This window comes from Lytechinus pictus, chromosome 2, assembly GCF_037042905.1.
Source record: "Lytechinus pictus isolate F3 Inbred chromosome 2, Lp3.0, whole genome shotgun sequence".
Classification (NCBI taxonomy): Eukaryota; Metazoa; Echinodermata; class Echinoidea; order Temnopleuroida; family Toxopneustidae; genus Lytechinus; species Lytechinus pictus.
Genome location: NC_087246.1, coordinates 45,317,768 through 45,389,856, shown reverse-complemented (window position 1 = coordinate 45,389,856; position 72,089 = coordinate 45,317,768). Strand labels below are relative to the sequence as shown.

The 72,089-nt window shown below is 36.3% G+C and overlaps 3 protein-coding genes across 7 annotated transcripts in view; all 3 read right to left on the bottom strand.

Annotated features, from left to right (window-relative positions):
• The window catches only part of LOC129254176 (AFG3-like protein 2), a 22,312-nt gene extending 9,828 nt beyond the window's left edge, over window positions 1-12,484 (bottom strand). Inside the window, exons 1-11 of one of the 2 annotated variants that reach the window (XR_010292615.1) lie at window positions 12,244-12,484; window positions 10,256-10,415; window positions 9,287-9,579; window positions 8,876-8,944; window positions 8,021-8,145; window positions 6,352-6,522; window positions 5,326-5,428; window positions 4,412-4,549; window positions 3,946-4,099; window positions 3,548-3,677; window positions 1,411-1,508 (exon numbers count right to left, since the gene is read on the bottom strand). Coding sequence is in view for 1 of the 2 variants with exons in the window: in XM_064094903.1 (XP_063950973.1) it covers window positions 1,411-1,508; window positions 3,548-3,677; window positions 3,946-4,099; window positions 4,412-4,549; window positions 5,326-5,428; window positions 6,352-6,522; window positions 8,021-8,145; window positions 8,876-8,944; window positions 9,287-9,579; window positions 10,256-10,415; window positions 12,244-12,333 (1,531 nt within the window). In the remaining variant the exon portion in view is untranslated. The remainder of the gene's footprint in view (window positions 1-1,410; window positions 1,509-3,547; window positions 3,678-3,945; window positions 4,100-4,411; window positions 4,550-5,325; window positions 5,429-6,351; window positions 6,523-8,020; window positions 8,146-8,875; window positions 8,945-9,286; window positions 9,580-10,255; window positions 10,416-12,243) is intronic. The other variant, XM_064094903.1, reaches the window with a different exon arrangement.
• A 9,908-nt stretch (window positions 12,485-22,392) lies between these two features.
• On the bottom strand, window positions 22,393-60,459 carry LOC129278971 (lon protease homolog 2, peroxisomal-like). 3 transcript variants are annotated; one of them, XR_010292613.1, is made up of 21 exons: window positions 60,024-60,162; window positions 53,929-54,016; window positions 53,072-53,267; window positions 51,701-51,810; window positions 48,072-48,155; window positions 47,352-47,620; window positions 46,360-46,533; window positions 45,936-46,121; window positions 45,311-45,458; window positions 44,644-44,723; window positions 43,833-43,938; window positions 42,326-42,452; window positions 41,316-41,611; window positions 40,763-40,820; window positions 39,241-39,395; window positions 38,220-38,356; window positions 36,698-36,764; window positions 33,612-33,722; window positions 26,767-26,883; window positions 24,760-26,678; window positions 22,393-23,729 (listed from the first exon to the last, which is right to left on the bottom strand). XR_010292613.1 is itself a non-coding variant. In XM_064094900.1 (20 exons), exons 2-19 carry the CDS (start codon window positions 54,013-54,015, stop codon window positions 26,767-26,769), a joined length of 2,508 nt encoding a protein of 835 aa, XP_063950970.1. In that variant the 5' UTR covers window position 54,016; window positions 58,340-58,435; the 3' UTR covers window positions 26,135-26,678. The 3 variants fall into 3 exon arrangements, 2 of the variants coding, with proteins under 2 accessions (XP_063950969.1, XP_063950970.1); XM_064094900.1 differs by lacking the exons at window positions 22,393-23,729; window positions 60,024-60,162 and adding an exon at window positions 58,340-58,435 and having other exon boundaries at window positions 26,135-26,678; XM_064094899.1 differs by having other exon boundaries at window positions 22,393-26,883; window positions 60,024-60,459.
• On the bottom strand, window positions 27,951-32,410 carry LOC129254166 (melatonin receptor type 1B-A-like). Of its 2 annotated transcripts, XR_010292614.1 has the most exons (3): window positions 32,102-32,410; window positions 28,694-31,361; window positions 27,951-28,560 (listed from the first exon to the last, which is right to left on the bottom strand). XR_010292614.1 is itself a non-coding variant. In XM_064094901.1 (2 exons), the coding sequence occupies exon 2, from the start codon at window positions 31,331-31,333 to the stop codon at window positions 30,257-30,259; it is 1,077 nt and encodes a 358-aa protein (XP_063950971.1). In that variant the 5' UTR covers window positions 31,334-31,361; window positions 32,102-32,192; the 3' UTR covers window positions 27,951-30,256. The 2 variants fall into 2 exon arrangements, 1 of the variants encoding a protein (XP_063950971.1); XM_064094901.1 differs by having other exon boundaries at window positions 27,951-31,361; window positions 32,102-32,192.
• Window positions 60,460-72,089: the final 11,630 nt, after the last annotated feature.

Sequence of the window (72,089 nt, the reverse complement as noted above, 5' to 3'; positions counted from 1 at the left end):
TTCTTTCTTTATTGCATATGCAGTGTGACGATTCAATCAAACTCTGCGGCCCACCAGTGCATGCAAACATTTTTATTCTCTTTAACAGTTTCCTTTTTGGGGGGCCGATTTTCTTCGTTCGAAATTGAAAACAAATTAACATTGAATTTAGAAATACAATATGCCTTTGAAAACTTGATTAAATATCAAATACAATAATTTAATTACGAAAGGCCTACTACAGGCAGAGCTGCTCTTACGTAATATCACAGCCTTTGTTAATGGTCTAATCCTTGGGCTTGCGCCTGCCGAGGAGAAAGGTTACATAAGAGGGATTATCGGGCGATTCAGGGTTGATAGCACTTGGGAATGAAATATCTTGGTTCCTCCAAAGAGGATTTTGTTATCGGGGTATAGGACCGTAGCAAAGCCATGAGCAGGTGCGGTGAATCTGCAACGAGGGTTTGACGTAATGCCCCCCCTTCTGATCTAGGCCGCCGTTCGCGCCGAAATTTGGCATGCACATACTTTATCGCATAAGTATAAAAATATTTTTCTGAAAATAATTATTTTTTATTTATTATGAATAAAATATGCAAATTTATTTATGAAAAACATTATTTGCATATTTAACACTTCAAATTTCTTCAAATTTTCTTCTTTTTTGCAGATGTCATCTTTGTAATCTAATTCAAAGGCTTCCACTAAGAAAAATTGCAAAAGCCATTTTTTTTCCTTATGTATTTCCTTGTTTTTAGAATTTCTTATTTATTTTTTGTTTTTTAATCTTTTGTTTTTCTTTGTTTTTTCATTTAACAACTAAATTGGACCCTAAATTAATTAAGCAGACCAATTAGAACGAAAAAAAATCACACTTTTATAAATTTCATCTCCCATAGACTTTGTACACAAATTATAATAATGAGCCATTTTCGGCATGACATTGTCTCGTAAAAAGTCATGTGACGTCGCGATGCTATACCCGTATGTCACAAATTTGGTCTCAAAATTTGCACGAGACATTAAAGAAAAAAGTAATAAAATTTTGCGGCACTATCTTCATGCGTTTCGGAAATATCGCGCGAAGCGTTGAGGGGGGCCATCATGGCCCCCCAGTCCTTTTATGGTTAATTGTGCTGTTTTATCATCCTTGAATGGGAAGAAAATTAGTTTGAGGATTTGAATGTCAATAAGATAATCGATTGAGCATTTTCTGTTACAGATTTGTGTCATACATGTAGTTGGCTATCAACATCTAAAACAATACATTAGACCAGAGTTTAAATTAAATCTGAGTTCAGAATGTAAACCAGTGGGTATTAAACCAAGGGTAGTGTAGACCAGATGGCAATAGACCAAATGGGTTTTAGCCCATATGGTATAAGACTATCTGATAAATAGACCGCGTGAATATGTACTGTGTAATCCTACCTGTAAAACCAGGAGTGAGTGCAGCTAGTTTCCTTGACATCTCCTCCATGTTTACTTCTGTCTTCAATGGCTTCAGATGAACCTTGAAAATAGATGCCCTGGATACACATAACAATAAAAGTAATGATAGCAATAATAGTAATGGTCCTGATGATGGTGATGATGATGTTGATGTCAATGATGATGATAGTGGCGGTGTTGGTGGTGATGGTGTTGGTGATGATGAGATGATGATGATGGTGATGATGATGATGATGATGTCGATGATGTCGATCATGATGGTAGTGGTGGTGGTGATGATGATGATGGTGATGATGATGATGATGATGATGATGATGATGATGATGATGTAGATGATGATGATCATAATGCATACCTGCCAACCTTTGATAATAAAAATTCAGTATCAAAGTTCTGAGGGCGCCGAGCGGGTGTCCGGTCCGCTCCAACGGTATAGGGACTCTTTGCATTTTCAGCATGTAAAAGTAGCATTTCCCTACACTTTTTAAAGCAAATTTATCCTCATTACCACACAAGAGGATGACCTACATGTAGAGTCTACCTTTATTTATCAATTAAAAATTAAAAAAAGGTCTTTAAAATATCACTTTTGTGACATAAACCACCCAGTTTCATTCAGGTGTGATATATCTATATAGACTTAGGGATAATTTTTCTTGTTCATCAGAGCTCTCTAAAAACTTTGATTTTGAGCATATTTTTGTGAGGCCCTCTATCGGTGGAAAGTGAGATTGATGCAGATCTTCATCTCCACACATTTCAAGATTTTATGATGAATTTAGATTTAAGTTATCCCTACTGTATTAAAAACTGACAAGCCAAAAAATCAAACATTTATTATCCAGCCTATCAATCATGCATCAAGAGAAAATAAGCCAAACATTGACATTGTCTTATTCATGTTATTTCACCACACAGGGGTTACTGACTGAGGACAAGGTTATATCATAACCTACATTTGATAAGTGCTTGTTGGTAGAAGAAAGCAGATTATCAACCATGACAAAATGGAGCCGAAACTAAGGGCTGCATGCGCCTGACCCGCACCCACCACTGCACTTGTGGTGCGCCGGTATAAGACGGGGAGGCTGAGGCGCAGCCACTGGGCGGGCGCCGGGAGTTCAGGCATGGTTTAGGCAAGCGAAGCAAGTAAAGTAGAATTGGCGTTCGGCTCCGAAGGCTCAACCCGAGATCGAAGGTTGATCATCTTTCTTCCTCAAAAATTGACAATTATTCGAAAAATAAAGTACAGATCAATGTTAAAATTGCGTAGGGATAGATCTAACTTAATTGCGTCGGTACGCGGCCGGGCAGGGGCCAGTGTTCAACGACCTGCCGTTCATATCATCAGCAGACTCAGCGATATACCACTGTAATCACCAACACACTCTAGATATGTACGATACATCACTAACTCACTCCCACACTACAAAATCATCCGGCGACATGGGCAAAAACCTCAAATAAAAAGTGAAATTTTCTTACCTAAGTGCACCTTGTTTCGCGTAAAAAATATCACCATCTGTGATTCTTAACATCGTAGTTAGGAAACAAGGGGTCTAAAAAGGTTACTCTTTCACGGTTTTTCCGATTTTCGTGGATTATGAAAACATGTCCTCACTAAAAACTGGCTCTTTCACTAGCCAATGTCAGCCGCCATTTTTTTTCGGAAGTCAACGCTAACGACAACACCTCAAAATGTAGCACCCTAAGTGCTGCTGTTGCGTGTATGCTCGTTAATTTTCACATGTATTTGCAATGGAACTGCGCACTTAGCAGTGTTCGCGCGCCATTTAAAGTCGCTCTCTGTGTATATCGTGTAGCTAGCGCATTTGCGTAGCCGTGCGCTCCAGTCGTTTACGCGTTAGTCGCATCTTACAGCCGTGCATGCGTTAGTCGCATTATACAGCCGTTTCAATAATTTCAACACTATATTGATTAACCCAAAAATCGGAATATTGGTTTTAAAATTCGGAATTCGGAATGGAGGTCGAAAAATCAGTATAATTCCGCCAAAATCGGAATGGTTGGCAGGTATGATGATGGTAGTGGTGGTTGTGGTGATGATGATGATGATGATTTCAAGACTTGCTTTCTATCCAAATAAACCACATACCTTCCCTTGATATCTGGCGCACCGAGGTAGATTTGTCTATCAAAACGGCCAGGTCTCATTAGGGCGGGGTCTAGGATATCTGGACGGTTTGTTCCTGCCAAGACAACAACATTGGTGGTGGTATTGAAACCTGGAAAAGATAAAAAGGAGAAGAATCTAGTGAATGAATTATTGTAGATTGATAATTATTATTAGAGAATGGTCGTATTGATAAGGTTGTATAAAGAACACACAAACTGCTTTTTATTACATTCCTCCACTTCCACATGAGTTTGACTCTGGCAAATTTACCTGTCTATCTCATTGTTTTATTTTGAATCCCAGACAAAGTTCCTAACTGCCTTTAAAATATATTACGTAAAAATGGCACTCGTTTTCTACCCCTTATATTCACTCACCATCCATTTCTACTAGAAGTTGATTTAACGTATTTTCCTGTTCGCTTTGTCCTCCAAAGTTACTCCTTCCTCTTTTCCGTCCCACTGCATCAATCTCATCCATAAAGAGAATACACGGGGCGTTTTTCCTTGCCATTGCAAACATGTCCCTCACCTACAAAAGAAAAGAAATAAAGAGTTCATTATGAACTAATGTTCCCAAGGAAGCAACACATGAACAATGTACAGTGCCCAATTGATATAGGAAAAAAAATCAACAAAGAGAAAGAGAAGAGATAGGAAAGAAGAAAGAGTAGGACATTAGAGGGGAGAAGAGGGGAGGGGAGAAGTGAACAGGAGGAGAAAGAGGAGCAGAAGGAAAATTAAAGGAGAAGAATGAGGAATAGGAGATGGGGATTTAAAAAAAAGAGGAAAAAGAAGGCAGAGGAGAAGAGAAGTAGGAGAATAAAGATGGGGGCAACCTTACCCTTGAGGGACCCACACCAACAAACATCTCTAAGAACTCAGAACCATTGACTGTGATGAAAGGCACATTAGCTTCCCCTGCTGTCGCCTTGGCCAACAGGGTTTTACCTGTTCCCGGTGGTCCAGATAAGATAGCACCCTAAAAAAAATAATACAGTAAAACCAATGTTAAACATATAAATTAGCAGATATAGAATGATTAAAGTATGCTTTACATGTTATTTTTTCTGTTGTGAAAAGAGTGAAGAGAGGTGCCGAGATTAACAGAGACAGACATGAGTACTTTGACACTCCATTAACAGAAGTCTCACAATGTTGCACAAAATTCCTTTATATGGGGAGTACACCCAACACGAAGTTGATCTGATTAAAAAGAGAACATTTAAAGAAGCATAATCTTAAAAATTTCATCAAATGCAGATGTAAAAACAAGAAAGTTACGACATTTTAAAGTTAGGCTAAATTTCGCAAAACAATTATATCTGACACATTGAATGGTATGCATATCATGAGGGAACTGTTGATGTCACCCAATAACTATTTCTTTTGTTTTTTACTTCATGAAACAAGACAAATTTTACTTTTCACTTCATCATACTTTGGAACAAGGTTTAGTTTCACCCCAAACATGTATAACTTATTATTGTTACTATTGTGATTTAATAAATAGTCTTCTTATTGTCAAATCTGCAAAACCAAAACCTTGTTTTATTCATAGAGTAAGTTTTTTTTAAAGTATTGAGTGACATAACTGATTCACTAATTTACATATAACTGTGGTGTACACACTGTTTCATTAAAAATAAGAGACATTTGAATAAGTCATACTAATAACATACATATGATTTTTTATTTGGATTTTCTATTTTTTTAGAATCAACTTGATGTTGGGGTGGACTTTCCCTAAACTCTTACTTTTGGGATCTTGGCTCCAAGTTCTGCATATTTCTGAGGGTTCTTTAGGAAGTTTACAAACTCCATAATCTCCACCTTAGCCTCCTCACATCCAGCAACATCCCTGTTGGAAAGAAGAAAAAGATCTATCATTACCATCGTCACAACCACCACCACCACACATCATCCATTGTCATCATCATCATCATCATCATCATCATCATCATCATCATCATCATCATCATCATCATCATCATCATCATCATCATCATCATCATCATCATCATCATCATCATCATCATCATCATCATCATCATCATCATCATCATCATCATCATCATCATCTCATCATTATCATTATCATCATCACAACCACCATTTTCATCATCTTCATTAAATTCATCAAATTCAACATCATCAAGATCACGACCATCATCACACCTTCATAATTATCATCACTATTACTATCACCATCAATTTGCATCTTCACAAAAAAGCAACATTGCAACATGACATGAAATGAGGACACTAGTTAGCCTAGGAAGTTGCAGAATATGCATGATGAATCGAAAGCTGATTATTAACGAGAGCTGTCATTTGCTATGCTGGCATGATTTAAGCCTGTAATCTATGCGGAGGCTGCAGATTTTGTCTTTGTGTTACGAGTCAGATGCTGTTACGCGAGAGGTCAGTAACATATCTGATGCAGAAGACTACACTCCGGTCTTGTGTTACTTAATTTTTTCTCTTTTTGTTGGGCAGGATTTGGTGCAGGTTTTTCATTAGAATAACTGCCACTGGACATTCATTGAAAAAGTGCTCAGGCCTGCTTGCTTCATGGTTCACAGTCTTTCACATCAGACGTATTGCTGACGTTAAGAGTAACAGCATCCAACTCGAAAAGGCAAAGACAGAAGCTGCCATCTCCACTTAGATTATAGAATGGCATGCTGTTGACAGTAATTTCTAGGTTGCTTAGAATGAAATGAAATAAGTTGACCGTTTCAGAGCAATCACTTAACACGTAAATTCTCTTAAAATACTCACTTAAACCTGACTCCTACGTCTTCTTTGAGGATCTTTGCTGTTGACTCTCCAAACCCAAAGATACCGCCCTTGCCCCTACCAGCCCGCCCTCCAGTGGCGGGGTTGTTCCGGAAAAGATACAGGAAGAAACCAATCATCAGGGCAGTGGGGATCAGACTCATCAAAAATGACCTAGAAAAGAAATAGAATAAATTAACAAAAATATAGAATTTATTGGAAAATACATTCTTTTAATTTTATTGATTAATCAACCAGCCTTGGAAATTATATGTCTGTACAGGGAACAGTCTATAAAAGCCACATTCTTGCCTTTGGTACTTGGTATTGCTTGGAATAAGATGATTCACTTGGTAGGAATGCCACTCGATTTCACTTATTTCTCAGTATTTGTGAATTTTCTACCAGGATCATTAGGAACACATTGTTTTAATTATACAAACAAACATTCAGGCTGTCACTATATGGGATTCTTTTCAAACTCCTTGAGATTGTTACAAAAGGCATCTAAAGAGATTGGTTAACATTACAAAGGTCTTATTAAAAAAAAAAGAAATGAACTTCGATGTGTTGTGTTTAATATTGCTCACATAAATAAAAAAAAAATACATCAAAAGAAAAAACAATGATATTTGTGCAATTTCAAGATATATGTGAATGATAAATCATCATTATTTTCTCTGCTGGGAAGGTCTCTCCGGTCACCGGCCACTTGTGGTTTTAAATTTTTTGAAGCAACAATGAATGATTTTCAAGTGCAACATATCACAAACACAGGGAACAAATGGGACCTTACAGCTTCATGCAATGCTTTTAAGGGTGTGTTTATGCTTCCATTGCAAGGACAGAATCAGCGTTTTCAAACATCATTTCAAAACGCCAATCGTAAACGTGGTTCTGGGAGTGCTGTTTATGTTTAATTTTTCAGAGGCGAAATCATTGAGCAGGAAAGCGAGGTCAAATTGGGCGTGCCCTTTTTCGAAAGTTTTTTTTTTCCGAGTGTTGTTATGGGGAAGGTATGTCGACTGTTATTTAAACATCGAAGAATTTCCGATATTTTAGTCATCGCATGGAACTACTTGACATAGCCATATCCACCATGGTGAGGATAAATAATGAGAAAAATAAAGAATATTTAAGTATACATAATAAAATAATAAAACATATATTTGTTTATGCTACTGGGGCATATGGCGTTGTCTCCTCATTATAACTCATGCATGTTCCAGGTTTTTTTTGTAAATCCCTCAACATTCATCGTGATGACAAATTGGAAGAATAATACTAGTGGTAGTACTTAAACCAATTATCACACATGCATATGTAACAAGGGAGATGAGAGGTAATTCCGTGGAGGCAGGTATGGAGCAATGCGACTATATTTGCCCGCGGATTTTTATCTCACTGGAAGTATGTATCAAATGACATCATTTAAACACGTTTACGATCGTGGTTCTCTTTATACTTCCCCAGAAAGCCTGATTCTGGTCAAACGACGTTTACAAGCGCACCTTTTTGTGAGTTTACGATCGGCGTCTTGAAACGTAGTTTACATGAAAGTAAGCATGGACGCAACCGTGTTATGGACTAATCACGTATGGAAACGCTGATTCTGGCCTGAAAAGTGGAAGCATAAACACGGCCTAAGTTGAAGTTGTCGAGATGTGCTTACCCATCACTCTCTGAACTATAGACGACAGAGAGGAAGTTCTGAGGTTCCATACCGAGGTTGCCCTGAGCCTGCTCTAGGTTCCTCTCGAAAGCGTCCACACTGCCGATGTTGAACCACACATACCTCTGTCATGTAAAAATATCATGGAGAGTAGTAATAATAATAATAATAATGATAATAATTATAACAACAATAATAATAGGCATTTGTATAGAGCAATCCATCTAGAAATAATCTATTCCCTGGTGCACCATTACTACTGTTACCCTGACTTTAGCTCGAGCTGCCTTCCATCGCTATCTAGTGCATTCAAGAAATTAATCCTGATGACTGTGTACCCAATCACCTCATCTGGCTTGTGTAAAGCACAATGTGGGTAAATTTCTTTGTGAAGGAAAACATGCCACAAGGTGATATTAGAAGAAATGTTAGTAAGGTTTCATTTTAGTTTAAGCAATCGGCTATTCATTGCTTTTAATGGAATGCAGTACGTAAACTTTTTAAAGGGATTTTTTTCCCCTCATCCAGAGATTCTAAGATACATATCGATCTGTGCAGGCCCAAACACTTGACCATATCCTCAACAAAAAAAGTACCATAGTTGTGACAGGTTCGCACACACCATCAATATCTAACTGCTAAATAGAAATATCCTTCACTTTCAACATGAAGATGGTCTGAGAATATGTGTTTCATTTTGTCTGCGGTACATCGTTGTGCAACAAAAAAGCACTTCACTTATTTTGCAGATTTCTCTTAATGCAAGTTACGTCTAAACGTTTTTATTGTAAAAACATCAGACTGGTCTAAATTGAAGCACTTCATAACAATTAGTACCATCATTATATTACATACCCCTTTGGAGTGACCAGTCTTGAGCCACACTCTGACAAATTTCTTGTTGACAACTTCTACTCTTTCAACCTGAATATTAAAGAAAAAAAAATCGAATAATCATGAAATAAGACATTGAAATAAGGTGTTACTGGAATAATCACTGACTGGGAAATCGAGAGAGACTGTTGACTTTCCCACTATTGTATTAAACTACCATGGAATCTTTTGGTTGTGACTGGCTGCTGAGCCATGCTACCATGGTAGTTGTAACAATGGCAAAGTTACCATAGTTGTAACCATAGTTGCCACTCTTCATGAAATGGACCCCTTCATATATATTTTATATGATTTTCCTGACTCTACAATGACAATGAAAGTGGGCAAAACTACAAAAGGGTTCCTATGTCCCTAATACTATTCACCACTTACCTGTCGTGCTGCCAAGTATTCATTCAGGAACTCCTTGTACGTGATCTCCACTGCCGAACCTCCCATCAGGACGTAGCCCGCTGCTATAGCGCCCCCTATGGTGACGGCTATACTGAACATCAGCTGCTGTCTGTTCTTCTCGTCGATGGGCGGTCTGCCTCCAGGGCCCCCTCCTGCTCCGCCCGTCTTCCCTTGGGCCATGAGGCTCTTCCAAAGATCTTCCCCAAAGTTCTTGTTGTTCTCCGATTCTTGTTTGCCGCTGCTTCGTTTGGGTGCCGATTTGGAAGACTCCGCTGATGAGAAGGAATGGCATTTTCTAACTTCAGATTTTATGTCTTAAATCAGTATCAACTATTATTGTAGGATTGAAATTTTCAGTTTTATATTGAATTGTTTCGAAATCTCTACTTTTCTTCAGCACAGCATTCCCCGCCCTTTCTTCAAATCTCTTTTAAACTCACTTTCTCTCAATCTATACATAAATATGTATTTTATAAACTAATAACATTTGTCTACCAATATTCCATACCTTTTCCCTGACTAGTATATTGACCACCTACCTAGAGCTATCAATCTGCCTACTATTCATCTATTCATCTATTTAACTGGCTAGCTTTCTGAATGTCTGAAATCAACTATCTTTCTGTCAACTTGCTTTGGCTTTATTTTAATATCATATGATGACTTCTATCTTCTTACTCATGAGAAGAAATGACAGACATAAGACCTATAAACACACTCAAATTTGAAAAAAGGTGATTTAAAAGTGATTTAAACTAATTATCTACTGAGCAAATCAATCAGAACGTGAAAGGTTGTTGCTTTTGGAAGTTGAATCCAGGTAAGTCTTTCTGATTTTCAGAATCTTTCTGTCTAACCAATTTTGTACAGAATCTCAAATTGGCCAAGTGAGTTACATGTACATCCTTCTGTTTGTCAACTAATGTTTACTTTTTCTGTAATACTCACATGTTTCTTTTGCAACTTTGGGTTTCTTAGCCCCTTGTTTGCCTTCTGGAAAGAACTTTTCGAACCCCTTTGGTGGCTTTGCAGCTAACCTCAGTCTGGTGATGAGGCTAGATAGCTTCCATGAGGTAGACATGTCTGCATTGGTGCTGTGTAGATGAATCTAGACACACACAAGGAGGAAATCAATTCAGAGTTCATTTCAAAACTATTAAAAAGTCTACTGATTTTTTTTAATTAAATGTTAATACATGCTGGAGAAAATCATTTTTGGCCCTAAATGTTTCTCCTTCAGTGAGGGACCACTCAATAAAAATGAGGAACTAAAATTTCATAACACTTGGGCTGCAATTTGGGTGATAAAATCAGCGAATGCACCCAGACACGGAAAAAACTCAAATGAGTAACCTTTATGACTCTTATCAACCCAAACCATGCTGGGCTTTTTTTTACTAAAGTTCCACTGGCTGGGAGGGAGGTATTGAATCAACTCCCCTCCTTCTTGAAATCGCAAGCCAATTTATAAATGAAAATATAGTAAGCATGCGCATCGCAAGCCTCCCTATACCCGATTGCAATTCTCTATCACCTCGTACCAAAATCAAAATAGAATTTCACTTTAGCATTTTTTATTTGAATAATGAAAGGCATTTTCTGACGATCTATTTCCTCACCGATATCGCACAGGTAAGCGTATTTTGATTACTTCTCGCTTTCCTGTCAAAATCATGCAGAAGAGCACCAGAGTTTACAGAATCTATCACAACTTGTGAAAAGTCAATGGAGTGCAGGGCTTCGGAGTGCCGCATGAATATGCATGAAATTGCTGAATCTCAATTATTTTATATCGATACTTGAGCAATCAGATCATGAGCCAAGACCATTTCGCGTGTAGAAAAGGTGGCTGGATATCGTCATCGCTATCAATCATACTTTCGCATACCTTTCAGCCGAATTATTTTGTGACCATGTGATCATGACGTGATCAGTGGTCTCTGAATCACTGCCGTGAGCTGTGCGGAGCTTGGCCTGGCTGTTTGTGTCACACAGTCAATGACAATGGGCAACATTTTGATTGGTGCTAGAGCAGTATGAATGTACTTTGTACATATCTCTTTCTCTCTATACGTTCTAACAGCTTAACAACCATGATAACTATAGATCATAAGCCATGTGATTTCCGAATGATCATCCATGGATGTCGTTTTTTCCCAACATTTAACGTTAGGCATCTAATTCTAACGTTAATTGTGACTGTTACTGTTAGTGACTGTTAGCTCTCAAAAAGTCAATGTCACAATGACACAAACAGTAGAGGCGCACGGCCAATATTGGAGACTGTCTCCAATGTGGGAGATTATATCAGAGACTTTTGTAAAGAATTTGGGTATCCAATTTCAGAGACATTCTCCAGTTTTGGAGTCCAATTTCCTTTGTTTACATTTGCTGCAAAAGGATTACCTTGGCGGCAAATAAAAATGTGATAAGCAGATTCCTCATGAAAAATTACCCCTTTTCACCGTCTACTTTAAATATTCACCGTCTACTTTTGTTTTGATAAGGATTTTTGTTGTCAATCACATACAAAACAAATGGGCTTCTGACCTCAGTGAGACAAAATTTTGGGTGGAAAAAATCATGCTTTTGTTGGTGTTGTTTCTTTTGTCCTTTTGCAAAGCAAGTCTCCAATTGGAGAGAGTCTCCCCGTGCGCCTCTACTGACAAAGTCACAAGTCATGAAAAAGAACTTTGGAGTTTGGAATCACAAACTGATGGGTAGAATATATTCAAGATTAAGGAGTAAAATCTAAAGAAGTGCAAATTATCGTCTTATTGTCAATATCCAACTAAACAAAGCCACCCATTAATATACCCCGGCGTTAGTCATCCCCCAAGCCGCGCCGGATAGGGTCACGAGCTTCGCCGCCTCGTCGGCGGAGCTCCTTGCGTCAACGATGATGTACCGGTAGGCCTACCGTACGATTCTCTCACCTGATTCACCCGAACGCTTTGTCCCAAACTCCTGCTAAGAATTCTCTCTACAGCCCCTCTCAGTCTCAGGCGAATACAATTGTACGCCATTGTCAAATATAGGTGACTCTGCGGTGAAATATACTCAAATTAAGACTGACAAATAGTTATTCTACCCGCAATCGTCTTTTTAATACGCCATCTTTCCAAGTCTTTTCTGATGATATGTAACTTCTGAAATTTATTACGAAATCGGTTATGTATGTATGGCGTCTTCAATGAAAAAAATTCCCGAAGAAAAGCGGCCGAATAGAATTAGTGTTGGCCCAATTTAATGTACGGCATTTTTTTCGTCTTTTATAGCCGGGTTCTGCAGTTAATCATTTGTTTCCTTCTTTCTTCACTTTTCATTGATAAGATGTTTAGATTTGATTTTCATTCCTATGTTTATCCATATAATGAGGTCTTTCTCGTACCTTTGAATGTGATTGGTTTGAACATCCCAAGTATATGATTAAGCATGGGTGTCGATCACGGGGGGGATGGGGGCATGGGCGGAAATCCCAGGGGGGACAGGGGGGACGTGTCCCCCCTACTCAAAATAGTAGGGGGGACACAATATCAAATGTCCCCCCTACTATTTTTTGTCTTTTATGATGGTAAGAAATACATCATTCTAAATCGAAATAAAACGTGTATCTTGGGACGAGCTGGGACGAGATGACCGTACTTTTGGGATGATAACCTTTTTTTGCTTGTCAAATTTTCCCGCCCCTTGTCCCCAGTGGCGGACCGTGACCCTGAGGAGACAAAGCATTGGGGGGTGCACAGCATTGTTCACAAACAATACAGTGCCCCTCCAATGCTTTGTCTCCTCCGGGTCACGGTCCGCCACTGCTTGTCCCCATAGGCGGATCCAGGGGGGCCGAGGGCCCCCTATTGGCGGATTAAAAAAGAAAAAAGGGAAAGAAAGAAGGAAAAGGAAAAAAGGAGGGAAAAGAGAGGAGAAAAAGAAGAGAAGGACGACGAGTGCATAAAATAAGATGAGGGGAAGACTTGGAAAATAAAAAGAATCTTTCGTGCCACTATATAAAATTTTCGCTCTCGCTTCGCGCTCGCATTGCCTGTTAGGTGATTTACATATCTTGTTCAATATGGAGCTCAAATATTAAGTTTGGAAGTCAATATACAAAACATATTTCACCTCGGAAATCGAACTTTCATTATTTTGTGTGATTTACAAATTGATTTTTTAAAAGAGCTCTGTAAAAATGTCAGTTTTATGGTCTGAATAATTTTATCAACATTTGCTGCTTGCGCTGCGTGCTCGCAAATTTTGATTTATCAGGTACCTATTATTTTCGTGTATTCCATAAAGTTTTCAAAATATCCCTTTTCAGGTCTGATTGTCAAGACGTATCAGCTAGCGCTGCACGCTGGCATTTTGACTGGCGAGTTATGTATGTTTCAATACTGATTATACAACAAACTACTTAAAATCCCCTTTTCATGACAGTTTATCAAAAATTTTAGCTCGCGATTTGGGCTCGCATCAATGGTTAAAATATATTAATTGATGCATCCTATTCATAATTACAAAAGTGAAATGTCTAGTTTTTATGCCATAATATCATCAGATTTCGCGCCCTCATTAGGTATTAATAAATATGATATTAATTTAATAATTAAATTGTCCTTTTTGTTTCATCTCGCGCTTAGCAAGAGGAATAGGAAGATAGTCATCATTTTCATGACATGGCGTAAGGATGTCCCGGTCCTATGTCAAAACTCAAAGTAATAATAATGAAAATGTTAGCTTTTTTTTAGTGCGATCCATATCCACCTTACAATTTTCTTACAAAGTGCTTGAAATATAAAGCTGTAATTGACTCTTTATTTAGATCGGAATATCAAAGTTTCATGATTTTCATGATTAAAGATGTATTTAGAATGCCCAGATTCTAGGTCTAAATATGAAACACGCGCGCATGTTTATTCAAATACTCAACTTGTTCTCTATTTAAATCATTATCCAGTTTCAGATCACAATATCAAAAATTTTCTGCTCGCGCTTTGTGCTCGCATTATTAATGTATGAAGACCCCCTATATTACTCATCCTTTTCATGATTTACAAAACATTGATTTTGATTGATTTATTTTATTTAAACACGGTAAAAAGCCCTCGATCAGCCTATGGCTGTTTACAAAACATGAACAGAGTGGCCCATTTTTAGGTCTAAATCTCGATTTTTTTTCTGCTTGCGCTTCGCGCTCGCATCAATTGTTGAATTATATAGCTATCCTGTTCACGATTACAAAAATTGATAAAAAATTTCCATTCTTTCTCTAGAAATTATCAAAAATTATCAGCTCGCGCTTCGCGCTCGCAGCATTTTTTGATTGTTGAAATATGTAACGCCTTCATGGCTAATTGCAAGCAGTCCTCAACAGGTACATTTTCAACAGGTACCATTTCAAAACGTATATAAAAATTTTCTGCTCGCGCTTTGCGCTCGCTTTATTGATACTCATCCTTTTCATGATTTACAAAACATGAATAGAGTGTCTCGTTCAGTAAATATTATAGGACTAAATCTCGAAATTTTCCGCTCGCGCTTCGCGCTCGCATCAATTGTCTTCTTATACCTATTCTGCTTGAGTTACAAAAAGTGCTTAGAATTTCCATTCTTTAGGTGAAAATGTAAAAAAAATCAGCTCGCGCTTCGCGCTCGCATTATTTGATTGTTAAATGCTAACTGCACGCAGTCTTTAACAGGTATCTTTTCAATCAGTTCATTTCTGCTCGCGCTTTGCGCTTGAAGTAATTATTAAGTTGCATACACATTTTGTCAGGATAACAAACATTGCCAAGAATGTTCAAATTTTAGGAAAAAATACATAAAATCTCCCAAAAATAGCTCGCGCTTCGCGCTCGCATCATATAAATAAGGATTATGATATTATATATGAATTTATAAGAATAAAGCTAAGAAGTGACTAATGAGGACTACCCCTTCAAAGAAACAAACACAAATCATCTCCGAGTTGCCGATCGGGGAAAATATGGCTGAAACATATTTCCGCCCCCCCCCCCTATTGGCGAAGGCTGGATCCGCCCCTGTGTCCCCCCTACCTTTTGGGAGAGATTTCCGCCCCTGGATGGGGGGGGGGGATATATCCCCCCCCCCAATATTTCAAGTGGGGGGGGGATGGCCTGTATTATCATCCCCCCCCCAATAATTTAGGGTAGAAAATTTATAATAATGATGATGAAAAAATGTAAAGGTTTGATCATGATGATTATAGTGATAATTATAGTAATATGCCATCAATCAGTTTGTTTCCCTCGCAATTTGTGTATATTAATTGTTATTAAATAAAAACATTCTTTTCCAGGACTTTTAAACAGATGGGTGGAGGTTCAAGACGAAAAAGAATGAAATGTTTACGTATATGATATTTTTTAACACATGACATAAAAGGACCCCGACGAAAAACAACTTTTGTTGATAGGGTGTTCCATCCCACCAGTGGTAATATGATCATATTTTTACAATTTTTAATAAGTGAAATCAATTAATGGTTTCAGAAAGAATAATCATTCATTTCTCTCTAAAGCGTATCTTCGGATATGAACATCGGATTTTTATTTCCATGTTATTCTTATCGTTATGGACTTGAATAACTAAACTTGATTTGCTCTCTCTTATTTTGGCAAAAAGAAATCTCTTTTGAGTTTGGAAATTGGATGACAGTTTTGCATTCTATATGAGCACACTCATGCGGTACGTAAATTTCATTTTAACACATATATTAGCTGATATTACACACTGATGGATCAAGAAAATGTTGGAAAAATATCATAACATGACAGTTGAGTTTTGATTGTTTTTATGTTTGTTTTTGTTTTATGCACTTATAAAGCATTTAAAACATGTTAAAATCCAGGGTTAAAATCGTCTATAAGGAATGGCGGTAAGCCCGATGGCGCACGAGAAGCCACACAGTTTGTAATTTGTGCTAGTCTTAATTCGTCCGAATCTGCATTTTATCATCATGCATTAAGAAGAAAAAAGATATCGCCAGTCGGGTTAGATTTAAGAGAGAAGTTGTATACATCATGTCCAATAAACAGATCACTTTGTACATGGTCCAGACAATTTTTGTCATTTTTTCTTTCGTGTGAGTTTAGAATAGGCTTACTTGTAACACAAATTGAATTTTCAAAAGAATTTATAAGTACAGTACACTGCAATAATGAAAGAATTTCCAAGAACACAGTGGCGTAACTACGGGGGGGGGGGGCATGGGGGCACGTGCCCCCCCCCCCCAATCGGCTGGCCAAAAAAAAAAAAACGGGGAAGAGGAGAAAGGAAGAGAAACGTAGTGGGAATGAAGAAATTATTGTTCATTATAATGTTATATTATAATAATGTTATGTTATAATACATAAGAAACATTTTTTCATAACTTTATTTTGCTCAGGCCTAGATTTCTTCATTGTTCCCGGTACTCGCATTGTCTGTTTAACGTTTTTAAGTCAATATACACCAAATATATTTCCTCGCATTTCGACTTATTATTGTTTTATGTAGTGACATATGGTTCTTTTTCATGACTACTTAAAGTGATTGCCCCATTTTAAGGTGTTAATATAAAACATTTCCTGTCCGTGCTTACGTTCGCACTAGTAGATTGGTGAGATATGACTGCTCTTCATGAATTCCTAAAAATGTCCCTTTTTCTGATCTGAATATCAAAAATTTTCGATCGCATCATTTGTTTAGTGAAATACGTATCGTATGGTCTTAGTGAATTCTTACAAACAGGCCTTAGAATGCCTCTCTTCAGGTCTGAATATCCTAATTTTTTAGCTCGCGCTTCGCGCTCACAATATTTGATTAGTGAGATGCGTATTATCATGATTACAATGACTACAAAAAGGGCTTCATGTGTTTAGATGTAGCAAAATCAGCAAGCGCTTTGCACTCGCATTAGATGACTATGGTGAGATATGTATACTCTTAATGGATTCCTAAAATATAGTCCTTAACATGTCCTTGTTTGGGGTAAATATTTACAAAAATTTCAGCTCGCGCTTTGCGCTCGCATTGTTTGTTTAGCGAGACAGGTATATATCATGATTACAAAAATTTGCTTATAATGTCCTTTTTTGGTCTGCATATCAAAAATTTTCAGCTCGCGCTTCGCGCTCGCATTATTTGAGCAGTGAGAAACATATCCGTTTGGTGGCACTGTCATTAAAATGTCCCTATAAGGTCAGTATACCTGGCAACTGAGCGCGCTTCGCGCGCTCACTATAAGTGACTCAAAAATTTTGCTGGTACCCCCCCCCCCAATGCCGTGACTCACGGTACGCCACTGCAAGAACACCATGCATATCAACCACTCCCAAATGTCCTAACTTGTGATTTTAGTGGGGGTAATGTTGAAAGATCCCCATCCACAAGAACATTTGTGTCAATCATCCCCCCCCCCCGGCCCCCAACCAAGAATACCGATCGACACCCATGATGATAAGGTTTTGACATAATTTGTTGCAAAACATTTGAAAAGTTAGGATATGTTGCTCTTTTGCTTTGTATTCATTTTAGCCTGAAACATACCAAAGTTATAATGAATTCACAACAGGACCGTGAACATATACCAGGCCAGATCGAGTCTGACTTTTATGAGGTGCGAATTTGTCTGAAATGTTTGACTAGCAAAAAAAAAAGAGGTAATTTATTAAAGGCATTTGAAAGGGTGGGCCATCATATTTCCAAGGGGAGTGTCCGCACCTTCCGCCACCCCCCCCCCCCTGGTTCCGCACCTTCTCTGCAATTCTCCCAATCTAAAAAAATCAGTGATCAACTTTTGATCTCTATACGACCTTGCTCAAACAGTTGTATTTTTATCTCTCTCTCTGACTCCCCCGTGGGGGGGGGGGGGACCAGTCAAATATATTGCTGTACACATGCGTGACCCCAAAAACGTGTTTAAAAGGGTGTTTTTCAGGGTGTTTTTCAGTTTTGGACGCGGGCTGCGTGTGCACTCGTTAAGGGTATCAAAAACACAGATTTTCAAGAAAAAGCCGGGTGGTTTTGAAAGACTGGTCAACTGTCAAACACGGGGTCAAACGTATTTAGGGTATTTTTTTTCCAAAGCTTTTTTTTTAAGACTAGCTAAACATGTTTAGGGTAGGTTCTCCCCCCAGGCCTTTTTCCCCGATGGTCATATTCTGGCGACAACTTGTTTAGGGGCCAAATTGTGTAAATAAAGCCCGCAAAAAACTTGCTAAGGGGTTTTTTTTGCACACAGAGAAAAAAATTGTTAAGGGGGTGTTTGGAAATAATTTGGTCACGTATGTACAGCAATACATTTGACTGCCCCCCCCCCCCTCCTTTCATCCTTTTTCCATTTTTCTTCTTCCTTCCATTTCTCAAATTCTCCTTATCTCACGTTATCACTTATCTTTTATTTTGCAAATCTACCAGTAATATCATGAGTCCCGACTTGTTTTTAATCATCAATGAAGCTATGTTTATCATAGAAATATAAACACATCAATCCAAACTTCAATCAAAATATCAATCATGCATTTATTAAGAATGAGAAAATCACCATTATGTTGGAAAAGACATTTTAATCTCATTCATAAAACAAAATTAAAACATGACCAGAATGAAAGTTCTGTACCAACTACAAATTACAATGTAATTCAAGTTCAATGACTGTGTGAATATGTACTTACTGACATATACCTGCTAACAAACCTAACATTGTTTAAAAGTACATACTGGATATCAGTATTTGTTCCAGTCAATCAGTACATGCTGTACGTCAATATGTCAATGTAGATAAGATACCTCGATCCAGTTAATATGAATTAATTAGTTTAGATTTTATCTATTTGAGTGATTCATCAAACCATTGTCAATCAGTCTACACAAAAATCTTTTCCATTCAGGCTAATCCCAAAGGATTTATTCCTACTTCGTCTACAACCAGTTCATGTATTATCCATTTGGTATAATACCCATTTAGTCCATTCACTTTCTGTATAATTTCCATTCAGGCTTTACCAATTTTGTCTAATAACCTCTTGGTCTAATACCACTTGATTGAATGATCTGTTAATGACTTGAAATTTTAAATTGACAAAGTACAACATTATTTGTAGACAAAGTGGAAAATTAAATACTTTGGGCATTAGACTAAATGGCCCGAATTCATAAAGGTGGTTTTAAAAACCACCGGTTGAAACCATGGTTTATGCAGACTTCCTGTATAAATTACACGTATTTACCACATATGCTGATGCGCGCTTTTGTCACATTGGGCCAAAGTGATGCCTGTTGCCATGGTTATCCATACTATTTTATTCATGAGTTCACTGGTTTTATTAATGAGTCCACTCCTCAAACAGTGGACTCATGAATAAAATTGTGTACTTAACCATGGCAACAGGCATTAATTTGGCACACTGTGACAAAAGGGTGCATTGGACATTTTTTAATATACGTGGTAAATAGGTGTAATTTATACAGGAAATCTGCATAAACCATGGTTTCAACCAATGGTTTTAAAAACCACCTTTGTTATTTCAGGCCAATAAGAATAAGACTAAGTGGGTATTATCTAGATCAAGTGCAGTGCAGACCAAATGAAAATCACTAGTAGACCAAATTGATATTAGACTGAAATTTATATTAGACCAAATGGGATTAGCCCATGTGGTATTAGACTATCCAAGACACTGGCGTAAATCCCGGGGGGGATGGGGGGGATATATCCCCCCCACTTTTCGAGGAGGGGGGGATGGCCTGTACAAACATCCCCCCCACTTTTTACGAAAGAAATAAAAAAAAAATCACAAGAGATAATTGTTTTATTGGTGAAAATTCTTCCTAAAATACCGCTTAACAAATAAAACAATATTATTGAACCATAAAATGCAAATAAAGAGCCAGTTCACCATTTCCAAACGAAATACTTATGTCCTTATTATAACATTGAAGAAAAATCCCTGTTTCTTCCAATTCATCAATGTTGGGGTCTTTGGGAGGGGATTAAGATGGAATGTCAATTTTTTTTTCAATGTAATCTCTAATAAATAATTAAACCATCATGGGGTAAAAAGATAATAATATTGGAGGGGTATTTGCCATATGGACATACAGTGGCGTAACTACGGGGGGGGGGGGCATGGGGGGCACATGCTCCCCCCCCCCCCCCCCCATCGGCTGACCAAAACAAAAACGGGGAAATGGGGAAAAATAGAAAAGAGGGAGAAAGGAAGAGAAACGTAGTGGGAAAGAAGAAAATATTATTCATTATAATGTTGTATTATAATTATGTTATGTTACATTACATAAGAAATATTTTTATCATAACTTCATGAAACATAATTTGCCCAGGGCCTACGTCTTCATAGTTCCTGGTGCTCGCATTGTCTGTTCAACGAGATATATAATCCTGTTGTACTAAAACATCCCGTTTTCAAGTCAATATAAACTAAATATATTTCCTAGCACTTGAGTTATCATTGTTTTATGTAGTGACATGAGCTTCTTTTACATGATTAAAAAGGTGATTGCCCAATGTTAAGGTCTTCGTATATATAAAAACATTTCCTTCCGTGATTACGTTCGCATTAGTGGATTGGTGAGATATGTCTGCTCTTCATGAATTCCTAAAATCAGTCCTTGAAATGTCCCTTCTTCTGATCTGAATATCAAAAATTTTCAGCTCGCGCTTCGCGCTCGCATCATTTGGTTAATGAAATACGTATGGTCCTAGTTAATTCCTACAAAGAAACCTTAGAATGCCCCACTTCAGGTCTTAATTATCTAAATTATCTAAATTTTCAGCTCGCGCTTCACGCTCGCAATATTTGATTAGTGAGATGCGTATGATAATCATGATTGCAATGAGTACAAAAAGTGTTTCATGTGTTCAGATGTAATTCTAATAAAATCAGCAAGCGCTTGGCACTTGCATTAGATGACTATGGTGAGATATGCATACTCTTAATGGATTCCTAAAATATATTCCTTAAAATCTCGCTGTTTGGGGTCAAAATATACGAAATTTCAGCTCGCGCTTCGCGCTCGCATTGTTTAGCGAGACAGGTACCTATCATGATTACACAAATTTGATTATAATGTCCCTTCTTAGGTGTGAATATAAAAAATTCAGCTCGCGCTTCGCGCTCGCATTATTTGATCAGTTTCAGAATATGGAAAATACGTGTTTAGGGTGCTTTTCGAGACCCCATGGTCGCGCATGGTATCCACTCGTCAATGGAAGTGGCCCCCCCGGGTGAGATACATATCCGTTCAATGATATTGTCCTTAAAATGTCTCTATTAGGTCAGAATAACTAGCAACCGAGCGCGCTTCGCGCGCTCACTCAGTGATTCGAAAATTTTGCTGGTGCCCCCACAATGCCGTGACCCACGGTATGCCACTGTGGACATATCAATTACAATTCCTTGCATATCTAAAAACATGATAACAAAAAAAAAAGCCAAAATATTTCAGTCATCCCCCCCACCCCTCAACACGGATTTACGCCAGTGATCCAAGAATTAGACCAACTCCTTGTAGATATTCACAAATTGATTCCTCTCTGAAATTCAAACTCACAAAAGATAAAATGAAAATTGACAGTCCAACAATTGCAGTCCATTCTGCTTTCATGACTATATCAACAGAAAATGGCAATAACATAAAACAAAAAACATGTCTTGCACTCTTCTGTATAATTTCATACATGTAGATACAAAACTGAAATTACATGTACTCTTTTTGTTTTTAAATGCATTTATAGATCCTGATGAATGGAAGGTAGATTCTAAAAGTTGACATCTTATCATGTGATATAATTGAAGGCAAAATGACAGAATACTTAGGGTGAAATGTTGATGTAATATATGTTATGTTATGTTATACCGAGGTTGTTTTACCTGACTGCTAAGAATGATGACAATGAGGTCAGAAAAGGCGATCGACACAACAGTATCTTATATGATAAAAATATAATGAGCACTGTATAATGTAAATGATGGATTAATGAAGTCATAGACAAAATGGAAGCAGCATAGATTAATTGATGAAACAAATCCAATATGAAAGCCATTAGAAGACACAGACTAGACTACATCTACTTGTCAAAATATCATAATTTTACTTCTCATGGCAGTACATATACTATGTCCAATCTGTAGAAAATAGACATCAATGAACAATCTTGTTTGAACATTAAGAAGCAATTAGTATTCTTTCTAGATTACATTTTAAAAAACACTTTTGAAGACGGGTGATTTAGTATAATATCCATATGCTACGAACTGGAAGTTGATGAAATTTTTTTTTGTAATATAGGTTCAATTTGCTTTACATCCAAATCACATCTTTAAATTACAGGCAGAACTTAGCATAAAACAATAAATAAAATGAAAACAGTAAGAAAATCAGAAAAATGCCCTATATTTGTTGTTTTTCACAATTTTCAACCTGATAATCAAGGTTCATGTTCTAGCAGTGTCTTGTCTCAACTTTGATTCCTAAGTTTCATTTGAAATAATATTTTTACTTTTTATGAATATAGTAGGCCTTCAGTTGTATTTCAATTTAATTAAATTTCTTAATTATTCAATTTCTTTTTAACAATCAAACCCGAAAATGGCGATGTACAAAATAGAAAATGGTAAACAAAATAGTAAAAGACATACAGACCTACATGGACATTAATGACAAAATTCAGTGGATAATATGTTGCCTTGTCTGTTTCTCATCAGGTTGTATAATGTATACAAATTATATGCATTATGGTGACCTAAAATGTACACATGTACCAAGGAAGTGATAATTACAATAATTTGCATATTGTATATTGAGCAAAATGTTGAAGCATAAATCCAAAAGCTTACTGGGTATTCAAAAGTGAAGAACAAGCTATATCTTGCTTTAAAAAATAAAATCAAATCATATAACTGACTAATAAAAATTGAGCTGAGTGGTAATATGGGCTTTGAAGACTGTAGGATGAGAGTGAGAAAATGCTTTATGAAATCGATGTGCTTACTCTACAGAAAACATAAAAAAGGGTATCTCATGTACCGTATGCATACTCATAGAATACAAATATGCTCTAGATATTCACAAATATTGCATAAATCATCATACAATTGAGTCATATACTTCCCTTCACGTTTAGTATCATGCACGCATCCCATTAGAATATATACAAGTCCCTCATCAAACAAAAATATAATTTAAAACAGACTTTACAAATTCATTCATTATACAAACATTTCACAAAATCTTCACAGAGCATTAAAATGACATGGCATACATTTATAACAAATTGACAAATTGAGTAATGAAAATGAATATTCTAAATTTCTCTTACCTTGAGATGAAAATAATTCATTACTGTACAAAATAGTATAAACTTTGGAAAAATATATAATTTGATTTCTATATGATATCTGTATATCTGGGGCCCGTTTCTCAACACCTGGACAAGTTAGTCATATCTTTATCCACCAACCACGGAGTTAGTTCCAATCTTACTAAACCCGTTTCACAAAGGGCTTCCTAACTAGAATCCCTTGATATCGATACTATCGGTAGAAAGAGCAGACGAGAGGTAACCTTAGTCACAAAATAGCATAATTTTCTAAAAGCAAAAATGTGAGAAAACTGCAATTATTGTGATTAATTTGGAAATACATCTAATAAAAATAATAGCAGAGGCAAAATATAAACCATGCATACTTAAACCATGAAGACTGGAGCATTCAATTGCTGAGAAAATCAAATTATGAATAATTCATTTCATGACTAAAAAATCACATGTGGACATTGAGATGGGTATCCCCGGGATAGTAAATTTTGATAGTTTACGAAAGTAAACCACAATTGTTTTCTTTGTAAAATAATGATAATTATACGTTTATTTATGGTTCCAAACATCATCAAAATATAGTTTAACATAAATGTTTAAATTTTTACATACCGAAACACACGATTTGACAAATTCTTTGCATAAATTAGAGATAGAATTTATCAAAAATGTTGATAAGTGTTTGAAAACAACAAATACGAGTCCAGTTATGGATGACCTGATGTGGTAGAATCTTTATCGATTCAATTATTTTACTATTTCAAAATGAGTGGTTTTGTTGCGTTTAACCAACAGTTTTTATAGTTTCTGTGCATTACAATTATTCATGAATGATCTATCACACCTGTTTTGCAATGTAATTTCAACTTCTATCAATGATTACGTAAGATTACAATTTTCACATTTCGAGGCAATTTTGCATGTCATAGTCTACCCACGTGATGCCACTACGTCATTAAGAAAGAAGTTATGACAGGTTCGGAGGTGTCATAAATATTTGGTCTGGTTGTTGTCCCCGATCTTGGCAAAGAGGGCTTCGTGAAACGGTTAGCGGACAAGTAGCCCACTATCTTCGATTTAGTCAAGAAGTTAGACTTTATGACGGTGTTGAGAAACGGGCCCCTGGTTTTTTATTCAGATTAGCAGAGGAACAACATCAAGTTTAATTACCAAAATGCTATCAAAAACACATGTACGATTTATCTTTTATTTTCTTTCAGATAGTCAATAAGCCTTCCTCTCCCAACATCAGATTTTCAACGCTGTAAACATACCTGCATATTTCCAACTAATTCATTTGTCACAAACCCATTTCTTATACCTCAGTCGCATTTGCTCTATGGCAGCCGAATGGCGAGTCGAAAACAGCAGTCTTATTCATTTTATTTAAACCACTTACAATGTAGCTACCGGTATTACAAAAATGTTACAACGGCTGTTTTCATCTCGCTGTACGGCCGCCGTATAGCAATTGTGACTGGGGTTTTAGTCCTTGTGTGTGGTGACTTTTTCTCCCTTTTCTTCTTTTTTTCCCCCTTTCTCTGCCTTCGTTATCTTCTTCCCTCCTTCAGTCATACTGGCCTGTATTCTCAAGCATATTTCAAATCAGACCTTCGTCTAACCTTGTGCTAACATCATAGGAAGCTGAAAATGTCAAAAATTTGTTTACATTGTTTGATTCTTACGTTTATTTTGCTCTTTCATTGTGCATTAATGGAGTAGAAAACAACTTCAGTTGTTATTCCTGACACAATGATTTGAGTGTCAAATAGGCTGATAGATTGGACTTGTGATGTTACAAATTTTTGTCATAGTGGGCTTCCCATAGTTAGTCCACAATTTTGAGTCAGAGTTTATATCAAACTCAATTCAGATTACAAGCCACTTCATGTATACTGTATCTGTGTATCCATTTCATTCAAGTAATTTTGTCTTATATGGGATACACCCTATTTCCTTTATAAAATTGGTTATGATACTTACAGTTGTGCTCAAAAGTTAGTGAACCCCACCACAAAATGCACTCCTTTGGATGCTGAGTGTTGAATGGAGACTACAACAGACTACAAAGTTCGACAAGCTGAGAGAAACAAACTTACTGAAGGTAACATTTTATCACCTGACTTCAAAATTAAATATCTAAAACATGGCAAGACACTTTAAATATGTTCCTTTCCCAAAGGGGTTCATTAACTTTTGAGCACCACAGTATCTATGATTTCACTACATTAAAAAAAATATATATGAAATGATACCATGCTACAAAGAAGAAAATAATGTTTTGTTATTTTTTTTTCAAACTTCAACAAGCAAAAGCGATTGTCAATTTTTGTTTTACAAAATACCCTTCTCTGACTCTGCTATGATATATCAATGACGGGCAACTGGCAGGTAGGATAATGGAAGACAGCGGAAATGTAAGCAATTATCCCCCATGATTACTTTCAAAGAAGCTAATGCTACCTGACTACCGTTATTCTGATAATGAAATAAACAAAAATCTAAAAGGATAAAGCCAAACCCAAAATAAGCGTCCATTTAAATCGATTACATGAAATCAAAGCGTGTATATCAAACTGCTCTAAAACTCTTAACTAGTAGTGTATGTATACACAGAATTAGTCCAATAGGTTGTATGATCATACTGTCTTGCATTACATGAATATAATATATCAGTATATTGTAATATCAGTGTATCGCAACTTCTGTTGGCACACATTCGAAATAATGATGATTCAGTGTAATGAGAAAAATACAATGACTTCAAAAATAAATTCATATTCGCTGATGATTCTTTCTTTTCTCCCTAGGCTCTGATGTTACCTCACTGATCAGGGGCTCATTTCATAAAAGACTTTATTCAATTATTGTAACTCTGCCATTATGGCAACTACCATGGTAAAGGGCTCAGCAGCCAATCACAATCAAGCTTTCCATGGTAGTTGCCATAATGGTAAAGTTAAAATAATTGAATAAAGTCTTTATGAAACGAGCCCCTGAACATCCAAAGTACTGATGGGGTTACAGTCTTCCAGTAAACTTGCACAGGAAGATGCAAGATTTGGGATTTTTTTTAACAACTTCATGATTGACTAGAAACAGCAATGCTAGAGAAGGAATACGTGACTCATAACTTGCTAGGAATGATGTCATCTGGAGGTTTTTCTAAGGACGGGAATCCTCCGTCAAAGGCATTTTGCAGGACATCCTCCAGTTTGGTAGCCAGTGTAAACGTCAGCTCATTCTGAAAAGACAAGAAAAGGATATGTTTCTTTAGTAAATCATAATTTTATGGGAATGATGTCATCCAGAACTGTTTCTAGAGTCAGGATTTTTTTTTTTTGTAAAGGTGTTCTGCAGGACATCCTAAGTCCAGTAGCCAATGTGAATGTCAGCTCACTCTGAAAAGACAAGACAAGGAAACATTTCTTTTGTAAAATTACAATATGCTGAGAATGTCATCTGAAGGTTTTTCTAAGGACGGGCATCCTCCGTCAAAGGTATTTTGCAGGACATCCTCTAGTTTGGTAGCCAGTGTGAACGTCTGTTCATTCTGATAAGACAAGAGAAGGAAACATTTCTTTTGTTAAGTTACAATTTGCTGAGAATGTCATCTGCAGGTTTTCCTTAGGATTGAAATCCTCCATCAAAGGCATTCCGCAGGATATCCTCCAGTTTGGTAGCCAGTGTGAATGTCAGCTCATTCTGGAGGGACAAGACAAAAAAATGATCCTTTAGCAAGTTATAACTTGATGCAAATGATGTCATCTGGGGTGTGTGTAAGGCATCCTGCAGGACATCTTCTTGTCTTGTAGCCAGATAGTATGTCAGCTCATTCTGAAATTGAAGACAAGAAAATGTTTATAAACTAATATTATGGGAATGATGACTTCAGATAGTTTTTCGGGAGTCAGGAATTTTTTAAACAAATAACATGAAACCAGTTGCTTTTAATCAGTAAAAGTAATGAAAATGATACATCTATAAGTTTTACCTACATCCAAAATTTGCATTGGACTTGTACATGAAATCAAGTTTTTGAGCAATTTGGGGTCTGACATGCACTTACGAAATATTGCGTAAATTCGGAACCGCATACACCCATGTCGCGAAGTTGGTCTTAAAAGTTGTGCGAGACTTGAAGGAAAAAGTCATGAAACGTCCCAGTGCGATCTTTTCACGTAACATATCCCAAAAAATGTTGAGGGGGAAAAAAAGCCCCACCCCCCTGGCTAAAAAGAGAAGAGGAATGTTGTTTTAAATGGATATGAGATGAAACCCTGTCCCAACAAAATCACCCAGCAAACATAATTCTGTGTTAGTATAGTAAATGTATTTAATAGAACATCTCAAAATGAAAATAAGCATAATTTTCAAATAATATTTACACACGCTATACTCTTGGTCCGTCATTGATTAGGCTGCATGCATGTGATACGTACTCCAGTTTCAGAATATTGAATTGCTCTATTGAAATTAATTTTACTACAAACATAAACATCTAAAATACTATATAGATCATAACAATCAACTCATGGACTTCTAAATGCATACAACATGTACTTTGCAAATTGACAAAAACAACTTTTAATTTCCAGCTACATCCAGTAATTCAACTAGTATGATACAAAATATTCACTACTTGTTAATATCCACTTCTACGAAAGTTAGAAATTTGATATGTCTAAAAGACACAGGTGCCTGCGCTTCACACAATTATTCATTTTGTAGTTTTAATAAAATGTGACCTTTGACCTGCAGACTCCAAATTCAAACTTGACATGTTTACTTATTTATGTCATCTACCTACACATAAAAAAAATACCAGCATTAAATGTGGTCTGATATCTTTTAAACCAATTGGAATATATGATCAGTGTCTTTGGACTTTTGACCTGTGGACTCCACATTTGAACATTATCTGCATTTGATTGTCATCTACCTACACAAATATCTGTTTAAAATATATCGTACATTTTTCAAATTATTGTACAAAAAGCAATTTTGGGAATGGTCAGAATAACAATTGGACAGGGGCAACAATTAAAACGAACAAAAAGTTTGCAATTCAGATTAATAAATCTTGAGATGTGATTTCTTAAATCATGATAATAATTATAATAAATTATATTGCGCATCTGTCCACCTTTCGGTGCTTGTGGCGCGTCAAGAAAATGTACATGAACAATACTTGAAATAAAATAGAAATACAAAAAGAATAGAAATTTGAATTATCCTGAACACAACACACTTTTCATGCCATCAAATTGCTAATGGGAGAGGAACAAATACATTTTGAGTTGGGACTTGAATATTTCTGTTGATGAAATTTAGTGTAATTGGATAGGCAGTCGATTCCAGAGTTTTGGTCCTATAACAGAGAAAGCACGATCTTCCATCTGTGTTTTATTCTGGGTATCTGGAGCAAAAATACATTTGATTATGAACGGAGATTACATGTAGGTTAATATTTTGAGAATGAGCTACACTGATATGTGGGGGAGAGAGAATAAACTGAATGATGTCCAAGTAAAAGAATTTTGAAGGTGGTTCTCTTTTTAACATAATATAAGGGCTGGAGGATTGGCGAGAAGGAGTCATATATTTTAGTCTAAGTTAGAAGACTAGCAGCAGAACTTTATAGACGTTGAAGTTTTGTCACATCTATTTTGTGGTAGGTTAGAGAACAATGAGTTTGAGAAATGTAAACAATGCTCTCATTCCCAATAATAATATGCAATCTGACCTTCAACTCTAATAGAGTCGATTAGTCGGACCCAACCTCATCCTCTAACATTTCAGTAAATGCACCTCTTTTTTTTTTAATTCTCCCTAACTTTCTACCACATGAACTCTAAGGATATGGAATGACTGTGATAGCAAGTGAAACTTTTAGAATAGTTTCTATCATAAAAATACTGAATTAAAACAGCAGAATTCAAAGAAATTATGAACAGATTAATAATTATTATTTTTCCCCTAAATTGTTTATTTAGAAAATATGATAGCAGTAAAACAAAATCACACAGAAATGAAATGTTAATTACATTACAAGTGTTTCTGAAAAATATATATGTATCATCCTTTCACTCTGGAAATCTTTGTAAGCCTTAGCAGGAGTATAATTAATCTATGATTATTTACCGCCTCCTCAGTTCTTAATTAGGACTGAAAAAACATGAGGAAATGAAAAACACATTCAATGGTCTCATTTTAATGTAAAAACACATTACACTACATGTATTCTCAATATTAGAAAGGTAATGTGGGCTGATTCGTTAGGTTTTTTTTTAATTTACATCTAAATGCAATGCAATCTTCGGATCTCAGTCCAAGCCTACTGCATTTGAGTAAGGCTAATATGTCAAACATGGGTTTGGAGTGACAAGTGTAATTATGCGATGTCAATGTTTCATGATAAGGGCAAATTAACTGTTCTTTCAAAAGATTTTTACAGAGACATTGCAGCAATTTGACAATCAAGTTTCAAGATGAAGCCACACTTGACTCATGGACAGCATGCATATGGGTGACGCACGTGTACATCGGCAAAACCTCAGGAAACCATTCATTTGGAACAGTCCTGAAATGGAGATGTTTGCAAACATATATCACAGTTAAAGATCGGTGGATGGTGTATCAGTAGGTTCAGAGGGTTTAGGCCTGGGGGCCTTGATGACATTCTTGAGCCATGCTGACGGGTGAGGAATATCCTTGAACCTGCAGGAAACCATGCACTTGAAAACTGCTTTGAAGGTGGGATGCTTTACAGCATATAACACGGGATTGATACAGGTGGAGAGAGTGAGAAGCAAATACAGGAGAGTTGTGACAAGTGTGTCTTCATACGACGCAAGATTGATGGAATACGGCAGAAGGCAAATGAAGAAGACCACTACAACGATAGCCAGGTTTATGGTGATATCAATCTGTTTCTTGCTCAGACGACTAGGTGGTGTCTTTGTCTTGTTGGTATCAACATCAGATGTCCTCCATCTGTCCTTTGTTGACTTGATCTGTTTCCGGACAAAGAGAAGGATGGCCATATAGCAGAAGATTATCAGAATCGAACAGCAGATGGAACCTACAAGGAGTATGATTCGAAACACTTCCAAAAGATTATGCTCCAAGTCCCAACTACAGAATCTGGATTTAGGATCATACTCTAAACCCCCGGTTGCAGGAATTAGCTGTGGTACTACTATCACAAGAAATGGAACAATCCATGTTATGGCCACCATTACAGCAACATGAGTGCGGGTGTAGATCTTGAGGAAAAGCGTCTTGCTCCTGGTGATGAGGACGTAACGGTTGATCGCAATTGCATTTAAAGTCACGATGCTGGTCGGGACAGTCAAGATCAGCAGAGCTCCGGAAAGCTTGCACAGGTCAGAGCCAAATGGCCATCCAGTCTCTGAGAGCACGGAGATGCCCTCGAACAGCAGGGCCAGTGATGTGATGAAATCAGAGATGGCCAGACTCACCACAAAAACGTGGGTTGTGTCCTGCAGACTCCTGGACAAAGAGACTGCCAGGAATACCATCAAATTGCCAAGTAGGCCAAGCAGTCCGATGATGATGAGTACAGAGGCGACAAATACAGCTTGGCTCCTAGTAGCATACAGAGAGCCTTCATCTGGTGCCATAGTTGCAGTACTCTCAAGGGTAGTTATCTCCAGAGTTGTAGCATCCATCTTGATCCCAGTGCTGATGGTAAGATCACTGCAATACACAAAAGACAAAGTAACATCAGCCACTAAAGATCTACAACTGCTTTCCTAACATATTAAGAAAAATCATATGAAATATTAGATGCTTTCTAATGAAACCCTGTGACTTTAAGTCATGCAAAGGCACAAACACATACTACATATTCAACATGCAACCTTATTGATTGAGAATGAAATCTGAAGTGTTTCACAAATAGTTCAATATGACTTAAAAGTCATGCAAAGGTACCACTTAAAATAATTGATTTATGTGGTAGCGTACATCCCCTGACCAATCCGGTGACATGCAACATACCACAAACATCTGGTGATTTTTAAATGAAATTTTATGAACAACTGCAAGTACATGTTTATTCAATATATTGAATGTCGTAACAATTATAAGAAAAAAACAAACCAATGAAGTACCCAATGAAAATGCGGGCCAGCATATTGGCAGCAAGCATTGTACAGAAGAAATGAAGCCATAGATTGTTGCATGAAAACTCATATTATTTCTATATAATACATACTACCAAATGCCAAATACAACCCCTTTCATAACATGAATTTGCATGAAAATAGTCATGATTACATGATATCCTGTTTTCCAGAATTCTACTGGGTGAACAAAATACTAAAATTCTTCAATATATCATTTTTAATGTTTTAACTACACACAAACCAAAGAAGCATAGTCTACTTCATATATCCATGAATAAACTTTATGACCACTAAAGAAAATCTCCTCACCTTTTTTTAAAGATAGTCCTTCAGGAACCACACCACACACGGATCACCAACAAGTACATCTAGGAGACTGCATCAAAGCATTCCACTGTCTAGGTCAGGTAACCTTGCACAATGACTTTCAGCTCAGGAATATCTATCTAAATATTTCCAACTCGTTTTCAGAGAGGGTCACAATCAGCCACTTCCTCAATCCCAGTGAATTCGATATCATAATGAGTTGATTGGACAGGAAACACCGGCAGAAATGGAAAATTCAATCCGAAAGTGACCAAGAGGTTGCTTATCCTTTCTTTCTAAATACTACATTCTGACTAATTTCAATGAAGATCATAAACAGATTTTGTTTGTATTTCATACAAAACAACGAAAGGAGTATGGTAACAGGAAACATCCAGTGAGTAGAAACTTCCTTATGAAAGTGCACCGAAGGTTACCCCTCTTACTTTTTGGTCTTGGCAACTAAACATTGATGTTCAAGCTTCCAAATAATGTAGAAATCACTGTAGCAAATCAGTAGCATTTAAGAGTTCTGATTGGTTAGAAGTACATCATGTGACACAAGTCTTCATATTCCTGACTTCTTATGTTAAGATTGAAAGCAAATGCCTATATTTTCCGTTTTAAAGAATGGTAGATGGTGTAACAGGAAACAAGAATAGAAATTGAAACTTCCATCAGAAATCATATGCAGTTTCACTCAAAATAAAAGGAAGTTGGCATAACAGGAAACATACAAGTATATAGGAAGGCAAACACCCACCAGTGAACATCAATCACCATTATACTAATATTTGTGCTTTCACTTTGTTTCAATCAACAATTATTGAAAACTAACCTACACTCAAGAGTGGTTGTCTAATTGCAAAGTTATTATATCTCATCTCGTAATCAATCTACAGCAGTACTGGAATCTAATTACGTATCAAATTCAAGCAAGGTGGTTTTAAAGGAAAAAAATGATAAATTTTGGGGGCACATTTTGTTTTGATTGATGTCAATGTTGTTACTGCTGCTGGCGCTGTTCATATTGTTGCTCTTGCTGATACTAGCTACATTGCTGCTGCTGTTGACGTTGGACGTAGCAATGATGCTGTTAATTGTCTTGATGGTTTTATATATTATACTGCTATGACTCCAGTCATTGTTCATTTGCAGTTTATGGTGGTGGTGGGGAGTTATTAGAGCTAGTAGTGGTGGCAATAACTGTTTTATGCCACTGCTGCTACTGTTGTCAATGTTACTGCAGTACACGTCTTCGCTGATGGTGGTGCTCCTCCGGGGCCCCCCCCCCTTTTATTCGAGGGGGGTATTATAATTTCACTTTTTATATAACACATACATACTTGGGGATTTGAATAACCACAAGTGAAAATTGCAAAAGCTTCTATATGTTTGTACAGACAAAGTACACACACACACACATAAAAATAAGCTGAATATTACCCAAAAAAATATGTGAAATCAGCTAAGTAGGTGAACTCTCACATCCCTGCATACTACATGTACCTACCCTTATATTGTTTGGAATCTCTTCCAGGTCCTTCTCACATCTTTTGGGCAAGATGATATGCTTGATACCGGCTCTGTGAGCAGCTAGTACCTTCGATTTGATTCCACCAACCTAAACAGGAAGAAAAACAAAGAATAATTATCAGCTTCAACCAATGCAACAACCTTAAACAAATCAGAAGTTGATTTTTATTTCTGAAAAAAATAATCATGCCAGCGATGTGAGTAATACTATGAATAAACATGCATATAATAACAGCACTCTCTGTTCAGTTCAGTTCAGTTCAGTTTAGTTTATTTCATTTCCATTTTCTGATAATAAACATAACAAACATATATATACATATGTATAAATGTACAAAACAAAATAAGTGTTATAAGTATACTTCAATAATCAATTAACAAATTCGTAGGAAATAGATGAAATGTATACAATTTTTGTTCAAGATACATTTTGATGATTAGACAAATTATAGATTACAGTTAGCATGTGAAAATGAAAATGAGGGACTTATTAAAAAGCGAAGCTTGTAATTGTAAGCCCCTTAGGATAAATTTGTAGTAATCTTAATCGTATGTAATTAAAAGTAAAGTAAGACAATCTAGACCATATATGAAGAATGGCAAAATAGGTTTGAATAACAAGGAAAGAAAGGGGGGGGGGCAGTAACTACATAGGTTAGAGGGATAACGGAATATTAAATAACTGGGGGAAAAAAACAAAACAAAAAGAAACGATTATGTGCCCAGCAGAAAAGGAAAGGGGAGGAGAAAGAGAAATAGGGTCGAGAGGCAAGTATCGTGGAAAAGATAAAGCAGTTCATGTGTTTCATACATTGTACTCATTAAGGAATGAGAGTTTTAGGTGTTTTTTGAAGGTGTTTATATTTCTATATTGTTTAAGGCTTTGGTGAATACCATTCCAGTATTTGGGACCTGTATAAATGATGTTTTTTTGTGCGAGTGTGGTTCTAGTCAGAGGGGGGTGATATTGGTGTTGTATAGCTTGTCTTGTGGGGTATGTATGGATGTCAGTGTTTTTGGTAAAGAGTGAAGTAATTGCGGTGGGTAATTCGTTTTTTGATAGCTGGAACATAAATGTTCCAAGGTTCAGGAGATAGAGATCGTGGATTTTTAGTATTTTATTTTTTTTAAATAACGGGCTTGCATGAGCACGGTAATGGGCATTTTCAATTATTCTAACAATTCGTTTTTGAAGCAAAAATATTCTATTAGTTTGTGTTATTTGTGAATTACCCCAGGATAAAATTCCGTAGTTTAGATAAGGGAGGATGAGGGTTGAGTAGAGGGTCAAAAGTATTTTGTGAGGTAAAAATGTTTTAAGTTTGTTGATGACACCTATGTTTCTTGCGATCACTCTACAAAGAATATCAATGTGTGTTTTCCATGATAATTTATTGTCGATGAATATGCCAAGAAATTTTGTTGATTGGGTAGAGTCAATATTAATGCCATTAATGTTAATGTTACCATGGAGCGTTTGTATTGTGTTACTAAATAATATGTAATTTGTCTTTTTTATGTTTAATGATAGTTTGTTCGCCCGTATCCAAGCATGGACCGATTTCAATTCGGTATTCATAACATTAATCAAAGTTGTTGGGTCACGATGGGAGAAAAATATGTTGGAGTCGTCAGCGAACAGAATGAAAGATAATAGTTTAGAAGATTTATGGAAGTCGTTTATAAATAATATAAATAATAGGGGGCCGAGGAGTGATCCTTGTGGTACACCACAATTTATGTTTTCCAGGTGTGATTCGCACCCATTAACAAAAACATATTGAGTTCTGTTAGTTAAGTAATTCCTGTACCACTCCAAGGCCTTTCCTCTAATACCGTAATAAGCGAGTTTATATAAAAGAATATCATGATCTATAGTGTCAAAGGCCTTGGAGAAGTCCAGGAATATTCCAACAGTGTGAAGGGATTTATCAATAGCTTTGATGACTTTATCGACAAGTGTAATCATAGCGTGAGTTGTTGCGTGTTTTTCACGGAAGCCATATTGGAATTCGTTGAGAATATTGCATTCGTGAATGAATTTAATCGTTCGAGTATATACAGTTCTTTCTAATATTTTTGAAAATGAAGTCAATAATGATATGGGTCTATAGTTGCCCATATCTCGGGTGTCTCCTTTTTTAAATATAGGTATGACCTTGGATTTTTTCATTTGTGAGGGGACGATACCACATGTTATTGATAGATTGAATATGTGTGTTATTGGTGTCACAATTTCTGAGATGACGTGTTTTAGAATTTTATTCGTGATTCCATCAAAACCTGGGCTTTTTTGAGAGTTTAAGTTATTTACAATGTCTATGATCTCGAATTCTAGTATTGGGGCAAAAAATATTGTTTTGGGGTTGGGATCTTCTTCTGTATGATGTTCAAGTCAAAACATTTCATGTATTTAATTGTATGCCTACCAATCAGACACAAATATGGCATGGTCTTGATCTGCTATGCAGGTGAGACAATAAAAGGGAACTCCTTTTGAAGAATAGGTGAAGACAATCTTTGAGATATGGTGAAGTCGTTAGGCATTATTTACACAGAATATCTACTGCAAAAAGTATTGCTCTCCACATGCCCTAGCATTCAAAATTTGAAGCAAAAAAAAAACCCACACAAAATGTCCAGGTCAACAATTTGTGTCTAGCCCCATGCATTCATTTCTGTGCAGGATATCTAAGCTAGTTCTGGATTTTCAATAATTTACAACACCTTTGGAGTGTACCATAAAGAGTTTTGCAAGTGATTTTCACTGACAAATTAGTTCTAAGCCAATCAGAGAAGAGGATTTGCAGTAGCTTATAACATGTATCAGTGAAAAATCACTGACAAATAACTTCATGAAACACCTTTCCCTCTCACTCTGAAGACAGTTTCAAACTCATGACCATGGAGAGGCCTGTCACACAAAGCTTAGCAATCAATCATAATACTGATTGATTGCTTGATTGCACATAATGATCGATGTAATCAAGAATAAACATCAGCCCAATCAAGCACTATGCTTCATGTCACAGGGCCCAAATATTCACTGCATCTTCAACTTACAGGCAAGACAAGTCCCCTCAACGTGATCTCTCCCGTCATGGCCGTGTCAGATCTCACACAACGTCCGCTGATAAAAAGAACAGAAATTTTCTAAATTTGACCATCAATCTGAAACGGACAGTGTGATCATAATACTCCTACACTTCACATTCTATTGGATTAGTTTGCAATTGGTTTACGGAATATTTCAATATTCATTTCAATTTTTCAATTCAATTCTATATATATTGTCCAACAATGAATAGGTTTTATTTACGTATCAGTATGAAAATATGCATGTAGATTATAAACATGAAATAAATAGAATATCTTGTTTGGAATATCATATTTGGAATATCCTAAACTGGATTGGAAATGGAATATATGAAATATCATAAATATAATTGGATGTTGACTTGAATTAGAAGGAAATAAAATCAATATCAATTAGGGAATATTGGATGGCCTTGAGTGGGATGAGAAGAAATATTGTACGAGCTGAAGAACAATATTGGATGAGTGGGAGACGAATCCGATATTATTCTTCAGCAAGTAGCAAAATTTCTACGCATTCCACGAAAATTGGTCATCAAATATTATTATTTAGATACCCCCACAAAGCTAAACATGAAGTAATGAAGCAAAAAAAAATTGTTTTTAGTAACCATCATTTATGGCAATCCTGAGTATTGTCATTTTCTAAAAAAGAAATCTCTGTAATAAAGGATGCGCTAGCGTATAGTGCAAGCACATTTGAATTCAATAATTTGACGCTCCTTTACCACACCTCCTGGCAACTAATACACAATGCAAAATATTCATTTCGTCCAATATTTTCAATATTGGATGGTTTTCATAGGCAGTTTTAATATTCTGTCTCTTTGAAACAACCTTGCAAGACGTCCAAAAATATCTGCGCCTCTAAAACCCTACATCTACATAATAATATAAGATATTGCATTCTTATATGATTGGATATCTAAATCTAAAGGATTTTCCTTAATAGCCAATTTAGATGAGTATTAAAACAGCCTTTCTCATCAAATATTGCGTACTTTACAGAGATAAAATGAAGATAAAACAGTTGTCAGAATACCAGTTTGGAGGGATTTCAAGAATATCTTATTTCACTGATTTTAACTCAGATATGCCGACATTGAACTTGATTAGATAAGTGAGCCAGGGACTAAAATGGATTGGATTAAAAAAGGATGATTATGAATGCAAAATACTGGAATAGAATCATATCAGATGATTGAATTTTTACAGGATGAAATCAGTTGGATTAGAATGGATTGAAAAAAAATTAACTTAGGAAACAAATGCAATATATTTGATTCTCCGAGATTGAATGGAAAATCAATTCAGACTTTTAAATTAAATTCAATTCAATTTAATTCAACTCAATTCAATTCAACTCCATCTGATTTAATTCAATTCAATTCAATCTGATTCAATTCAATTTAATTTAATTCCATACAATACAGTTCAATACAATTCAATTCATTTCATAGCTTGGTTTGGATATTAATCTTTTTTCTACCTGAATAAGGAGACAAGTACTGTAACAACAGTGACTCCAGCAGAAGGCCCATCCTTGCCTACTGCTCCAGCAGGGAAATGAATATGAACATCTGTCCCCTCCATCAGATCAACACTGGGTTTAGTGTCAATAGCCAACTACCAATACATTGAGAAAAAGGGGGAATAAACAATGCTAGAAATCAAATATTCTTTACCTGGCAATCATATAATAACAAAATGCATTTAGAGACTCTATACATAGACAATGTTATCATGGCATTTGCACAGGAGAAATAAATATATCTTCTAATTAACAATACTAAGGGAATGTATTTACACTAGATACAGGTGAGTTTCCAACTGCTTCTTAAAGTCCAGCGCACACTTTGCGACTCCATGTGTCAGATGTTTTAAATAAATCACATTTTCCATTAAGTGTGAAAGTTCCAAGAAGTAAAATAAATTTCTTTGAATTCGGCCTGTTAGGAATAAGAAAATCTGAATTTTGCTTTGCAGTAAGCCCTGTGGTCGGAGTAAAGTCCAAATCAGCTTCAAGTCGCAGCTAATGGTGACGTCATTACGATTTGGATTTGAATTAGCTTTTATTCCTACAGGGAGGCTCGATCTAGACTGAATTTTGATTTCAGTAGTCCTGCCACTATTCTGAACTCTGATCGTGAAGATTTTATTGGTTGGAATGTTCATATCAAATGTTATACAATGTCTTTGAAATTTGGATCGCAACAAATCGCATAGTGTGCCCTGGGCTTAAGTTAATCATACAAGGTTTAGATCTCGATGTAATGAACATTTTATACCACTTGTATTTTCATATCAGATCACCTTCCTTATGTGGCTAACTGGATAACACAGTCCAAAGAGATCTTTACTTGACAATAAATTTTTCTTCCAGGACTGCACACCATAAGTGCCCCCAAAATATACATCGGTAAGTGATAACGGAATGATTCTATAGAATTACTAACTAAAACATATTTCAGCATCTTTACACATCTTGGAATCTGGAAATAAATGCATACCTTTGAGGCATTGCTGCGAACCCAGTTGAGTGCTAGCTGAGCAGATTCCCTCATCACGTCCCCCAGCTGTCCAGTAAGGGTCAGTTCTCCATCGCCGTCCATCTTAGTGGCTTCAACGTACATGATCTCTCCTCCCATAGCTGTCCAAGCCATACCTGTAGAGGAAAAGTGATATATATCAGTTTAGGCACCCATTTCATAAAACTTAATGAAACAACAAACAAGTATTTGCAATTACAGTTTAAAGCTATTGAAATCGTTCTATATGATTGGCTTCATAAAGTTGACCATTCAGCTGTAGAAAAATTAAAAACAAACACGATTTTGCCAATAATTAATTTTAGTTTTGTTATAGTTTGAAAAATCAGATTCTTAGCCTTGAAAGGATATACAACCTTTCAAATTTTGATCAAATAAATGCATATACAACAAAATGATTCAATGAAAAAGAATAACATCAGGGATGGATTCAAAAGACAAGGAAACATGGTGTTTGGAGTCTGATGCTCCCTCAAGCTTGAAACGTGCCAACTACGCAATGTTCTTATATGCCGACATGTTTATTTTAATTGTACTAATCCCACATTGTATTCATACATGCAATTATGTTTGTGTACTGGCTTCATTTACTTGACTGTATTAACTGGATTCATATTTAGTTGGAAATTAAATTAAATTGGAAAAAAATTGGATGAAATGTGATGTCACAAAATCACAATAAAAAAAAAAAATCATGAGAATGTCATACTTAAATGGATTTTTACAGACATTCATTTATATTTAGCTCTTTATTTTTCTGCTTTAAAAAAAAAAAAACAATCAGAGTTATACGCAGCTACCCATTTAGTGGCATTAACTAACTTTTTAAAAATCATAACAATGTTATTCTTCAATGGTTTTTTGTCCAACATTAATCAATATTCTTCTATCATTTATCTGCTTTTATAAAAACCAATCAAGGATCGCTACCCCTTTAGTGACATCATAAAAATGTGAACTCTGCTTTGTTCAGTCTGATTAAAGATTGTGATTTGATTTAATTGATTGCCATCAATTAAAAGGTGGAGGAGCCGTGGTGTGGTGGTTCTGACTCTCGCCTTGTAAACAGAGGGTCGTGTGTTTGAATCCCACCTCGGTCTGGCGTCCTTTGGCAAGGCTTAATCCACAATTTGCCACTCTCGACCCAGGTGCTAAATGGGTACCCGGTAGGATGTGAAAGTCATTGTAGCTTGTCCAGTACTGTGTGTGCCTCACCGGCGACTGACTGGAATACTCCCTAGGGAGTGGAGGATGTGCACACATTTTGTGCGGGAATGACTGATTGAATCCGATGACCAAGGTAATAATATATCTGTAAAGCGCTTAGACACGTTGCCCCGATGTACTAAGCGCTATATAAAAGTGGATTATTATTATTATTATTATCAAAACTTCATAAATATGTTACTCTCACTTTTTTGCTGTTATCAAAACCAACTTGAGGTAAGAGAGGACTCTGTCTTTGAAAAGAAAATATAATTACCTACGGCAACTCCAGGCTGGCATAATCTCTCACAAGTCTCACTTTCATAAATAGCAGCCTAAAAAGAATAATGATAATGATGATATTAATAACAAGAATGACTAAAAAGCCTTACAACAGCCCCATATAGATTTGATTTATATTGAAAGATCACATCATGTTTGACATATAATTATAAAATAATAAACAAACTTAAATTTAAGTCATAAAAATGATTTCATTACAAATAGCACACCTAGATGTAATTGGGGCATGGTTAGAGGACGAAAGATAAGAAAGTGTGGCATAACAAAGTTTTGCTTACTTTTACAAAACATTGATTACATCGCACCAATGTTATGCTTATAAGGGAAGAAATGACATTACACACCTTCTTTTGTAAGTTTTTCATCAAATAAATTCAGCATATAATGGATGTTAATAATGATGATGATGATGATAATGATAAATACAATAATAATAATAGTAATAGAAGTAGTAATAATGATAATAGTCATAGTAATAATAATAATAATAATAACAACAACAATAATAACATCATTTAAAATTTTACCCCAAGGATATCCTTGACTGCAAGAACATCGATGACAATGGGCATCTCAGGAGGATGAGCAATGGCGGCCTCTGTTGTCAGCTCCAGTGAAGTCTCATCTGTCATTTCCGTCTTGACATCTTCCTTTGTCTCCCTGTCCTCCATCGAGGCATTGGGGGCGCCCTCCTCTGAAGAACCAGTGGATATCTTGCGTTTGCTCATCTGCGTCTCTGCGACCCGGACGGCTACCGCACGGCAGACGGCGCCAAACTTGCGTTCCAGCTGGCGCACCCCTGCCTCTCTGGTATACTTGGAGACTGGAATAAAAATTTGTAGGGAATTCTAATTTAAATAACACTTGCATATTGATTTATCATGCAAATAATGCTTTTTTTTTTGCAATGAATGTAAATTGCAGCTTATCCTCTATTTAACCATCTATATTTTACTATGATTTTCTAGAAGACAAAAATGAGAGGAACCAGATATTCAGGCAACAAACATCGCAATCTACCTGACAGAAACGATCTCACTGAAGATACAATTTCTGGCTTTCACACAGTAAATAAGATTTTATATTCAATCTGAATAAAATCATGGAACCAGCGGGATTCGGACCTGTCTTTTATCGATTGCCAGTCAGCGACTCTACCATCAGGCCATTACTGGTAGATGGCACAGTATGATGAAATTAGAATAAGTACCTCAGACGTCTGATTTTTTTTTAATCTGACTTGCATTTTTAATCTGCTATGGGCTTGGCAATGGAATGGAATGTGAAAGGCTTGCTAGGGAAGCTTGATAGTGGAGATACAATTTTGGGGTTGCATCCAGTCAATAAAATATATCAGATCTTGCTCAAAAATAGGGGGGAAACAGCATTTCCCAAAGGAGTGTGAAGTTAAATGATCAAAATACAGGAAAATCATATCAAAGCAGGAGCTTGAATGGTAAATATTCAAGATTATTTCCTCAAAATTGAGAATGGTTGGGGTTTTCTTTGGGTAGAATCGGAAATAAAGAAATCTTACTGATGTATTTAGTGGCATCCTCAGCAAACTGCAGTTGTTCATAGGTGAGTCCATGTTCCTTCAACTGCTTGGGAATAAGATGGTCTTTGGCAATATGAAACTTCTCTTCCTGAGTGTACCCTGGAACCTGCAAAATGCATTGGAAATGTGCATCACATTAAAGATAAATACCAGTTGTGGTAACAATCTCAAATGAGTTCAAACAATATCCAATGAAATCACCACCAAAGTGTTTGTATGCATGAATAAAAAATATGTGCCAAATAGTTCTGGAAGAAAATGCGTAATTGCTGAGAAATGTGCAAAATAAGCTTGAAATTCCATCAAATGTTGGGTATTTTTCGAAGCAATATTGTTACACTGTCCCACATATGCTTTTCTGTGTTAGTGATCATCGGAATTATCGATTTTGAGCTAAGATTTCATGATTGTACAAAGATAAGTTTACACTAATGTACCAGATCTAGATGTATGATAATACTTTGACAATTAACGTTGATTTTAAAGACTTTCTCATGAAATAACTGTTTGCTGCAACTACTGTCTTTTACCCGTAAGGTAACCACTGCCACCTGAGCAGTGCAAAAATTGAGAATGCCCAACTCAAAGTTCATAATAAGTCAGCCAAAATCGAGTCTTTTTATTTAGTTTGAAAAAGCATATTATAAGACTTTGGGAGTCATATTTCATCAAAAATGGAGTCAAGTAGATATTGGTTGCACTTTATGAATTTATTATTATACTTCTTTTTCCCCACTTGCTGACTGTTTGGTCCAATACCAGATTGTCCACATTGTATTGGTAAATGGCCAGAAGAAAATCAGATAAAATGGAAAAATGGGCAGAGTGCTAATTATCAAATTTCTTATTATTGCCAATTTTTAACAAAAGTGAGTTTCTATTGTAATGAAATTCTGCAGCCTGAATCCTTTACCTCCATGCCTTTAGCGAAATATAAGACAAAGGCATTTGTCAAATCAGGTATTAGAGATACGGGGTATTGCAAGAAACTCTTATCAAATTCGTATATCATCTGTAATAAATTGCAATATAGCGGGGTGGAAAATATCTAAGTTCAGCTGGACTGTCCAAAAATTCTAATTCAGTATTCAATTCCACTCTTCCAAATCCACTGTGCCCCGAAAAAATACTTATACTAAATCCCAAACGCCCAACAACCAGCCAGTTTGCATTCTTTCACTTTCACATTCCAAGTGCTAGCCTGGCCCAGAAAAACTAGCAACTGAAATTAACAAATCAAGGAATGTAAACAGTGCATGAAGGCAAACAAACTTTTTACCAAATCAAACAAATCTCTATTTTCCACCCCGCTATAACTTTACAACTTTCATGCAACTACCGGTACCTATTGTGCTCAATTTGGAATTAAGCTTGACTTGCAATAATTGAAAGAAAGTCTTGCAAAAATTGAACATCGGTTTCTTGAAATGCCCCGAGAAGAGGCATTTGATCAAGGAACAATTCATAGCAAGGGGGGGTGTCTTACCTGAATGACTTCCATTCGATCCTTGAGGGCAGGTGGGATAGTTTGTAAAGAGTTGGCAGTGGCAATGAAGAGCACTTGAGAAAGATCAAATTGGACATTGAGATAGCTGGGCAATGCAGTATTAAGGCTCAATTCCGACTGACTTATTAATGGTAGGGAAAGCCCTAGATAAACGGGTCCACATGCATTATTCAAATCGGACATGTTCATCCGGTTATCTACAAGGCGTAACAATATCTCACAGTTAAAGTGCAGTGTCTTGTTTTCACAAAAGTATTTACCGGAATAACTTTCATAATAATGGAATGAATGAATAAACCAATAAACAAAATAAATAAATACATGAATAAACAATTAATTAAGAAAATAAAAAATAATATCAAAAAAAAATTATAAATAAACAAACAAATCTTGAATCTCTTCTGGAGAGTCCCACTTGATAAGAGATTGTGACTTAAACACATATCAATGAATAAATGAGCTTTTCAACACACAATGTAAAAATTGAACTCAAGGGCCCCAATTCACAAAAGGTTTAAACTAGGAAGGAACAAAGAACCCAACAAAAATAACAAATGGCACTGAATACAAATAAAATCTATTTGTTCTCTAAGTTTACAACAGAGTACTCATGATAATTTCTTTCTCCAAATTTGAAAATCTACTATTGCACTGAAATAAGCACACCAACAACTCTCGCTATCATGTTTAGAGTGCGCACACGCTTCATGAATTAGGTGGGGGCCTAAACCCCCTGGATGTTTTAACTTATTTGCAAATTCAGATTGTAATATTGATGAGGAAAGGATACTGATCAGTGAAGGCATTGTTCTGTTCAGGATCCAAGACTTCTAATAAAGCAGAGGCTGGGTCCCCTTGAAGACTCTTTCCCTATCAAACACAAAAATAACAGACAGGAACATGGAATTAAGGACCCTCTATATCACAAAATTTCAGCTTGTTCTTCCCGCTAGCAAGTGTTCAACATCTTTCTTCACCTTTGAACTACAAATTGAATGTTTGTTTGGTTGTTGAAAATTCTTAAGTTATACAAATTATAACAAAGTATAATTGGAATTCCAAAATGAAATGAAGTCAAAGAGAGTAGCACACGGCGATTAGGCAGCAGGTCCCTGCAACGGAATTCAAAGGAAATTCGAATACAAATGAGGTAGCAACCAAGTCCCTATAAAAGGCGTCTCTCATGGTAATAAGCTTTCATAGTAAATACATTATATACAGAACATGGGAGAAAAATATAACCTAAAACCATGAATCACTGTGCATTGTTAGAAACAAAATAATACAATACACCTATTGTGATGAAACTTGAGCCCATGCTGCTAATACCAAGACGAGGTTCAAAAGTTGAAGGAAAATGAACAAAGTATTGGTACATAGCATAAATACAGTAATTTGATCGATTGCCAATAAGAAAAGTGAAAGATTAATATAAAAAAAGAGAAAAGTAAACTTACAAGTTTATCGATCTCATCGAGAAGGAAGACAGGATTGTTGACTCCCACAATCTTGAGTCCATGTATAATCCTACCTGGCATGGACCCTATGTAGGTACGTCTATGACCTCTGATATCTGATTGATCGCAACAACCGCCAAGGGATATCCTGATAGGATGGAATGCAGTATACATACACGATGTGAGGGAATCCACCAAGAGAAACTTCAGTTCTGGGGTGTGGGGGTGTTTTACAAAGAGTGACTATTAAAAAGTCCGAACTTAATTTCCCAATTGTGCACGATATAAACGCATCACTACATATCTCATCGGTCACATTGGTCACACCTACCAAGGGATATCCTGATAAGATGGAATGCAAGATACATACACCATGAGGAGGAATTCTTCAAAATAAACTTGAGTTCTGGGGGGTATTTCACAAAGATTAAAGTCTGACTATAAGTCCAACTTAAATTCCTATTCCACATAATGTATGGGGTGGACGTACATATTTTATGGAATACTACAGCCACACCAACAAACTGGCTCCAACAGATCAAAGCTATTACGTTATTTCAAATGTTATATCATCTGTTGCCTTGGAGACATTGTCAATGGTGTAACTGGAGCATGAGGTGTTTACCTGTGGAAAGCCCTTCCCAGCGTGTGAGCTATGGATCTACCGAGACTGGTCTTTCCTACACCAGGTGGACCCACGAAGCAGAGAATAGGACCCTTGAGGGAGTTCTTCAGCTGACGGACAGCCAGGTACTCGATCACCCTCTTCTTCAGCTTGTCCAGGCCGTAGTGATCGACATCTAGATCGATCCTAATATTCAAAGATTGAAAAGAGACCAAAAAAAATTTTTTGATAAGCTCACAGTTGACACTCAAATAATTCTGTCTGGGAATAGTCTGGGAATAAGCGTGGGGAAAAAATATAGCAGTCATAAGAATCATCAATCAATTTGGGCTTCTCATAATTTAAGCAGAGGCGTAGTGAAGAAGATGAAGTCCAGCAGAACAACCAACGAAATGGAAACTGCAGCTTTCGGTGCAATCCTTACCTTGCCTGTTTGATGTCAAGGGTATCCTTAGACTGCTTAGACCAAGGAAGTTCTGACATCAGCTCTAGATAGTTCCTGGTCATGGCATACTCTGGCATGGCACTGGGCATCTTCTTCAGTCGCTTCAGCTCCTTCTGACACGCCTTCTGTGCGTGCTTGGGCATCTGGGCATCCCTTCACACAACAAATCAAATCAGATCGTGAACACATTCAAGATACAGCCCTCGATTTCATAAATCTTGTTATGATAGTATTACTGCTATCGTTTCAAGCAGTTACCTGCTTATTATAGCTGGCCCCTGCATTTTTACCCAACTTACTATTTTACATGCTTATATATGTAGATTTCAGTCTTACACATTATTTATCTTTTCGATTGTCACACAAAAATGAACTCATTTATGTCGTTGTTATTGTATCATTTTTTTTTCATTTGTTATTGATTTATGAATAAAATACAGAAACTCCTGCAAAAAAAAAATAGCAAAAACAATTTAAAGCTACTGAAATTGCTCAATCAGACTGGCTGATGGTAAACTTGTTAAAGAAATCGATAATTTGTTATTATAATGAGTCTTTATGAAACAGGAGCCTGGAAATTCCAAATAGGTAATCTTTGTTTAAAAAACAAAGGAATTCAGCTTCTATCGACAATAAATTAATACACATACACAAGCATACCAAAAACATCAATATTCAACATAAACAAATATAATAGAGATAAGATATATTCATATTCGTTTATATGCATCAACATAGTTTTTCATCTAAATAAAATAGCATATACTATATATATTCCATTACAAGTAAGTTGCAATTTCCCTAGCTCACATGAGCAATGTGAAATGTAGATTAGTATGTTATTTACCTGTCTTTACTATGAAACTAAATATTTTGTTATGTTTGAGATAGAACATGATCATTTTTTTGTGAGCAGGGCAATAAACAATTCATTTCAATTCAATTCAATGAAAAAAAGGAAGCAGGCATACTTAATCTTGCGTTCCAGCTCAGATATCTCGTCCCCATCACCTTCGCTATCATTGCTCCTCTCCTGACGATCGATAAACCTTGGTTTTCCCGGACCATTCTTCAGAATGACGACACGATTGTTCTTGCTCTCCTTGAGCGCAGCAGGAATTCTGATGTTGTTGCCACTCCCTCGTTTGGCGTGCCCGAGGAGCCGTAGGCCCTCGATCTGACGGGCCAAGAGAGGGAGGGTCTTCTGGAAGCGCTCCTCCAGATCGACGGCATCGAGGACCTGACAATATAAAGAGGGCAATTCCACACAGCCAGTTATAGTGATATGATGTAATGATTTTGATTGGCGCATATATTCTTTTTTAATGAGAGCTTCTTTAAAATCCAATCAACAACAACAGCCAATGTTACTCCATTACCAACATTTATTTCTTATCTATGTGCCCATTTTCTCCTATGCTTTCCTATATTCCACCTGAACTTTTTTTATTCCAGAAATTTCAGCAAAAAATATAAAAATTATTGAGATATTTTTACAGAAAGCCATAATGTGCAATTACATAACCCAATGAGATCATTCAAAGGTTTATTGTATCACAACTAGGAATGTAAATGATTCCTCATTTTATTGCTTATTTCATAATTATATACAAAAGTTGTGTTTCCTTAATAATCAGATAGACTTAAATTGAAACTAAGTCAATCACTTTATTAAAGATCAGGTTTCATACCTCCAGCTTTTCGTTGTACGATGCCTGGACAATAGAAGCAAATATATCAGGAAGTCTAGTAATCGGTAGGCTGTCCAGTAACCTCTGAAAAGATAAGATCAGATAAAAGCCTTTTTTATAGAGAAACCAATTAATACTTAATACAATGTAAAACTTGTTAAAAGATGAAGACATGGTCATTATCAATCATACTTTATGGCTAATAAAGTACATAAGTGGCATATCCAGGATTTGATAACAGAAGGAGCCTGGTACGTTTGAAATATTCTCTGAAAATTAAAAAAAAGGGTTATCACTGCCAAAATTGGACAGTATGACAGTATTTCTTTCAAAAAAGTTTATTACAAATCCAGGGGGAGGCTACTCCGTGCTTCTCATGAACATTGTCGAGCCTTCCAGAGAAAGCAAGGTCTTTCCTTTGCTCCGAATTTGCATCTGCCAATGAGAGTACATGTACGTGTACTTTTTTTTTGTAATTCATGTTTTATTGATCCTTTTCATCAAAATATACATAACAAAACATACATGATATAATGGATCACATATAAAAGTTCAGATGACGTTGGCATATAAAATAACATGTCTAACATACAGAATAGTATATAATAAAAAAACATATGTTTGTACACAACAACACAAAAAAAATCAGGCACTTGGCCTATATAAAAAAATAAATAAACATAACAAAAACAGCCTTCTGCTTTATCGCCTCTTTAAAGTATTCAGAATGATAGCCCACTTGCCATCATGTTTTTCTAATTTGCATTTCCTTTGTGCTATGGTATGTTCAACAGTTTCAAATGATAAAAGAAAGTTACAAAAATGGGGGAGAGTAGGTTTTGTTTCGTCACATCGACATCTAAAAATATATTGTTTACCTGACAGGAGCAGAAAGTTCAATATAAATATATATACATGTACGTGTACTTCCTGCTTCTCCATTAACATTACCAATACATTCACAAAGCTACCAGGAAAGGTCCATCCCTTCCTGGATCTGCCAATGAGAGAGCATTTACTTGTGAATGACAAATTGAAAGACCATAATTCCAATTCTGTTATGACATGAATTGTGACAGATTTCACATTTTTACAGAATACTCGAAACATCTCATACATGTAGGTATAGTTAAGGCAAGAAAATGAGAAAAAATGTTCACTTTTCATTTACATACATGTATAAACAATAGAAAGGTAACAAGCAAGGATAACAATTGTTTATACATGTACTGTATATCACAATATTTCTAGTAGGCCAACTTGGCTGTTGAATCTGCAAAGTTAAGGTTCCGGTTAAACAGGTAAGGTTCCACATTAAATACTTTTCAATTTCACTTACTCTTAAAACATGGTGGAATATTACAGCCACAGTGATTATCTATTACAGCCAGAGCCCACTCTACTCTGTACCTCCAATGTCAGTGTCTGATTCAAATATCAAGAATGGTGGCACTGAACAGTTGGCACTCAACACTCTAAAAGCAGATCAAACCATGAAGTGTCTACATTATTGGAATCAGTTGCCCTATGAATGTGTTAGGTTGTTATCAGTTATTGCTGCTATCGTAGATCCTTGGATGGTCAGCAATTAAAGCCAAACATTGGCCTAGTTAGTATAAAGCTTACGATTGATCATCTAGGGCTGATATTTACAACTGCATGTACACAATAATCAATGCAATCAATCACATTAATCAGCCCAACAATTATTGCTAAGATTCATGTTACTGGGCCCATATTTGGCTTTTAAAAATGTTTAGGTTTGAAAAGAGGTCTGATCAGTGGCATAAAGACAGAGGCAAAAAGGGGGGCTGTATTTTAGATAAGGTGAACTATTTCTGAACAACTTGCTACTACGTACAGTTTGCAAAAGAGCAAAAGTTTTGTTTTTTTAAATAAAAATTAATTTTGTCTTGCATGCTTTCTTTATAACAATCAGGTAAACACATCACCAAGCCCTTTAGAACTGGCATTGGGTGTTATTTGTGTGCCCTTTTGATTTTCTATTTGTAATGTAATATAATCTAAAATGTGCCCTATTTAAAAATGTGACCTTGCATTGAAAATATAAAATTCATGGCATGAAATGATTTGATGATTCTTTTCCATATTTACTCCCATTTATTAGAGGCGCGATAGCTCAGTCGGTAGAGCAGGGGACTCGTATTCCGGTGACCCGGGTTCGATTCCCACTTGGTGCGCTAGTGCCCTTTGGTAAGGCATTAATCCTCAGTACCAGGTCCTTCGGAGAGGACCTTAAGCCGTCGGTCCTCTGGTTGCTTGCTTACAAGCATTCATGCTTTCTTAGCAATCAGGTATAAAAATCACCACCAATCCAATCTGCATCTATTATAGGGCCTTCGGTAGTTGTCCTGTGGCTCATTGCAGAAAGAGCTATGATCAAACAATTTGATATTCAACTAATCACAAGCATGCATTTGAGCTTGCTCTTTTTTTTAAATGTTATGAGTTGCTTTAAAACAAGTAAATCTGCCATGGACCACAGATATCTGAATTTGCAGAACAAACATATTCATGCTTTAAATGTACATTCATCGAATCATGACCTCTTAAAATTCTTTATGAAAATAAAAAATGATGATTGGTATTGCACTATAATGTTGATGTTTATACAGACATACATGTAAGGTTATATAATTTGAATCATGCCATTTCATCAACAAATGGAGTCAAGTCAGGTGGACTATGAAACAAGCAGAACTTTGGACTTTTGATAAGATCAATCTCAAGATAATACTTTATGTATTGTAAGCCAGTCTGTTTTAACAATGTCATGTGTATACAATGTGACCTCTTCTTTTTCTTGCTTTATTTTTTTAACTGTGTTTTCAATTTGTTGACTGTTTTCAATTTGTTACATAAATGAGGAGTGGCACTAGCCTGTAAGGAAGCTTGTATGAAAATAACAATAACAACAACATTGAAGGATATTTATCAATTTATCATTCCATCAACAATAACAATTTGTAGAAACAAGAAAACCCATCTGGTTTGTTCAGAAAAACAGCCATTATTATTATTATTTAGAATGTTTCTTCACATCAATAGTGTATAAATTGTAGACCAGCGCTCACAGTAGAACCTATGTACGTGACTTCACACGGCCTAAGAAACAGAAGTGCACACTCACTCAGAGGACAACTGGGTTGCTAGAGGATATTCATTCCCATGCAATCACATGTAATTACAATGGAGTCCAGACCTTTCACTTCTACAAATCTTGTTGAAATAGTGATTTTTTAAATGAATTTTTGTGGAATGTTTAAACCGCAGCAATGGAGGCAAGGATTTGTCCTTCTACTACATCCTGACAGTTTTGCAGCATCATGGCGGGTACTAGCATAAACTCTCATGACAGTGGCAGGAAGTAATAAATGTATGTATGTACTTGATTATATAGAGTTGCGGCAAATAATGGGAAGCTACGGCGTTGTTACCTGCAGTGTTACCAGTGTTAGTGATCACAGGTAAAAGATGCGTTGACAAGATCATTGTTTTTCCTCTCAAATGTCGCCATGATTTGTTGTTGAATTTCAGATGAAATCAATGCATAGGGTCTATTCAATGCAAACCGAGAATTATATCAAGAAGGCTTATGTGTATGATACCTTGAGTTTTGCCACAACGGGCGTGGTAATATCTAGCAGTTCGAGAAGCTTGGTTGCCTGCTCACGAAAATCATCCGCGACCGGCAGGGCTCCGGCATCGGCTTCCAAAACTGAAGAAAATATAAATCAAAGACATTTTTTAATAATACTTTAAATGAATTCGTTTTAGTGTGACAAGTTTGAAAGATTGTATGATGTCAGCTTTCATAGCTTGCAATTTGATACCTGTAGCCATTAGCAGGTCTTCTCAATCAAATGCAGTGGAATAGCATCTTATGAATTGAATTGTTATCTGGGCCCTGTATGGTAACACAAAGGTTTGCAAACAATCGCTATTATACAAATAGCGAATAGGCATGAGTGCGATGGTGCGAGATTTCGCATGAGGTGAAAAAAAGATGCTCTATTAAACGAGGCGTTAGCCGAGTTGAATAGAGCGTCTCTTTCTTTCACCGAATGCGAAATCTCGCACCATTGCACGAATAAGAATATTCGCTATTTGTGTTGTACAACGCCTCGGAATTTAGCAAAAAAATTGAGAGCGAAAAGCAAAATCCCACAAGCGCACATGACCTTGGGCAGCATTGCGCATTTAGCCAGCAGGCTTATACGCGTATTGCACCTTCATTTTTACTGAGCGCAATGAATTAAATCGTATTGTGACGTCACCTCCTAAAGCCGTGCAACAGTACATTTTGGTTGGTACGTCTTGCGTGCAACGGCACAAATGTTTGACATTCAGCCTCCAATTTGCTCGCGTACAACAAGCTAAGTAGGCGTTGTACAATATGAAATGGCCTATTATCAAGATCACCATTGCATGCACATTTTGCTCCGTAGACTTACTAATACTAGCAACCATCAGAATTGCCCTTTCAAATTAGCGATTAATCCTTAACCTTTGTGTTACAGGGCCCACAGTGGGATCCATGACTTTCCAGAAGGAGGGCAACCATTTTCAGATAAGCCCACACCCTCCCCCTCCCCCCCCCCCCAAAAAAAAAAAAGAGGTTGAAGATCACAACCACTGGAAGTACCCATATTCCTGTCAGAAAATTTCCTGACTTAAAAGGTCCTCAAAAAAGGTTGCATATATACTGTGCCCCTTTTGCCTTTTGTAAGTCATGCATGACTTTCAAAATAGACGGAACATGTTCTAATGTGCTAAATGATATTCTCAATCATTTCAATTATCAAACTTTTAGAAATCTGAATAGAGTCATAAGAACAACAGGTGGAAATTTCATAAAATCATACAGTTGTGCTTATCTTAAAAAGAAATTTCTAAAAACAGCCTTCTGGTAATATTTCTTAGTCAGTTCCAAACCTGATTTATATTTATGAAATGCAATAGAGAAGCGGCAGACTTACAGGCAACATCTCCTGGTAGCTTGTCCAACTGCTCCACCTGGGCCACTGGATATGGCTCCTCCTGGATCAGCCGATTCACTTTAAACCGGCACAGACCGGTTACGAGCAGAGTGTAAGCTGGTCTTGGCCAGTTTGTACCAGTTACTTGAACCACCACTCCAGCTGTGCCAATGGTGTGCATGTTATCCAGTACCTCCTGAGGATGTGACAAAAATGAAACAGTCATTATTAGCAATACAGTGTATATGCATAAAATTTTTCAAATACACCCGAATCTAATGACAATTTTTCTAAATTTATGGCAAATACATATAATCAAAACATTGAGAAGGAGGCAATTTTCAGTGTAATTCTTATTTCAAATGATGAACTTGAAAATGACAAGAGCTCTAATGACCAAATAATTTGGGTGCAAATCACATTTTTTGCAGAGTGTAATAAAAAATACCAGGCAATAATTTACTTTCACTACAATCTCCCACCATATGTCAAATCCTTTATAGCTTTCAACTTACAAGTCATTTGCGACTTAGATTTGTGACTTTGAATTTAATGACTAATAATTACTGTTCAACAAAAAAATATTTGCTTGGAAGTTTGTTTGTTGATGCAAAAGTCCTTTAAAAATGCAAAAATGCTACATGACATTCGACAACAGGTGCTATGACAAGAACTTATTTGTACAATCATTTACAAATTTACCATGTTCATCAAGAGCAGATATATCCATGTCTTACAATTTGTACAAACTTTGTTTATTTTTAATATCAATACAGACAATTTAATTAAAAAATCAAACAGTTCAATGGGACAGTATCACAGACATTTTCAAAATCCCCTTTTTATACTGAACTAACCTCTTTATCAGGATTCTTGGGTATCACTCCTATCACTGTGCTAGTCAGGGTGTTATGACGTAGAATGTGACTTTTTACCATATTCATACTGAAATAAACAAAACAAACATATATCAGAAATCAGTATAACATGTTGATAATAATAATAATATGTCCATTTACTGTACAAGCTGTTATTTTTGCGTACATAAATTTTCGCGAATCGCGGGGGTCCCGATATTTTCGCGGGTTGTTAAATTCGCGATCGGAAGATGTACGAAACACTTCCTTAGCATTTCAAAGAAGCAAAATTACCGGTAGTGCAAATCATGAGCAAAACTATGCTCCTCATTATCACCATGCTGATGTGTATTTTGTACATAAATATGTCCCTGTAAAAACAGTTACAAAATGTCGAAAAAAGTGGCTTAAATTTCACTTTTTTGCACCTTTTAAAGGTATTTTAGATCTGAAAATTCATCATGTCACAGTTTGATCTGTTGAAGTTGTGTTTTGTTAGATTCACTTTTTAAAAAGTTGGTTTCAGTACAAAAATTTTGAATTTTGTGAACAGAATCTTACACAGGTCTGTAAAAGCTCTGGTCATGTGACTTATGAAAATTAATGTGTATGCAAATAGCTGCCAGTACGTGTGGATATAGTGAATCAGATGACAATAAAATAAAAAAATATCATGGAAATTACATTTTGATATTACAGTGAGTGGATAAATATCGATAGAATTATGTGAGAAAATAGTTTAGGCTCTGATTTTGTTTGAGAAATAAAAAAAAGTGAAATTCTAGCTAACTTTTTGAATCACTAACTGTACTTTCTAAAACTTTTTTTTTGTACATATAGAGGTGCATATCTCAACTTTATCACTACACAAGATGTTTTCAATAGCAAAGCTTTGCTGTTGGGGATATTGGCACTGACTAATAAATGTGTCAATATTTTCGCGTGTTGTTCAATTCGCGGCCAATCGGCAATTCGCGAAAACCGCGAAAATGAAACCCCCACGAAAATAACAGCTTTTACAGTATATAGCGCAGTTACTATGTGCATATACTCAACTGCGCTTTGATACATGGTATCATATTATTACCCTGGCTGTAGCTGAGCCGCCATATTAATAGGCGCTTCTAGCGTTCAGGGAATAAATCCTACCGGGATATATACCGGGATATATAATAGGCGCTAAAGCGTTCAAGAAATAAATCCTACCGGGTACCCATTCACCTCACCTGTGTCAAGTGCAGCACAATGTGGATAAATTTCTTGCTGAAGGAAATTACGCAATGGCTGGGATTCGTACCCACGACCCTCTATTTCAAAGTCCGGAGACTAATCCACTGGGCCACAACGCTCCACTAATGCCAATTCAAAGGAACCTGGTGGTCCTTGATGACATTTTAAATAAGAGCATAATATTAGAGAAAGACAATAAATGATAAATGAATAAGACAGTCATTAACTTAATTGATGATTATTTCTAATCTTCCTCAGGACTCAGTTTTAAGGGGAGTGAGAGCGATCACTCGCTACCTCTCGCCTTAATCCATATCAGGTAGAGCGAGTTATCACTCACCTCAGCAAATTAGATTTTCTGCGACATAAAATGATAAATGCAGAAATGCAGAAAAAACTAGAAGTCAAGCAACATCATTCACTTGTATTGTTTGTACAAAATTTTACTTCCATGTATAATCTCTTTTCTGACATCACATAACCTAAATGTAGAACAAGTGTCAGTCAATGACCAACTGTTAGAGCCAACCTTGAAAACCTCATTCTCAGTCAATGTTTTATTTAAATAACAGACACTCACAATACATTTAAGCAATAACACACATTTAACAGATAAATATTGCTAATATTCAGTGACGGCGGCTAGGCCTGGTAGTACTGGCACTGCAGCATGTGGTTCAAGTTTATCATCAACTTCTTCGGTGTCGTTCCCAAGCTCAACTAAAAAGAAATTACAAAACTTGAGTTTTCTGATGGATGGCTTCAAAACCCCCTTTTTCAGGATGGCTTGAAAAGAGGAAAGAGCAAGGCAGCAGTAAGTTCGTACATTACTGTAAGCTTTGCAGAGTAAACTGCAGTTTGGGGGAAACAGCTTTGATGAGACACATGGACAGTAGGGGACATCAACAAGTTGTAAAAATGAATGATGATCTAAAAACACAATCTGGAATCCATAATTTCTTCCATTCATCCTCATCATCATCTGCTAAAATGGAAATAAAGATCTGCAGTTTTATTGCTGAACATAATCTATCTCTTTCCATTTCTGATGACCTTCTGGCATTTTTTAACAGTTTGTTCCTAACTGATGAGACATTAAAATGTGTAACCCTTGGTTAGTAAAAAGCTACCAATATGGTGAGGCAGCCAGGCAGATACTTTGGTTCTACTATATGATTATGAAAGAAGGAATTGCAAAACTGAGGACACAAAAGTTTTCTCTAATTATCTATGAAACAACAGATAAATCGACTACAAGTCAAATGGCAATTCTAGGTACTTATGCTGAGACATTTCAGATGGCTGCGGTATCCATGGATCTCGTATCTAGACTTAAAAGACGGTGAGGCTAACTCTATCTACAATGCAGTGATTGAATCCTTGCATGAAAAAGGCATCCCGATGGACAATGTGATCGCCTTCTGCGCGGATACTTGTAACATAATGTTTGGTGCCAACCATTCTGTAAGCCAGTTACTTAGAAGTAAGTAGGGCCTACCCCTGGATTCTCCCTATCAAATGTTCATGTCATCTCATATACATGTACCTATGTGCGTCACATGCCTGTTTGAAATTGCCAAAATCCCTCGAAGATTTGTGTCGGAACATATACTTGCATTTCCGTTAAGTTCTCAGAGACCTAAGACGCATTGAGAGAGTTTCAGGAGTTTTTTTACCTTGATCCTCATAACATGTTGCGAGATGGCCAGACAAGATGGCTCTCGATGAAGATGTGCGTAGATAGGATTTTGGAGCTATATGATGCAGGTCTATTTCCAAGGTCGATCACTAGAAGACCCTACACACACAAATGACTCAATTAGTAACAGTCTGAACAATATGTTTATGTTAGCCTACCTTGAGTTCATGTCGTATAATCTTGGCAGATTGACATCCCTTAACAAACTCAGAGTGAAGTTTCTCTGCTCCATGTTCTTAAACATGAAGTCACACAGTTGCTAGTTGGCTTTTCTTCAGATTTTATTAAGCTGACATACATCCAAGGTATTGATTCCCTGAAGCTGGATGTAAATGCAGAAGAACATCATGTTCCACTAGGAAAAGTGGGCCTCAAGCACTTTTGGAAACATTACTTCTAATATTGGAACAAACCACCAAGACGTAAAACTGTTCCAGAATCATTGCAAACAGTTTCTGCAAGAGTGTGTCTTACAGATCCAGAAGAGATTTAGTAATCTTGATGAACTCAATTTCCTTTCATGTCTATCTAGACCCAACAGTGGCCTACAATATGGCTGAACCATCCCTTGCTCCATTGTTCCAGAAACTTCCGCACCTGGAGATCGAAGGTGGCATCAGTTCAAGACGTAGATGACGAATGGAGAAAACACTCCATCAACCAAGCTCTGAATGCTAGGATGACTCCACATGAATATTGGAGAGAAGTGTTCACAAAGATGGATTCTCAGGGAGAACAAATGAACCTGAACCTCACCAAAGTGATAAGTGTTTTCTTGTCCTTCCCGTTTTCCAATTCTTCTGTGGAGAGGATTTTCAGGCAACTGAAGCTCATTAAAAACGACCATAGGACAAGACTAAAGCAAGAAGGTTTGCTTGCACTTCTACTCACCAAACTAACTTTTCAGAAGAAAGGGACCAAGCAAGAGCTCTGCCAAGTTGAATCCCTGCAAAGAGATGCTGCAGAACCTTCATTCCAGGATGAAGGCCAATGCCGATGATACAGAAGCTTGCGAACTCCGAAAGAAATTCATCTCCCAGGCATTTCAGTAAATTGGTATTTGTATGGTATTAATGGTAACATGATTATGTTGTGTTTCTTTTATACATTCATGAATGATGATTCTGTTTATATCTTTATGTATTTGTTTCATTGAAAGTGCAAAACTCACTAGTACTGTAATTGGTCCTACATACATGTACGGTATGTAGTGCCACATCCATTTAAAATGCACATTTCAAATTTCAGGAAATAGTGCCAAATTCCAGGAAATTTGAGAGCTCATTTCAGGAAGTGAAAATTTAAGTTGTGGAAACACTGCATGTAGTGGAGCCTCCACGAACCATCACCTGAGGCTGAGCTGGGCCTGTGCCTGGATTTGGCCTTTTACAAATTACAAATACAATTTCAACAAGTTTTCAAGAAATATTTCATAAATTCAATTCATTATTTAAATGTCAGAAAATATAACAGAGCACGAACTTTCATAGACCAAAAGCTTCAGTCTCTGTATTTTGGTTGTTCCGCTGAACTGCGTTGGCTCCACTCACCAATACATAGACTGAAGAGTTGTTGGCCCTTAATACGTACAGCCAACATATAAGCAGTAACGTTAGATCAACATTCGGCGGAAACCCGATTTTCGGATCGTTTTTTGTACATAAAATGTCACTTTATGAAAAACTAATAACATAAAATTTTACGAAAAAATATATAAAATTCAGAAATACCGTACCTTAGATCGGAGTTACCGCTAATTCCTTTCAAATGATGATGAAAACATAGTCATCTTCGATCCTTTCGTTGGTCAACGTATGTTGCCATCTTGGATGACGTCATCATCCGTACAGACGTATTTACCAGTCGCTATATATTGCGATTTGTGCGTGCGTTCGGAACTTGTCGCTCTCATTGATTGGCCAGGATATCGAAAATTCTAATCGGAAAGCCTTGATAAAAGCACAACTCGTTGAACGTAGAGGGCAGCAACACACAGCTGCCATTTTTTCCTCTCCAGCAGAAAAAATAAGGAATAAATCATCGGTAACGTATATTTTCGATATTTTCTTGCAATATGTATATTATCAAAAGAAAGATTAGAGTCTAACGAAAATAGTGGGCCTTCGTTCAAGATAATATACATGTAATGTCATTTAGAATTTTTAAAAAAATAAAAATCTAGACGAAACCCGTACCCGGTCGCCCGAATAGTTGGTCCTAATTTACACATGAAGGCTCGCACTAACACACTACCGTCTGTGAATGGGGATGATACTAAAATGTCAGAAATTGTTAAATAAATCCCCAGAAACGACGGTTATTCCTGTCCAGAACTTTCACAATTATTCTTATCTTAGTATAGACAGCTGGCAGCCATCTGTTTCGAGGATTTTTTAAACATTTTTTTATTTTTTAAATTTCTCCTCATACACAGACGGCTCGCTATCGTGCAGCCACCATTAGGGGACTTACAATGCAAAATCCCCCCGTCGGGGCTCTTCAATTTTTGTCTTTAATGAAAAAAACTTTTGAAAATTAACGCGACCGAAATGCAAATTAATATTCCCTCTTGGCATTAATTGCCAAAAAACGGGGAAAATCAAGTTAAATGGAACAAAAACAGTGACTTACCTCGGCTGTTGCGCAACTTCACTGCCCTGTTTTATCCGAACTTAATACACATAAACATATGGCCATTGAGTCCCCTGTACAGATCGCGCTAGAACTTCGGTCTCTGTATTTGGTGAGTGAAGCCAACGGAGTTCAGCTGAACGACCAACATAACAGAGACCGAAGCTTTTGGTCTAATCTTAGTAGGCCCCTATCATGCCTATCTGATGATTACATTTACATGTTAAGAAAACTAAGATCTAAACTTCTAAAGATGTTCTTATCTGCTTCAAATTAAAAGTGTCCGGAAATCAGACCTCCCATGAGTATCCCACCAGTGACCACTCATTCAATGAACAAGGTTATGATATAACCAGTGACCATTATAATTTTATTCAATGCATAATCCACCACCAATCACAACGTTATCCTGCCCGCAGCTCCGGCGGCCTTCCTGTCCTTTCTACCGCATCACTAAATGGGCACATATCTTACATTTTCTTTGTTTTTAAATCAACAATAATACACAAATTTGGTCTAAGAGGTGTACACTCACTTTGTTGGATTGTTCACAGGTATTCTCATAGATGCTCCGGGTAAAAGAACTGCATCTGCCACTAGTAGTAGTGGCAGACGCCGAGGAATACTCAGTCCCCTGCTGTCCGACATGTTGATTTCCTTGTGATGTAAGCCTAGCGGAGCGGGCCGGGCGGTACGTACCGGTACCGGTACCCCCGGTCGGCCCCTGGCGCATGGCCCCCGGTGTGCGACGTTGAGAATTTATGCAATTTGTAGATATTATTAGCCTAGGCCTACGTGATTATATATCATACCGGTATATTGTTATCATTAGATCAGTTTGCTAAAGAGCAAGATAGGGTCACTTTGTATAATATATATATTCAAAAGTTGAATAGGCTGTCATGCCTAGCTATAATTATGGGAAATAAATAATCAACACTTCGATTGTGGGCATCATTGGAAAGATATACAAAACAAGTTACATCTCATGCAGGGACCACAGTTAACCAGTTATTACATAGGCCTGAAGCCCAGTAGCTCAAGCCATTAAGTATTTTTAGCGTTAATTTTGCCCACTTCCATCAGAGACGATTTTTTTTTTGACAGAATTTCTTAATCTACTTATATTTTCTTTGTAATATCACTTTTATTTAATATGCCTATTGAGTTTTCCAGCTAAGTCCATTTCCATGCGAATTGTGCCCCATTTCAGTATCGAAACCTAAAAGCCTCCATTCAAATTTCCTAATATGTATTTGCATGAAAATAAACTGATAAATTCAGCTGAAGGCCTATGTATACGAAGTCACCATTGCCTGGCCAGTGACTTATTTCATTTTGTTGAACAGAATTGATTGCAGATTGCATGATATGCTTTTCTTTTTTCTGAATTGTCGTTTATAGTCTAGCGCCATCTCTTGATTTTTGTATTACTTTTGACACTTTGCTTCTTTGCGGGCTTCCTTGTTCTATTTTTCTTTATCCGAGGATCCAATCATGATGATCATGATGATTTTGGCGAAAAACTAACAATCAAACAAACAAACGTAGGAATGTACAACACGAGGTTATGGTTTAAAGAACCCCTTTCAGAGAAACAATTATAACTCTATTTTTTTAGTCAACGTAAAGGGACTGTACACCTGCTTATAAATACGAAATATCCCTATTTCCCCTGCCCCATAAGATATCTGTATTTTCTCCATTCATCTTTTATTTCTGTCATATTTATTTGATTTTCCTTCAATTTATCACCTTCTCTGTCTTCCATACACAATAATCGTAAGTTTTTTTGTTTTTTTTTCAGTATGAAAATTTTCTGCCATTCTCTCATTCAAGTTCCTTAACATAGTTAGGAAAAGTGCATTACAAAAGCAGTGAGTATAGTTTTTAAAATCAATATTTTTGCTTGTTTGTTTAATCAACATTTCATTTTGATATTTCAAGGAAAAAGGGTGACGATTTTCGGTTTTAGTAACAAAAGTTGAACAGCTTTTTCTATATAAAAAAGTAAGTCAATATTTTCTATTATAATAAAGCGCTTTGAGATACTATCTCTGACAAGCATAGGAGGTAAGATTTAAACAAATTACCAGAGAGTGACACAATTTTTGCCATAAAAAAAAACTATGGCAAAGCAAATTATAGTATTAACACTTAACACAATTAAACATTCTAGTGCAAAAAAATGTCAGTTTTCCATTCATGCAACAGGCCTCAGGATATTAGTAAAGGCAGCTTAGTCGTCAAGTTTCTTTTGAATTGATCCAGTCTTGGTGACAATTCAAGGAGAGGAGCTAGGGAGCTTATTCCACAGCCTTGGAGCAGTAGCTCTTTACAGAAAAAAAATTATGATGGCACCCTAATCTCGATCCGTCCACACACTCTCACACATACACCTAACACATTATAGTTGGGTCACTATAATGCCTCGTGATGGGAATATTTTTTTGTCTATAAAAACAAAGCCATCACGGCTGCGATTCGAATCCACGAGTATATGTTTCAAAAGCACGAGTCAGAGAAAGAACCTCAGGACAACTTTTAATGCTATACAATCTGTCACAACCTGCTCCAAACGTACAGACCGATTACGCCATTGGAAATCAGAGGTGTAATGAACAAAAATTTTGAGGGGACCGTGAGAGATACGAGCGAGCGAATTGAGAGAGCAAAAATTTCGAAATTTGTATAATTACAAACATCCAATTTTGTGATAGATTTTGACATAATATTCAGAAAATAATGTTGTATTTCATTCATTCTCTCTTTCGTTTTTCTTTCCTTTTCTCTTTTTGTTTCTTGGTCATGATTTTTTTTTTCGTTAGGGGGGGGGGGCAAGCGTCACTCAAGCCCTCACCCCAAATCTGTACGCCACAGTTGGAATTAGCTTAAGTCGGAATGCTGGAGCCGGTTTCGCCGACCTGACTGAGCATTAAGAAAGCTGGGGATACATGGTCTTTGGAATAACTGAAGGGGAAAATTGGTCACTATAAAATAATCGACGATGAATATCAAGTTCATCAGCTAATTAGTATTATGGTCTCCTGCTCTGATTGTATGATTCATCCCCTGCATGATAGTGTGCTCCACTGGTTCAAGTTACCAACATAGCGGGGGGGGGGGTCTTCTTTTTATTTGGCAACCAGTCGCAAAGGATGGCGCCACTTGTAGCCTACGTTCAAGGATGTTCAATGATGTCTTTTCGAGAGACAAAACTACTCTCAGATTGCCAGAGAAAGATAATAATCCCATTGCGTATTCCTTTTAAAAACTTTACCCTTATAAAAAAAATAATGATAACTATTAATCATCACTATCACCATAGCCTCTATAATGACAGTCTTACAAAATACATTTGTAAAACCTTTTTACTAATAAGTTTATCAATATGAATGTGGCTTACCGTGGCAAGAATATTGATAAGGGTTGACTGATTTTGATGACCATCACTTAATTCTGGCATCATTGGTAAGAACGTGCTAGAATATCCCAATTAACCCTGCAAGGCTTATACAATTATTTGACAAAGTTACTTATTCGCTGACTCATCTATATAACTAAAATGAGATGTAATGATCAATGTGTCATTTAATGTCACATTCCAGCACCTGATCCACAACTCATAAACATGTCTATATACAGCAATCAAGCAGGCAATGTATTTCTTGACCGAAGCGTTCAGTTTCTTTCCTTAGAAATTGATTATGATCCACCATGGATGCATGTTCCAGGCAGTATTAAGGAAAACCATAATTTATAAAAATATGGGTTGATTTACTTCACATGTCTTATTAGAGACATGGACCCCCCCAAAAAAAAAATTCCATGACCAAGAAAAAAAAGAGAAAAGGAAAGAACAAGAAAGGAAATATGAGGAATATGATATTATCGTCTCAAGATTATGTAAAAACATGTAATAAAAAATACTTGTATCCAAAAAGATTAATAAAAAGCTGATCAGAAATTTCGCCCGATACGCCATGTCTGTTCCCTCAGATCTTTTGGCTCATCATACGCCGCTTATGAACTAGTATTTGGTTTTTAAAAAAAATTGCATGTCAGTGAAAAGAGTACATAGTTCAAATATTTTTTGGTAGATTCCAATCTAATAAAATAATACATATAGCCTGACTGTAAAAGACAATTTTTAAAAATTCTGAAAGTGGTTGACTTAAAGTTCGAGTCGTAATCAAAGTTTAACAAAATTGTAATAAAAGCTTTCAAAATGCTATAGCTTGAAATTCTATACCTGCTTTTTTCGTTTGTAATAAATATGATTGAAATTAAATTACAAATTGATGATACATCTTCGTGTGTTTATAACCATCAAAGTTTATTCAGACTTCTTTAAATCAATAATTATCATTGTACAGGCTAATAAGACCCCACCATACTCCACAGCCTAATTGATTCACAAAATAAACAATTATGGTTGATTAGTTTTACCATGTTTTTGTGAAGTATAACACATGGGTAATTAAATTAGATTAACACAAATACTTATGATCTATATAGGCCTATATATTTGCACAGAATCAGCATACCCAGACCGTAAATTCCCTGGTGTTTTTCGGGGGTAAAAAAAAATAATAAAAAAATCCCATAGCCCGGATGGTATTTAATGCAACACCGAACTGTCTTGTGACCGCAGCGAACTCGAGCCGATGAATTTAATATACCCGTTAAAATCGTTCAGCCGAGTTCGTAATGCGCGGCAAGCAAATTTTCACACAATTATTCCAATCATCGCTCGTAACTACACTCTGTGGAGCAATTAGCGGATGGAATAAAGGAAACGCTTTGATCTTCACCGCGTTTGCCGACAAGGGAAGCAGATAGAGCGAGGGCGCAGTTCCCATTGAAAAATCACCTTCTACTTTTTCATTTCCCGCTTCTTTTTCCTCGAATCCGTGGTCTTCCCGAACGAAGAGCGATATTTTTTCAGGTATATAATTTTGTCATACATTTCTTCTCTTGAATGAATACTATGACATCTTTTAGAAGATTAATACTTACTGGATACATCGGTGGGAAAACGATCTTGAGAAGAGTTTATTTCTAGGCCTAATATTATGTATACGGGGGCTACGCCAAGATATTTTAGGGGCAGGGCGACCTAAAGTAGACATCATGTTTTTGTCACATGAGTAAAATGGGTAATAATATCGTGAGTATTGAGTTACCCGACACACAACTCTTTTTATTTCTCTTCTACTTCATTCCTTCTTTTACTTTTTAACAACTTTTTTTTTTTATTATATCACAATGACCAGGTCACCCCCTATACCCCTGCCTGTCAGGGGCGTCGATCCATTTTTCAGATTGGGGGGCAAAATCATGAATCAACTTTCCAAAGGCGCTCGATCACACAAAACAAACAGACTCAAACACACACACACACACATATGCCTATATGTATATATATATATATATAGATTATATATGTATATATATATATACACACACACACACATCTCACCAACAAATTAAATTTAAAAAAAATTAAAAAATAATAGATGCGAGCGCGAAGCGCGAGCTTAAAATTTTGATATTTTGATCTTAAAAAAAGAGAGATTAATTGACGTTTTTAATAAAGAACAAGAAATATATCCAACAAAAGATTATTGCAAATCGAAGTGGGAGTTCTTTTGAGGTATAGAACTGAAAACGGGACATTCTATTCACCTATTCAATCATAAAGAGGAGTTTTTGCTACAGAAATGATGCGAGCGCGAAGCGCGAGCTGAATTTTTTAATATTCTAATCTGAAAACCGGACATTTTGAGCACGATTTTAGATGAAGAACGAGTTGTGTATCTCAATCTCGCTTGCTGATTTCTGTGTAACATTACAATCTTATTTTATTTTTTGCACATGCGGAATTATTGGGGGGGGCAAAACGATATGTTTGCCCCCCCCCAATATTTTCATTGGTGGGGCGGTTGTCCCCCCCCTGCCCCCCCCCATGATCGACGCCTCTGCTGCCTGTAGAAACTCCTTCGATTATGGGGCTAGAAAGTATACCCCCCCCCCCCCGAAAAAGACATAGACAAATTAGCCACAGATGGTTTGCATTGGGCGATGAGATAAGGTTTTTTAGATTATTAAAAATAATTCAGATTTCAACTTTCAGTTTTCCCTCACCCCCCCCCCCTATCTCCCCTCTCCCTCACACACACTATACACACATTCATTCGGGCCGTTATTCAAGTTGTATGAATTTCGATCTGCATGCATGTATATGGCCTATGCCCGGATACTTAACTGTGAAATTTTAGATAGCTATCAAATGAAGATATGAAACTATTTTTAAGATTATACATGTATATATATATATATATATATATTCTTATTCTGTATGTAAATATACATGTACATATTGTGATACACACGGGTATATAATGTATCAGGGGTGGAGCTACAGGGGGCATGGTCGACCACCCCCTGTGAATTACAAGTATTAAAAAAGGGGGAAAGTTGGGGGAGTGCGGAGAAAAGGGTGTGGTTTGGGCCATGTAACTTTATAATACAATTTTAACTAAATTGGTGTTAAATTAAATGTCAGGTCATTATATTGTCCCCAACCACCCCCGAATCCCTAATTAGAAGGAAAAAAATGGCACCGCCCCTAACTAATATGCATGTGTGTGATGAAGGGCCGCGGAGAGAAGAAAAAGGTAGAAAAGGGAAGAGGAAAAGAGTGGAGGAGAAGAAGAAAAAGAACAGGAATAAGAATAAGAAGAAAAGGGTGGAGAAGAAAAAGAAGGAGGAGGAGGAGAAGAAGAAGAATGAGAAGGGGAGAAGAAGAAGAGGTTATCAAGGAAAAAGATATTGGGGTATTTAGGAGGAGAGAGAGAGAGAAAGAAAGAAAAAAAGGGGGCAAAGATAACGAGATATCTATCATTAAAAAATATATTTTGATGAAGAGAAAGAAGAAAATAGAGAGAAGGGTGAAGTGAGAGAGATGATATTTTGGGGAAGGGAAAAGGCAAGGAAAAATATGTAAGTCGAGCGGTAATCCTACATGCCTTGCTATATACAGTGAAGTATGGAAAAGAGAAGAGGATGCGTTGTCGGCGCCTTTGATCAGCTGTCAACCTTGTAATTACATCGTTGTGCCCAGCAGCTGTATCGGCTAGATGCCTTTATAAACACCGGCCAAGGGCCAAGACAGTCTGGTGAGTTGTCTCCCTGAAGAAAAATATTGATCAAAATCAATGCGGTTTGAAAAGTATATATATATTATATACCATTAAGCTTCGTCCCGAGTAATGTATCAATCGAAATTATTGAAGTTTAATAAGAAGTAATCAGGTTCTGAGGAGTAGTTATGAAACAAACACTTTGAAATATAGAAAGTGTTTTTCTTATTATTCTATCAAGGGGTGTAATTTGAGAGTCAGGGGACTTAACCACTCACTGCACTGGTCAATGACGATCTGATTGTGTTTAATTGCCGTATTATGCAGTTGACTTGCGGGTCCTGATGATAATAATCTATAACAAAATCTTTATTCTGAACACTTCTTCGGACCCTTCAAAGAAGGAGCTACCATCACACCGCTCGGTATAGCATACCAGCTGATTTCTTGAATTACGTGTTCAGCACTTTATGAATAATACATCACAGAAGACTGCATGCAAGGCCCGACATCAGTAATAGCGGGCATCCTCTGTTTTATCTTCTAGATCCTTTTTCCCCTCAGACCTTGCAGAGCAAAAAAGCTAAAAGAGGAGTAGGATTCCTAACTGGCCCTTTGATATCGTGCATGTCAGGCAGCTGCCCCTTACTGTAAGGATGCACAAAAGAACCTGTAATACAGGTGCGCTGTTGCCTTTGATGTTCGACCTTCAGGGCCGCCGCTTCAACCAAATGTCATGAAAATTCGATTTTATTTGAAAAAAAAAGGAAAAACAAAGTGAAAATTCAAAAGATCACTAGATATACTGATCGTAACGCTATATTGTGTCCAGAAATCTCGCTCAGTTATCAGTGATTAGAAGGGTATAGCTTCTGACCCTATCATACCTACTTATGATCCTTCTAAAAGGTTTTAAGATTTTCACTAATTCACCCCCCAGGGGCCGCGGAACCCGGAGGCCGTATGAGGGTTTCGCCCCCCTCTCACTTTTTTCCAATCCGTGTACAAAAACGAATTACAATCTGATAGTGATTTTTTGCATGGTCAGCCCCCCCCCCCTTCACTCTAAAATATCTGGTTACAGAATACCTTGTCCAATTTAAATAGATGCAATTCATTATCAAAATGGCTTTTGATATTACTCATAAATAAAACGTTTCTTGCCATTACAAAGAATATATATTTTTTTAACAATAATAATCCAATTTAAACAAAAATAATTAGTGATCCTTTTCTATATGTTATCTTTATAAAATTCGAATAGATTTTTTTTAGATTGTATATTGCAGATTTCACTATAGTGTATTATACACTTATACGCCACTTCCCGTCCTTTAGGGAAAAATGTAAAGTATACAGTATAGGCCTCTTCATATTTGAAGAGTTTAATTGCAAAATGGGTTCGGTCCACTTTGGACCATTCCGAGAAAAATCGTGTTTTTTATTCTCACTTATTGCAATATTCTTATGAGAAACTAAATTGTCACGATGTACTACCCTATCACGTGAACATAAAGTTGGGTATAAAAGAAATTACCTGTCTTCAATTTTTTTTCTATATATTTTTTCAAAAATTATCATTGTGGACCTAACCCCTATTGCAAGAAAACTGAAATGAATCCAATCTCTTTTGAATAAAGAGTGATTTTTCTTTGCCACTTTTATTCACTTTTAATGTGAATTTTCTTTGGTATCATCTGAGCGACTAAAAATCTATAGGTTTTGAGCAGAAAACAATAAAATTTATGAAAAATTGACCTAACCCCGTTTGACAAATGAGCTCTTCATAACAGTTTGGTTGCAAAAGGGGTTAGGACCATTCCAAGAAAATCATATTTGTTATTATCCTATATTGCAATATTCTTATGCGAAACTAAATTTTCATGATACCCTACCATGTGAACATAAAGTTGGGTATAAAAGATTATACCTGTCTTCATATTTTAAAAGTATTCTTTTCAAAAAATATCTTTGTGGTCCTAACACCTTGTGCACCCAAACTTGAATGGACCTAACCCCTTTTGAAAAGAATGATTTTTCTTTGCCACTTTTGTTCACTTTTTAATGGGAATGTCAACTTTTCTTTGGTATCATCTTATAGAGCTACCAAAAATATATGCATTGAGACAAAATAAATCAAATTTGATGAAAAATGGACTTAATCCCTTTTGCAACTGAGCTCTTCATTGTTTGGTAGCCCCCCCCCCAAAAAAAAAAAAAAAATTATAGAAGAAGACATATCAAAACAAGAATCATAGCCAGTTACCCTTGAAACAACGAAGTTTACATTTCAATAGAGTTTAAGATGACATGAGAGGGCATTCTTGGCAGTTCAAAATGAAATCGTGCATTTTGATAAGAAAAAAATCTTTTCAATAATTCTGATTGGAGTATGATGCTTTCGAAACATACACGAGGTATATGCTTCAGTAAAATTTCAGGATAAGTGCAAAAACACAATACTTTGTGCCTTCTATAAATAGGTATGACCTTCATTACATCTTATAAATTTACAATATTACTTTTTAACAAAAAATGGCTCTTCAATCTCCCTCGATGTATGTGCACGAGGTCGAAATTATCGGTTTATAATTGAGAAGTGTTATTAGAGAAAAAAAGGTACATAAATAATAATAATTTTGTTCATGCTTCAATAGAAGCGGTAATTCAAGGACGAAATTCTGAGCAGAAAAGAAAAAGAAAAATCAGTGAATAATAATCAGCAATGGCAAGAATACCTAATGACGTAAGCATACGAGGAAATGAGGAGAGAAATCGACATGAATAGAAGAAATTTCTATATGAAAATATGAACCTATGAAGGCTATTCATGTGATTGAAATTGAAAGTGAAGTTGAATGGTATATATTGCTCAATAGGAGAGGAAAACACGAACCTGGAAATTCGACAAACCACTAATGTATGGGTGTATGTATGTATGTATGTATGTATATTTGTACAGTATATATTAAAAACAAATTTTCCTCATCCATAATAACCAAACCTTGTATAGTATTTCAATTCATTTTCTACTTACACTATATTTTTTATAAAAAGTTAAGAAATATCAAGAATTAAACTATCAACTGAAGAATTTCATCGGAGTAAATCTTCAATCACTGCAGCTCACTTGCGGATCCAGGGGGTGGGAGAAACAGCAAGGCCCGCCCCCCCCCCTTGAGAGCCATAATAGAAATTATTTTGTAATGTATATAAATATGCTGTTTTTACCCAAATGTGCTCCCCCTCCCCTTTTGAAAGTGAGGACCCTGTTTTTGTTTTTTGCTTGTCAAATTTTCATCGAAAAAATGTGCCTCCCCCTTCTAAAATCCTGGATCCGCCCATGCTGTAGCTATATTGATTACGTTAAACCACCCCAAACATATACATGCACTCTAAATTCATCATAAAATTGTCTTTCAGTGGTATAATCAGTAGGTCCATTGTATACTAGAGGGCTTTGAGACTTAATAACCAAGTACGATAATCAATAGTAAACGGTCACTTATAATTTTGATTTTTTTGTTGTTGTTACTTTGAAATATCTATTCAGAAGATGAAAAAGAAAAAAGCGTTCTGAATAATGTTTGTCGTAAGAAATAACACAGTATTGGAATAACCATAGAGTTACCATTGAATAACGATATATATAGTTCGAATATTAAATTATATTATCAACAGTCCCACACATCATAAATATATAGAACTGAATCATGCATGTTTATAAAAATATCAAACAAAACCATCAGGACGGAAAATGTCACGATTAAAACTAATCTAGCCTTACATTTACTTCTCCGCTTTTCTTCGTGTTTCTTTGCCCAGTGGTACAAACTAGGGGGGTGGGCAAGGGGACATGGGCACCGAAAACTGCTTTCGGGAGACACAAAATTTGCTGAAAATTGAATGTTTGAATAAAAGATGCAACTAGATTCTTCTTCTTCTTCTCCTCCTCCTTCTTCTTAATTCTTCTTCATATTCTTCTTCTTTGTCGTCTTCCTCGTCTTCTTCTTTTTCTTTTTCTTCTTCTTCTTCTCCTCCTCCTCCTCCCTCTTCTTCTTCTTCTTCTTCTTCTTCTCCTTCTTCTCCTCCTCCTTCTTCATATTCTTCTTCTTTGTCGTCTTCTTCCTCTTCTTCTTTCTTCTTCTTCTTCCTCTTCTTCTTTCTTCTTCTTCTTTTTTTTTTTTCTTCTTCTTCTTCTTCTCCTTCTCCTTCTCCTTCTTCCTCCTTATTCTTCATGACATCGAAGATCCCCAAAACAAGGTTCTTTATGGTGGTCCCCGTGCACTGTCACTCTTCATTTCAAAACCTGACCCGGTCCTATATATTTTCAATGTATACATTTTTCTTTCTTTCTTTCTTCGGTTGGTATGTCTGATATTTTCTTCAAACACAATCAAGTGCTTGACCCATTGTCGCGATGAGTCCATGGACGATAACTTTCCAATTCGTTAGCCTGGGTTCACTTGCATGCTGGAGCCATATTACTTGTTGATGATTGATGCCGGCGAACTTGGGTTTTAACTCGAGAGAGTGACCCCAAGTTCGTCCTACAAGTTATTATCCATAAAATTTAAAGGGATATCATTCATTCAAATAAAAAATTAGATAAAAAGTAAAAAAGAAATTGATACACATTTGTATAAATTAAAATGATATAATGGATAAAAAGGGCCTAAATTAATACAAATATCAGAAAAAAAATCGTATAGGGCATACTGCTGTTAAAATAAATTTAAAAAATGTGAATGAACAAAAGAAATATAAAAATTGTTGACAAAAATATATATAAATTATCCATTAAAATGGGTACGAGTAAACATGGACATTGCAAACCTGAATGAATAGGAATCGAAACGTTGTTAAAAGTTGCATTAAGTTGGAGGACAGTATTATAGATTCTTGGCGCATATAAACACATTATTAATGATGGCTGGCAAATCGAAATTCATTCTTGAAGAAATTCCAGTAACGTGAGCGTTTGAGGTTATTCAGTTGATTATTATATGGGAATTATGGGAATTATCGGTATTTTATGTGGATCAGTTAAAATATGAAGGAAACAAGAAAAGATCTATAGGCCTAATTTTTCGGAACCTTTCTTAATAAAAAAAAATGTAGTGACTCGTTTTCTTCAGAAAGGAAAAGAAAAAAAAAAGAATGAAAAAAAAATCAATTCTTGTCCTATTTCCATCGGACAGAAATATCATATATCCACTTGGTTTTACGTATAATCAACAGGTGTTCCGATATATTTTTAAAAACCACCCCCAAAATACGACAGCGTGAGTTACCCTATCAATTTCCCATCTTCAAAATATGATCTTTCTCTCTCTCTCTTTCTTTCTCTCTCTCTGGCTAATTTTCACCTCGTCATAAAATAGTTGGCATCGTTAACTTGCCGCAGGGCCACGTGAGCAAAAGCGCGGCAATTTTTGGCGGCATTTTGTCTTTGA

What these genes read in the sequence shown, in the direction of transcription:
- LOC129278971 (XM_064094899.1), bottom strand. Translation starts at nt 60,136, where the DNA reads ATGTCGGACAGCAGGGGACTGAGTATTCCTCGGCGTCTGCCACTACTA. An exon ending in CGTACAACGAAAAGCTGGAG is followed by an intron (nt 47,621 to 48,071) that starts GTATGAAACCTG and finishes TTATATTGTCAG; the next exon opens with GTCCTCGATGCCGTCGATCT. An exon ending in GGATGCCACTAAATACATCA is followed by an intron (nt 41,612 to 42,325) that starts GTAAGATTTCTT and finishes TTTTTATTCCAG; the next exon opens with TCTCCAAGTATACCAGAGAG.
- LOC129254166 (XM_064094901.1), bottom strand. Translation starts at nt 31,333, where the DNA reads ATGGATGCTACAACTCTGGAGATAACTACCCTTGAGAGTACTGCAACT.